At 42.7% G+C, this 72,089-nt stretch overlaps 1 protein-coding gene across 1 annotated transcript; it reads left to right on the top strand.

Annotated features, from left to right (window-relative positions):
• Positions 1 to 36,887: 36,887 nt before the first annotated feature.
• Positions 36,888 to 61,813, top strand: PLVAP (plasmalemma vesicle associated protein). Its single transcript, XM_088478519.1, has 5 exons — positions 36,888 to 37,503; positions 40,953 to 41,019; positions 51,220 to 51,806; positions 53,268 to 53,311; positions 60,462 to 61,813. Exons 1-4 carry the CDS (start codon positions 37,150 to 37,152, stop codon positions 53,292 to 53,294), a joined length of 1,035 nt encoding a protein of 344 aa, XP_088334645.1. The 5' UTR covers positions 36,888 to 37,149; the 3' UTR covers positions 53,295 to 53,311; positions 60,462 to 61,813.
• Positions 61,814 to 72,089: the final 10,276 nt, after the last annotated feature.

Raw genomic sequence — 72,089 nt, 5'->3', positions numbered from 1 at the left:
ACACCCAGCACACGTGAAGTTGTACAGTATGCATAAAAATGTCAGGCTGTGAACTGTGCAAAGATCTGGGCATCACATCAAAGTCCTAACTTTTATCTTTCATTACAATAAACTTCTGTTTTTCTACTAAAGTATCGCATGGCTCCAGGTAACCATTAGCGCAGTAAAGTCCGGTCTGCATTTATTACATGTGGCAATGTATAATTTCACTAGTCTTGCTTTATAAACTCTATACTTTGTATGTACAGGTATTTGAAGGACTTGAATATATTTTAATACAATTTACTCTTGGCAAATGCAAGTGTGTAAGAGTCTCTTAGTTCTAAATTTCAATTGGCAACATTGCTAGTTGCAGCCACAAGATGGCATCTGTGTTCATTACATGTCATCTTACACTGAGCATTATTTAGGCATACAAAGCTAAAGAATAGCACATGGATGATGAGGCTGAAGTAAGCTTCTTGGACCCCTTTCAGACAGAAAACCAAATTACTGGGTCGAACATTTCTACCCGGTAATACCCCTTTCAGACAGAAAACCAAATTACCAGGTCAAACATTTCTACCCGGTAATTTGCTAATCAACACAGGTCCTTTTTCTGTCTGAAAGGGTCAACACGGGTCGAAATTCCCGAGACTTCGACCCAGAAATTTACCATTTGACCCGGATTGACCCCTTCAGACAGAAGAAATACCTATGTTAATCAGAAAATTACCGGGTTGAAATGTTTGACCCAGTAATTTGCTCTTCTGTCTGAAAAGTGGTTGGGACCGGCAATGGGACCGCCGTGTCCATTTTCGCGGTGACCTGTGCATACACTATAGACTCTGGGCACACTCTAGTGCCCAGAGTCTATAACTCCGGCGCTGGCCATGCACAGCTCAGTGCGCTGCCGGCCGCCGGGTGTAGAGGAGGGGGTCCGTGTTGGAGACTGCACATGGGCCCCCTCCTCTCTAGAAATGCTCCTACTATGGTTTCTGGCACTTTCAATATATGTAATATAATTTTCAGCTTTTTCTATGCATATGATTTCTGGCTTTTTCAATACATTTACTATAATTTCCATCTTTTTCTATGCATTTAATCTGATTTCCGACTTTTTCAATACACTTTACATGGTTTCTGGGTTTTTCAATATCTTTACTATGGTTTCCGGCTTTTTCTATACATTTAATATGGTTTCCGGCTTTTTCAATGCATCTAATAAGATTTCCGGATTTTTCAATGCATTTACTATGTTTCCGGCTTTTACCCACATCCTTTAAGCAGGTTACTATGACACTTGTAGTACATCAGCATGAGAAGGAAATTGTAAGCAGTCTCTGAATTGCAAACAAGTTTAAGCAGGTTGTATTCAGGGGTGCCGAGAAGGGGGGGAAGTGGGTACTAATTAGGAGGGCCCAGACTAGCTGGAGGGGCACGGCGGGGACCTGGGTTCAACGCCGCCTGTCAGCTGAGAAGCCCAGCACACGCCACTGTGTGCTGGGCTGCAATGGGAGATTGCTTGCTGCTGCAGAGCAGCAGCAGTCTCCTCTGTCTGTGGGGGGGAGCGATCATCCTGATCACGTCCGCCTGGATATGCACTGGCCTCAGAGGCTCACAGCACCCCCTTCCCCAGTGCAGCAACAATCTTATTTTTTACATTTTCTTAAGGGAGAATGGCCATGCCTCCCGCGATTAGGTCACGACCCCTTCACCCGGGCCCGGCGCGGCTCTTGGCAGCCCTGGTTGTATTTTTTACATCCACTTACACTGAACTAGCGTAAACCCTTACGCTTAAATAATGACAGGAGTTATCACAAGACTCAGTAAACTCTCAGCTACAGCCAGCTCCTCACATCAACATTAGCCAAACACAGTTATTGCATTTTCCAATTGAATTAGGGGGTGGTTACTCCTTCCCACATTACTTGACAGGGCTAATTAATAATGCTACACCTAACTGGGCAACAAAGTCCCTAAAACTAAATATGCCAGAGAATTTCCCAATTGCCATGAAGGTATACTGCGACTCATTGGCTCCTCCTTCTCCTCACCTAAGCTTACTCCCCAAGAAGACCCTGTCTCCCTCTGGGGTCTTCTGTCCAGGGCACCTCTCCAATCCTCTGTAGGCGGATCCATCTCTCCGCAGTCCTGTCGACAGGTGCAGGCTCTTCCCTTCTCTTGACAGGCGCCCTTCTCCTCTCTACAGCATCTTACTGCAGGGTACAATCGCAGCAGCAGCAGTACTTCCTGGGAGTCTGGGTCCTCAGCGTGGGGTCCATTTGCAGCAGGGGTGGTCCTCAAGGGCTGCCCTTCCTGATTCAGCAAGTCTTTTGGGGCTGTCCCTATCACAGCTGGGTCCTCTTCTCGGGTAGTGGCAGAAGTGGTTTTCCAACGGGGGTCCGTCTTCACCGCGGTCCTCAGGAGCAATCCGATTTCCTCCTTTACAGAGGGGCAAGCAGCCATTCAGCTCCATTCGGATTAAACAGGGTACTTGCATCCTCCCAGCACAGCCTCTATGGTTTGGCAGCAACAGGGGACAGCCCATCAGCTGGTGTCTTCCCTGTCCAGGTCCGGCTGGGTCCTCTCTGCACCAGGTACATTCAGCAGAGGTGTTCAGCAAGGGGGGCTCCTCGTGCCAGATTTTCCACAGCCAGGATACTTTTCACTGCGGCAGTTCTTTGACAGTGCTACAGCCGCTGCCCCCCAGCCCTCCAAATGTGAAGACACCGGGTTTATGTGTGCGTTATTTTCGCCTACTGGCCCTCATTGCCTTGAGAAAGACAACGGTATATAGCTCTCGCACGGTACCCCGAGTCCTTTATGGGTTCAGGGATCACACAGTAAGCCCGCAATAGCAAAGTACAAGAGCACCTTTATTACATACACACTAATTATACAGGTAAACCGTAACCACACTATGTACAATATATACAGGTAGCACTAACATCAACCACATTTACCTGAGCTCTTTTTCCTAAGTCTTATATCATCTATCATCATCTAGCAACTCTCTCTATGCTGGACAATCTGAACCATGACTGCTGTGAATACTCTGCTCGTTTGAACTGCTGTCTTACGTAAACTGATTTATTGTTCCTGAATTGTGTTTGCCTTATGTAAGAAGCCATTACACTGGCTCTGCCTTTTCAATTCTGGAATAAAAAGCTTACTTGTTTGCAACACCTCAGTCTCCCTTTGGTCGTCTGAACTTACCCGCTACACTCATCCACAGTCTTCTCACTGTATTTTTTTCCATCTAGATTAAGATGCTGCCATCTAGTTTAAGATGCTGCCCTCTAGTAGTATGGCTGCGTCTTAAGATAGATAGCAGCATCCTAATACAGACGGCTTGTTTTTGCGGGTAGAAGATGCCCCCAGGTCCAGGCATCCAGGCTGCCTTCTAGTTTAAGATGCTGCCCGCTAGTAGTGGGGCTGCATCTTAAGCTAGAAGGTAGCATCTTAATCTAGACGGCTTGTTATTGCTGGGGTGAAGATGCGCCCAGGTTCAGGCGACGAGGAACAGCAGGGAGCACAGGGGGGGTGATGAAAGGGTGCACTGCAGAGCATGGGGGTGCCCAGCAATTAGGGACAAGAGCTGCAGGGTGACTGCAGGGGACTAGCATGGCCAGGAGCGCTTGCATGGATGAAAGGGCTGGCTGGGACCTGTAGTTCTACGGTGGAAAGTAGCATCGAGGGATGCGCTATTAGCAGGCAGCATCTTAAGCTAGATGGATGCGCACATGTCCAGGCATCCAGGATAGCGGGGGGGGGTTTGATGAATGGGTGTGCTGCAGCACATGGGGGTGCCCAGCAATTGGGGACAAAGCTGGCATGGTGTACGTAGGTACAGAAAAAAAAAAGGGGGATTTTCCCGCCAGCACACTGCAGCAAAAACAAAAATACTTGAATCCTACATGATAATAGAAATTCAAAGGTATTGGTTCACATACATTTGCAAATATATGAATAAGCGCTGGGCCAAACGTCAAGGCTCTTCTATACCAGCGTCCCTAACATTATGGGGTTCACGTCCGAGACGCAGGGAACCCCAAAAGAATCCAGCCAAGGACCATCCCCAGGGCATCACACGAATAATGGAAAAAAGGGTGAAAGTGAAATGTAAAGTATAGTTGTGTAAAGATAAATCAATAAGTGTTAATGGTAAGGGGTTAAAATGACAAATAATAGACAAACAAATAGAAAAGTGATAAAAAAAATCTATGTGAATTAAGTGGTGATGCCCTGAAAAAAGGCCCAGCCAGAGCAACCCTGGGGGCCCCACGCCCAAACGCTCACCCCAAAATAATTGTTGCTACCTAATAGTAGCACCCACTCTGGGTCATATAATTACAAATTAATAATGTACTGCATAATAACAGTACATGTATAAGCTGAGAGCAGACTCACCTAGAAGGTACCCCAGAAACCTCCTAATGGCACTATTCAGACCAACACATCCTCCCAATGCTGGCTCCTTTCATGCCTCACAGAACTGCAAACAAAAAGTATGGTGGTCGCTCACATCAACCTAATGACATTGCACAGGTGCTCGTAAAGGGTGGGGTTTACACTGAGCTACAGAAAAAAAAAAAAAGGGATTTTCCCTCCAGCACACTGCAGCAAAAACAAATATACTTGAATCCTACATGATAATAGAAATTCAGAGGTATTGGTTTACATACATTTGCAAATATATGAATAAGCGCTGGGCCAAACGTCAAGGCTCCTCTATACCAGCGTCCCTAACATTATGGGGTTCACGTCCAAGACGCAGGGAACCCCAAAAGAATCCAGCCAAGGACCATCCCCAGGGCATCACACAAATAATGGAAAAAAGGGTGAAAGTGAAGTGTAAAGTATAGTTGTGTAAAGATAAATCAATAAGTGTTAATGGTAAGGGGTTAAAATGACATAAATAATAGACAAACAAATAGAAAAGTGATAACAAAATATCTATTTGAATTAAGTGGTGATGCCCTGAAAAAAGGCCCAGCCAGAGCAACCCTGGGGGCCCCACGCCCAAACGCTCACCCCAAAATAATTGTTGCTACCTAATAGTAGCACCCACTCTGTTTCATATAATTACAAATTAATAATGTACTGCATAATAACAGTACATGTATAAGCTGAGAGCAGACTCACCTAGAAGGTACCCCAGAAACCTCCTAATGGCACTATTCAGACCAACACATCCTCCCAATGCTGGCTCCTTTTTCCGCCTCACAGAACTGCAAACAAAAAGTATGGTGGTCGCTCACATCAACTTAATGACATTGCACAGGTGCTCGTAAAGGGTGGGGTTTACACTGAGCTACAGAAAAAAAAGGGGATTTTCCCTCCAGCACACTGCAGCAAAAACAAAAATACTTGAATCCTACATGATAATAGAAATTCAGAGGTATTGGTTTACATACATTTGCAAATATATGAATAACCGCTGGGCCAAACGTCAAGGCTCCTCTATACCAGCGTCCCTAACGTTATGGGGTTCACGTCCGAGACACAGGGAACCCCAAAAGAATCCAGCCAAGGACCATCCCCAGGGCATCACACGAATAATGGAAAAAAGGGTGAAAGTGAAGTGTAAAGTATAGTTGTGTAAAGATAAATCAATAAGTGTTAATGGTAAGGGGTTAAAATGACAAATAATAGACAAACAAATAGAAAAGTGATAAAAAAAATCTATGTGAATTAAGTGGTGATGCCCTGAAAAAAGGCCCAGCCAGAGCAACCCTGGGGGCCCCACGCCCAAACGCTCACCCCAAAATAATTGTTGCTACCTAATAGTAGCACCCACTCTGGGTCATATAATTACAAATTAATAATGTACTGCATAATAACAGTACATGTATAAGCTGAGAGCTGACTCACCTAGAAGGTACCCCAGAAACCTCCTAATGGCACAATTCAGACCAACACATCCTCCCAATGCTGGCTCCTTTCATGCCTCACAGAACTGCAAACAAAAAGTATGGTGGTCGCTCACATCAACTTAATGACATTGCACAGGTGCTCGTAAAGGGTGGGGTTTACACTGAGCTACAGAAAAAAAAGGGGATTTTCCCTCCAGCACACTGCAGCAAAAACAAAAATACTTGAATCCTACATGATAATAGAAATTCAGAGGTATTGGTTTACATACATTTGCAAATATATGAATAAGCGCTGGGCCAAACGTCAAGGCTCCTCTATACCAGCGTCCCTAACATTATGGGGTTCACGTCCAAGACGCAGGGAACCCCAAAAGAATCCAGCCAAGGACCATCCCCAGGGCATCACACGAATAATGGAAAAATGGGTGAAAGTGAAGTGTAAACTATAGTTGTGTAAAGATAAATCAATAAGTGTTAATGGTAAGGGGTTAAAATGACATAAATAATAGACAAACAAATAGAAAAGTGATAAAAAAATATCTATGTGAATTAAGTGGTGATGCCCTGAAAAAAGGCCCAGCCAGAGCAACCCTGGGGGCCCCACGCCCAAACGCTCACCCCAAAATAATTGTTGCTACCTAATAGTAGCACCCACTCTGGGTCATATAATTACAAATTTATAATGTACTGCATAATAACAGTACATGTATAAGCTGAGAGCAGACTCACCTAGAAGGTACCCCAGAAACCTCCTATTCAGACCAACACATCCTCCCAATGCTGGCTCCTTTCATGCCTCACAGAACTGCAAACAAAAAGTATGGTGGTCGCTCACATCAACCTAATGACATTGCACAGGTGCTCGTAAAGGGTGGGGTTTACACTGAGCTACAGAAAAAAAAAAAAAGGGATTTTCCCTCCAGCACACTGCAGCAAAAACAAATATACTTGAATCCTACATGATAATAGAAATTCAGAGGTATTGGTTTACATACATTTGCAAATATATGAATAAGCGCTGGGCCAAACGTCAAGGCTCCTCTATACCAGCGTCCCTAACATTATGGGGTTCACGTCCAAGACGCAGGGAACCCCAAAAGAATCCAGCCAAGGACCATCCCCAGGGCATCACACGAATAATGGAAAAAAGGGTGAAAGTGAAGTGTAAAGTATAGTTGTGTAAAGATAAATCAATAAGTGTTAATGGTAAGGGGTTAAAATGACATAAATAATAGACAAACAAATAGAAAAGTGATAACAAAATATCTATTTGAATTAAGTGGTGATGCCCTGAAAAAAGGCCCAGCCAGAGCAACCCTGGGGGCCCCACGCCCAAACGCTCACCCCAAAATAATTGTTGCTACCTAATAGTAGCACCCACTCTGTTTCATATAATTACAAATTAATAATGTACTGCATAATAACAGTACATGTATAAGCTGAGAGCAGACTCACCTAGAAGGTACCCCAGAAACCTCCTAATGGCACTATTCAGACCAACACATCCTCCCAATGCTGGCTCCTTTTTCCGCCTCACAGAACTGCAAACAAAAAGTATGGTGGTCGCTCACATCAACTTAATGACATTGCACAGGTGCTCGTAAAGGGTGGGGTTTACACTGAGCTACAGAAAAAAAAGGGGATTTTCCCTCCAGCACACTGCAGCAAAAACAAAAATACTTGAATCCTACATGATAATAGAAATTCAGAGGTATTGGTTTACATACATTTGCAAATATATGAATAACCGCTGGGCCAAACGTCAAGGCTCCTCTATATCAGCGTCCCTAACGTTATGGGGTTCACGTCCGAGACACAGGGAACCCCAAAAGAATCCAGCCAAGGACCATCCCCAGGGCATCACACGAATAATGGAAAAAAGGGTGAAAGTGAAGTGTAAAGTATAGTTGTGTAAAGATAAATCAATAAGTGTTAATGGTAAGGGGTTAAAATGACAAATAATAGACAAACAAATAGAAAAGTGATAAAAAAAATCTATGTGAATTAAGTGGTGATGCCCTGAAAAAAGGCCCAGCCAGAGCAACCCTGGGGGCCCCACGCCCAAACGCTCACCCCAAAATAATTGTTGCTACCTAATAGTAGCACCCACTCTGGGTTATATAATTACAAATTAATAATGTACTGCATAATAACAGTACATGTATAAGCTGAGAGCTGACTCACCTAGAAGGTACCCTAGAAACCTCCTAATGGCACTATTCAGACCAACACATCCTCCCAATGCTGGCTCCTTTCATGCCTCACAGAACTGCAAACAAAAAGTATGGTGGTCGCTCACATCAACTTAATGACATTGCACAGGTGCTCGTAAAGGGTGGGGTTTACACTGAGCTACAGAAAAAAAATAAGGGGGATTTTCCCTCCAGCACACTACAGCAAAAACAAAAATACTTGAATCCTACATGATAATAGAAATTCAGAGGTATTGGTTTACATACATTTGCAAATATATGAATAAGCGCTGGGCCAAACGTCAAGGCTCCTCTATACCAGCGTCCCTAACATTATGGGGTTCACGTCCAAGACGCAGGGAACCCCAAAAGAATCCAGCCAAGGACCATCCCCAGGGCATCACACGAATAATGGAAAAATGGGTGAAAGTGAAGTGTAAACTATAGTTGTGTAAAGATAAATCAATAAGTGTTAATGGTAAGGGGTTAAAATGACATAAATAATAGACAAACAAATAGAAAAGTGATAAAAAAATATCTATGTGAATTAAGTGGTGATGCCCTGAAAAAAGGCCCAGCCAGAGCAACCCTGGGGGCCCCACGCCCAAACGCTCACCCCAAAATAATTGTTGCTACCTAATAGTAGCACCCACTCTGGGTCATATAATTACAAATTTATAATGTACTGCATAATAACAGTACATGTATAAGCTGAGAGCAGACTCACCTAGAAGGTACCCCAGAAACCTCCTATTCAGACCAACACATCCTCCCAATGCTGGCTCCTTTCATGCCTCACAGAACTGCAAACAAAAAGTATGGTGGTCGCTCACATCAACTTAATGACATTGCACAGGTGCTCGTAAAGGGTGGGGTTTACACTGAGCTACAGAAAAAAAAAAAGGGGATTTTCCCTCCAGCACACTGCAGCAAAAACAAAAATACTTGAATCCTACATGATAATAGAAATTCAGAGGTATTGGTTTACATACATTTGCAAATATATGAATAAGCGCTGGGCCAAACGTCAAGGCTCCTCTATACCAGCGTCCCTAACATTATGGGGTTCACGTCCGAGACGCAGGGAACCCCAAAAGAATCCAGCCAAGGACCATCCCCAGGGCATCACACGAATAATGGAAAAAAGGGTGAAAGTGAAATGTAAAGTATAGTTGTGTAAAGATAAATCAATAAGTGTTAATGGTAAGGGGTTAAAATGACTAATAATAGACAAACAAATAGAAAAGTGATTAAAAAAAATCTATGTGAATTAAGTGGTGATGCCCTGAAAAAAGGCCCAGCCAGAGCAACCCTGGGGGCCCCACGCCCAAACGCTCACCCCAAAATAATTGTTGCTACCTAATAGTAGCACACACTCTGGGTCATATAATTACAAATTAATAATGTACTGCATAATAACAGTACATGTATAAGCTGAGAGCAGTCTCACCTAGAAGGTACCCCAGAAACCTCCTAATGGCACTATTCAGACCAACACATCCTCCCAATGCTGGCTCCTTTCATGCCTCACAGAACTGCAAACAAAAAGTATGGTGGTCGCTCACATCAACTTAATGACATTGCACAGGTGCTCGTAAAGGGTGGGGTTTACACTGAGCTACAGAAAAAAAAAGGGGGATTTTCCCACCAGCACACTGCAGCAAAAACAAAAATACTTGAATCCTACATGATAATAGAAATTCAGAGGTATTGGTTTACATACATTTGCAAATATATGAATAAGCGCTGGGCCAAACGTCAAGGCTCCTCTATACCAGCGTCCCTAACATTATGGGGTTCACGTCCAAGACGCAGGGAACCCCAAAAGAATCCAGCCAAGGACCATCCCCAGGGCATCACACGAATAATGGAAAAAAGGGTGAAAGTGAAGTGTAAAGTATAGTTGTGTAAAGATAAATCAATAAGTGTTAATGGTAAGGGGTTAAAATGACATAAATAATAGACAAACAAATAGAAAAGTGATAACAAAATATCTATTTGAATTAAGTGGTGATGCCCTGAAAAAAAGGCCCAGCCAGAGCAACCATGGGGGCCCCACGCCCAAACGCTCCCCCCAAAATAATTGTTGCTACCTAATAGTAGCACCCACTCTGTTTCATATAATTACAAATTAATAATGTACTGCATAATAACAGTACATGTATAAGCTGAGAGCAGACTCACCTAGAAGGTACCCCAGAAACCTCCTAATGGCACTATTCAGACCAACACATCCTCCCAATGCTGGCTCCTTTTTCCGCCTCACAGAACTGCAAACAAAAAGTATGGTGGTCGCTCACATCAACTTAATGACATTGCACAGGTGCTCGTAAAGGGTGGGGTTTACACTGAGCTACAGAAAAAAAAGGGGATTTTCCCTCCAGCACACTGCAGCAAAAACAAAAATACTTGAATCCTACATGATAATAGAAATTCAGAGGTATTGGTTTACATACATTTGCAAATATATGAATAACCGCTGGGCCAAACGTCAAGGCTCCTCTATACCAGCGTCCCTAACGTTATGGGGTTCACGTCCGAGACACAGGGAACCCCAAAAGAATCCAGCCAAGGACCATCCCCAGGGCATCACACGAATAATGGAAAAAAGGGTGAAAGTGAAGTGTAAAGTATAGTTGTGTAAAGATAAATCAATAAGTGTTAATGGTAAGGGGTTAAAATGACAAATAATAGACAAACAAATAGAAAAGTGATAAAAAAAATCTATGTGAATTAAGTGGTGATGCCCTGAAAAAAGGCCCAGCCAGAGCAACCCTGGGGGCCCCACGCCCAAACGCTCACCCCAAAATAATTGTTGCTACCTAATAGTAGCACCCACTCTGGGTCATATAATTACAAATTAATAATGTACTGCATAATAACAGTACATGTATAAGCTGAGAGCTGACTCACCTAGAAGGTACCCTAGAAACCTCCTAATGGCACTATTCAGACCAACACATCCTCCCAATGCTGGCTCCTTTCATGCCTCACAGAACTGCAAACAAAAAGTATGGTGGTCGCTCACATCAACTTAATGACATTGCACAGGTGCTCGTAAAGGGTGGGGTTTACACTGAGCTACAGAAAAAAAAGGGGATTTTCCCTCCAGCACACTGCAGCAAAAACAAAAATACTTGAATCCTACATGATAATAGAAATTCAGAGGTATTGGTTTACATACATTTGCAAATATATGAATAAGCGCTGGGCCAAACGTCAAGGCTCCTCTATACCAGCGTCCCTAACATTATGGGGTTCACGTCCAAGACGCAGGGAACCCCAAAAGAATCCAGCCAAGGACCATCCCCAGGGCATCACACGAATAATGGAAAAAAGGGTGAAAGTGAAATGTAAAGTATAGTTGTGTAAAGATAAATCAATAAGTGTTAATGGTAAGGGGTTAAAATGACAAATAATAGACAAACAAATAGAAAAGTGATAAAAAAAATCTATGTGAATTAAGTGGTGATGCCCTGAAAAAAGGCCCAGCCAGAGCAACCCTGGGGGCCCCACGCCCAAACGCTCACCCCAAAATAATTGTTGCTACCTAATAGTAGCACCCACTCTGGGTCATATAATTACAAATTAATAATGTACTGCATAATAACAGTACATGTATAAGCTGAGAGCTGACTCATCTAGAAGGTACCCTAGAAACCTCCTAATGGCACTATTCAGACCAACACATCCTCCCAATGCTGGCTCCTTTCATGCCTCACAGAACTGCAAACAAAAAGTATGGTGGTCGCTCACATCAACTTAATGACATTGCACAGGTGCTCGTAAAGGGTGGGGTTTACACTGAGCTACAGAAAAAAAATAAGGGGGATTTTCCCTCCAGCACACTGCAGCAAAAACAAAAATACTTGAATCCTACATGATAATAGAAATTCAGAGGTATTGGTTTACATACATTTGCAAATATATGAATAAGCGCTGGGCCAAACGTCAAGGCTCCTCTATACCAGCGTCCCTAACATTATGGGGTTCACGTCCAAGACGCAGGGAACCCCAAAAGAATCCAGCCAAGGACCATCCCCAGGGCATCACACGAATAATGGAAAAATGGGTGAAAGTGAAGTGTAAAGTATAGTTGTGTAAAGATAAATCAATAAGTGTTAATGGTAAGGGGTTAAAATGACATAAATAATAGACAAACAAATAGAAAAGTGATAACAAAATATCTATTTGAATTAAGTGGTGATGCCCTGAAAAAAGGCCCAGCCAGAGCAACCCTGGGGGCCCCACGCCCAAACGCTCACCCCAAAATAATTGTTGCTACCTAATAGTAGCACCCACTCTGGGTCATATAATTACAAATTAATAATGTACTGCATAATAACAGTACATGTATAAGCTGAGAGCAGACTCACCTAGAAGGTACCCCAGAAACCTCCTAATGGCACTATTCAGACCAACACATCCTCCCAATGCTGGCTCCTTTTTCCGCCTCACAGAACTGCAAACAAAAAGTATGGTGGTCGCTCACATCAACTTAATGACATTGCACAGGTGCTCGTAAAGGGTGGGGTTTACACTGAGCTACAGAAAAAAAAAAGGGGATTTTCCCTCCAGCACACTGCAGCAAAAACAAAAATACTTGAATCCTACATGATAATAGAAATTCAGAGGTATTGGTCTACATACATTTGCAAATATATGAATAAGCGCTGGGCCAAACGTCAAGGCTCCTCTATACCAGCGTCCCTAACATTATGGGGTTCACGTCCGAGATGCAGGCAACCCCAAAAGAATCCAGCCAAGGACCATCCCCAGGGCATCACACGAATAATGGAAAAAAGGGTGAAAGTGAAGTGTAAACTATAGTTGTGTAAAGATAAATCAATAAGTGTTAATGGTAAGGGGTTAAAATGACATAAATAATAGACAAACAAATAGAAAAGTGATAAAAAAATATCTATGTGAATTAAGTGGTGATGCCCTGAAAAAAGGCCCAGCCAGTGCAACCCTGGGGGCCCCACACCCAAACGCTCACCCCAAAATAATTGTTGCTACCTAATAGTAGCACCCACTCTGGGTCATATAATTACAAATTTATAATGTACTGCATAATAACAGTACATGTATAAGCTGAGAGCAGACTCACCTAGAATGTACCCCAGAAACCTCCTAATGGCACTACTCAGACCAACACATCCTCCCAATGCTGGCTCCTTTCATGCCTCACAGAACTGCAAACAAAAAGTATGGTGGTCGCTCACATCAACTTAATGACATTGCACAGGTGCTCGTAAAGGGTGGGGTTTACACTGAGCTACAGAAAAAAAAAGGGGATTTTCCCTCCAGCACACTGCAGCAAAAACAAAAATACTTGAATCCTACATGATAATAGAAATTCAGAGGTATTGGTTTACATACATTTGCAAATATATGAATAAGCGCTGGGCCAAACGTCAAGGCTCCTCTATACCAGCGTCCCTAACATTATGGGGTTCACGTCCGAGACGCTGGGAACCCCAAAAGAATCCAGCCAAGGACCATCCCCAGGGCATCACACGATTAATGGAAAAAAGGGTGAAAGTGAAGTTGTGTAAAGATAAATCAATGTGTTAATGGTAAGGGGTTAAAATGACAAATAATAGACAAACAAATAGAAAAGTGATAAAAAAATGTCTATGTGAATTAAGTGGTGATGCCCTGAAAAAAGGCCCAGCCAGAGCAACCCTGGGGGCCCCACGCCCAAACGCTCACCCCAAAATAATTGTTGCTACCTAATAGTAGCACCCACTCTGGGTCATATAATTACAAATTAATAATGTACTGCATAATAACAGTACATGTATAAGCTGAGAGCTGACTCACCTAGAAGGTACCCTAGAAACCTCCTAATGGCACTATTCAGACCAACACATCCTCCCAATGCTGGCTCCTTTCATGCCTCACAGAACTGCAAACAAAAAGTATGGTGGTCGCTCACATCAACTTAATGACATTGCACAGGTGCTCGTAAAGGGTGGGGTTTACACTGAGCTACAGAAAAAAAATAAGGGGGATTTTCCCTCCAGCACACTGCAGCAAAAACAAAAATACTTGAATCCTACATGATAATAGAAATTCAGAGGTATTGGTTTACATACATTTGCAAATATATGAATAAGCGCTGGGCCAAACGTCAAGGCTCCTCTATACCAGCGTCCCTAACATTATGGGGTTCACGTCCAAGACGCAGGGAACCCCAAAAGAATCCAGCCAAGGACCATCCCCAGGGCATCACACGAATAATGGAAAAAAGGGTGAAAGTGAAATGTAAAGTATAGTTGTGTAAAGATAAATCAATAAGTGTTAATGGTAAGGGGTTAAAATGACAAATAATAGACAAACAAATAGAAAAGTGATAAAAAAAATCTATGTGAATTAAGTGGTGATGCCCTGAAAAAAGGCCCAGCCAGAGCAACCCTGGGGGCCCCACGCCCAAACGCTCACCCCAAAATAATTGTTGCTACCTAATAGTAGCACCCACTCTGGGTCATATAATTACAAATTAATAATGTACTGCATAATAACAGTACATGTATAAGCTGAGAGCTGACTCATCTAGAAGGTACCCTAGAAACCTCCTAATGGCACTATTCAGACCAACACATCCTCCCAATGCTGGCTCCTTTCATGCCTCACAGAACTGCAAACAAAAAGTATGGTGGTCGCTCACATCAACTTAATGACATTGCACAGGTGCTTGTAAAGGGTGGGGTTTACACTGAGCTACAGAAAAAAAATAAGGGGGATTTTCCCTCCAGCACACTGCAGCAAAAACAAAAATACTTGAATCCTACATGATAATAGAAATTCAGAGGTATTGGTTTACATACATTTGCAAATATATGAATAAGCGCTGGGCCAAACGTCAAGGCTCCTCTATACCAGCGTCCCTAACATTATGGGGTTCACGTCCAAGACGCAGGGAACCCCAAAAGAATCCAGCCAAGGACCATCCCCAGGGCATCACACGAATAATGGAAAAATGGGTGAAAGTGAAGTGTAAAGTATAGTTGTGTAAAGATAAATCAATAAGTGTTAATGGTAAGGGGTTAAAATGACATAAATAATAGACAAACAAATAGAAAAGTGATAACAAAATATCTATTTGAATTAAGTGGTGATGCCCTGAAAAAAGGCCCAGCCAGAGCAAACCTGGGGGCCCCACGCCCAAACGCTCACCCCAAAATAATTGTTGCTACCTAATAGTAGCACCCACTCTGGGTCATATAATTACAAATTAATAATGTACTGCATAATAACAGTACATGTATAAGCTGAGAGCAGACTCACCTAGAAGGTACCCCAGAAACCTCCTAATGGCACTATTCAGACCAACACATCCTCCCAATGCTGGCTCCTTTTTCCGCCTCACAGAACTGCAAACAAAAAGTATGGTGGTCGCTCACATCAACTTAATGACATTGCACAGGTGCTCGTAAAGGGTGGGGTTTACACTGAGCTACAGAAAAAAAAAAGGGGATTTTCCCTCCAGCACACTGCAGCAAAAACAAAAATACTTGAATCCTACATGATAATAGAAATTCAGAGGTATTGGTCTACATACATTTGCAAATATATGAATAAGCGCTGGGCCAAACGTCAAGGCTCCTCTATACCAGCGTCCCTAACATTATGGGGTTCACGTCCGAGATGCAGGCAACCCCAAAAGAATCCAGCCAAGGACCATCCCCAGGGCATCACACGAATAATGGAAAAAAGGGTGAAAGTGAAGTGTAAACTATAGTTGTGTAAAGATAAATCAATAAGTGTTAATGGTAAGGGGTTAAAATGACATAAATAATAGACAAACAAATAGAAAAGTGATAAAAAAATATCTATGTGAATTAAGTGGTGATGCCCTGAAAAAAGGCCCAGCCAGTGCAACCCTGGGGGCCCCACGCCCAAACGCTCACCCCAAAATAATTGTTGCTACCTAATAGTAGCACCCACTCTGGGTCATATAATTACAAATTTATAATGTACTGCATAATAACAGTACATGTGTAAGCTGAGAGCAGACTCACCTAGAATGTACCCCAGAAACCTCCTAATGGCACTATTCAGACCAACACATCCTCCCAATGCTGGCTCCTTTCATGCCTCACAGAACTGCAAACAAAAAGTATGGTGGTCGCTCACATCAACTTAATGACATTGCACAGGTGCTCGTAAAGGGTGGGGTTTACACTGAGCTACAGAAAAAAAAAGGGGATTTTCCCTCCAGCACACTGCAGCAAAAACAAAAATACTTGAATCCTACATGATAATAGAAATTCAGAGGTATTGGTTTACATACATTTGCAAATATATGAATAAGCGCTGGGCCAAACGTCAAGGCTCCTCTATACCAGCGTCCCTAACATTATGGGGTTCACGTCCGAGACGCTGGGAACCCCAAAAGAATCCAGCCAAGGACCATCCCCAGGGCATCACACGATTAATGGAAAAAAGGGTGAAAGTGAAGTTGTGTAAAGATAAATCAATGTGTTAATGGTAAGGGGTTAAAATGACAAATAATAGACAAACAAATAGAAAAGTGATAAAAAAATGTCTATGTGAATTAAGTGGTGATGCCCTGAAAAAAGGCCCAGCCAGAGCAACCCTGGGGGCCCCACGCCCAAACGCTCACCCCAAAATAATTGTTGCTACCTAATAGTAGCACCTACTCTGGGTCATATAATTACAAATTAAGAATGTACTGCATAATAACAGTACATGTATAAGCTGAGAGCAGACTCACCTAGAAGGTACCCCAGAAACCTCCTATTCAGACCAACACATCCTCCCAATGCTGGCTCCTTTCATGCCTCACAGAACTGCAAACAAAAAGTATGGTGGTCGCTCACATCAACTTAATGACATTGCACAGGTGCTCGTAAAGGGTGGGGTTTACACTGAGCTACAGAAAAAAAATAAGGGGGATTTTCCCTCCAGCACACTGCAGCAAAAACAAAAATACTTGAATCCTACATGATAATAGAAATTCAGAGGTATTGGTTTACATACATTTGCAAATATATGAATAAGCGCTGGGCCAAACGTCAAGGCTCCTCTATACCAGCGTCCCTAACATTATGGGGTTCACGTCCAAGACGCAGGGAACCCCAAAATAATCCAGCCAAGGACCATCCCCAGGGCATCACACGAATAATGGAAAAAAGGGTGAAAGTGAAGTGTAAACTATAGTTGTGTAAAGATAAATCAATAAGTGTTAATGGTAAGGGGTTAAAATGACAAATAATAGACAAACAAATAGAAAAGTGATAAAAAAATATCTATGTGAATTAAGTGGTGATGCCCTGAAAAAAAGCCCAGCCAGAGCAACCCTGGGGCCCCACGCCCAAATGCTCACCCCAAAATAATTGTTGCTACCTAATAGTAGCACCCACTCTGGGTCATATAATTACAAATTAATAATGTACTGCATAATAACAGTACATGTATAAGCTGAGAGCAGACTCACCTAGAAGGTACCCCAGAAACCTCCTAATGGCATTATTCAGACCAACACATCCTCCCAATGCTGGCTCCTTTCATGCCTCACAGAACTGCAAACAAAAAGTATGGTGGTCACTCACATCAACTTAATGACATTGCACAGGTGCTCGTAAAGGGTGGGGTTTACACTGAGCTACAGAAAAAAAAAGGGGATTTTCCCTCCAGCACACTGCAGCAAAAACAAAAATACTTGAATCCTACATGATAATAGAAATTCAGAGGTATTGGTTTACATACATTTGCAAATATATGAATAAGCGCTGGGCCAAACGTCAAGGCTCCTCTATACCAGCGTCCCTAACATTATGGGGTTCACGTCCGAGACGCAGGGAACCCCAAAAGAATCCAGCCAAGGACCATCCCCAGGGCATCACACGAATAATGGAAAAAAGGGTGAAAGTGAAATGTAAAGTATAGTTGTGTAAAGATAAATCAATAAGTGTTAATGGTAAGGGGTTAAAATGACTAATAATAGACAAACAAATAGAAAAGTGATTAAAAAAAATCTATGTGAATTAAGTGGTGATGCCCTGAAAAAAGGCCCAGCCAGAGCAACCCTGGGGGCCCCACGCCCAAACGCTCACCCCAAAATAATTGTTGCTACCTAATAGTAGCACCCACTCTGGGTCATATAATTACAAATTAATAATGTACTGCATAATAACAGTACATGTATAAGCTGAGAGCAGACTCACCTAGAAGGTACCCCAGAAACCTCCTAATGGCACTATTCAGACCAACGCATCCTCCCAATGCTGGCTCCTTTCATGCCTCACAGAACTGCAAACAAAAAGTATGGTGGTCGCTCACATCAACTTAATGACATTGCACAGGTGCTCGTAAAGGGTGGGGTTTACACTGAGCTATAGAAAAAAAAAAAGGGGATTTTCCCTCCAGCACACTGCAGCAAAAACAAAAATACTTGAATCCTACATGATAATAGAAATTCAGAGGTATTGGTTTACATACATTTGCAAATATATGAATAAGCGCTGGGCCAAACGTCAAGGCTCCTCTATACCAGCGTCCCTAACATTATGGGGTTCACGTCCGAGACGCAGGGAACCCCAAAAGAATCCAGCCAAGGACCATCCCCAGGGCATCACACGAATAATGGAAAAAAGGGTGAAAGTGAAATGTAAAGTATAGTTGTGTAAAGATAAATCAATAAGTGTTAATGGTAAGGGGTTAAAATGACTAATAATAGACAAACAAATAGAAAAGTGATTAAAAAAAATCTATGTGAATTAAGTGGTGATGCCCTGAAAAAAGGCCCAGCCAGAGCAACCCTGGGGGCCCCACGCCCAAACGCTCACCCCAAAATAATTGTTGCTACCTAATAGTAGCACCCACTCTGGGTCATATAATTACAAATTAATAATGTACTGCATAATAATAGTACATGTATAAGCTGAGAGCAGACTCACCTAGAAGGTACCCCAGAAACCTCCTAATGGCACTATTCAGACCAACGCATCCTCCCAATGCTGGCTCCTTTCATGCCTCACAGAACTGCAAACAAAAAGTATGGTGGTCGCTCACATCAACTTAATGACATTGCACAGGTGCTCGTAAAGGGTGGGGTTTACACTGAGCTATAGAAAAAAAAAAAGGGGATTTTCCCTCCAGCACACTGCAGCAAAAACAAAAATACTTGAATCCTACATGATAATAGAAATTCAGAGGTATTGGTTTACATACATTTGCAAATATATGAATAAGCGCTGGGCCAAACGTCAAGGCTCCTCTATACCAGCATCCCTAACATTATGGGGTTCACGTCCGAGACGCAGGGAACCCCAAAAGAATCCAGCCAAGGACCATCCCCAGGGCATCACACGAATAATGGAAAAAAGGGTGAAAGTGAAATGTAAAGTATAGTTGTGTAAAGATAAATCAATAAGTGTTAATGGTAAGGGGTTAAAATGACAAATAATAGACAAACAAATAAAAAAGTGATAAAAAAAATCTATGTGAATTAAGTGGTGATGCCCTGAAAAAAGGCCCAGCCAGAGCAACCCTGGGGGCCCCACGCCCAAACGCTCACCCCAAAATAATTGTTGCTACCTAATAGTAGCACCCACTCTGGGTCATATAATTACAAATTAATAATGTACTGCATAATAACAGTACATGTATAACCTGAGAGCAGACTCACCTAGAAGGTACCCCAGAAACCTCCTAATGGCATTATTCAGACCAACACATCCTCCCAATGCTGGCTCCTTTCATACCTCACAGAACTGCAAACAAAAAGTATGGTGGTCGCTCACATCAACTTAATGACATTGCACAGGTGCTCGTAAAGGGTGGGGTTTACACTGAGCTACAGAAAAAAAAAAAAGGGGATTTTCCCTCCAGCACACTGCAGCAAAAACAAAAATACTTGAATCCTACATGATAATAGAAATTCAGAGGTATTGGTTTACATACATTTGCAAATATATGAATAAGCGCTGGGCCAAACGTCAAGGCTCCTCTATACCAGCGTCCCTAACATTATGGGGTTCACGTCCGAGACGCAGGGAACCCCAAAAGAATCCAGCCAAGGACCATCCCCAAGGCATCACACGAATAATGGAAAAAAGGGTGAAAGTGAAGTGTAAAGTATAGTTGTTTTTTTTGATGTGAGCGACCACCATACTTTTTGTTTGCAAGGTGTAAGTAGGGGCTAGCATGGCCAGGAGCACTTGCATGGATGAACAGGCTGGCTGGGACCTGTAGTTTCACGGTTGAAAGTAGCATCGGGGGATGTGCTATTAGCAGGAAGCGTCTTAGCACGGTGGGGTTTGATGAAGGGGTGTGCTGCAGTGCATGGTGGTGCCCAGCAATTAGGGACAAGGCCTGCAAGGTGTACGTAGGGGCTAGCATGGCCTGGAGCACTTGCAGGGATGAAAGGGCTGGCTGGGACCTGTAGTTCCACAGTTGAAAGTAGAGTCGGGAGATGCGCTATTAGCGGGCAGTGTGTAGGATATGTATACCTTTTTGTATTGTCTAAAAGTAACGTTCGATCTGTTATCTGTCGATCTATTAGCTGTCGACCTAGTTGGCATCAATCTTGGACTAGTCGATCTTTTATCTGTTGATCTATTAACTGTCGATCTAGTTTGCATCGATCTTGAACTTGTCGATCTTTGATATGTCGATCTAGTCACTGTCTACCTATTTGGCTTCGATCTATTATTCTGTCTATCTTGTTTGTTGTCGATCTGCATATAGTCGATATGCTTTGTTTCGATCTTAAGTTGTGTCAATCTCCTTTGCTTCGATCTTATGTTGTGTCGATCCCTTGTCAGTGTCGATCTTCTGGTGGTCGATCTAGGGGTCTGGTCGATCTGTGGTTTGTCGAGCTATTGTTCCTGACAAACTAGTTGGAGTCGATGTACTGTGGTCGATGTATGTGTTGTCAATCTAAGTTAGGTCGATCATACAACCGGATGCTGACAGAATCATCATCAAAGTATGGCCTACAATGTGCGCAATTAAGCGTCTGAGTCCGGAACCACTCCTACGACACATCCACTACATTCCTGAGATGGAAATTATTCCTGCGTCTGAACAGCTACCTCCTAGCAACCTCTTGTAATGCCCAATACATTTCAAAGTCTTTGCGGCTCAATCGGTCCTGTGACTCAGACAGCGTATGGAATGCATGCACTGTGCGCCTTTTTCTGTATTTTTTTGCAGTCACAAATAAAAGCCAATTATGTGAACATTGGTATTGCGTCCAACTCAGAATGACCTCCATTGTGTGCAAACCATCCAGAATATCTTCATTTTAATATTAGAGGTATAATTTTTAACTTTTATTGGTATTCTTTTTAGGCACCACAGTTTTGGTCAAGTGGATGAGCCAAACGGCTGAAACTCTTTCAGAACCAACTCAGACTCAGTGACAGTGATCAGTCATATTGTGACCCCATTAATGGGCCCCTGGCACTTTCTAAGTTAAGAATCTCAGAGTTTATTTACCCCTTATGTCTGCACATTACAGGCAATGCAAAGCAAAATGCTAGGCTATTGTCACGCTATCCCTAATGTGCCCTTGAAGTAAATATGACAGACATATGTACAATTTTATTATCATTCTTCTAAAACATAATTTCCACTGTTAGGAACGTATATCGGTGCTAACGATGGCAATCTTGTTTCTGGTCTTATGGAACATCACTTCCACCCTGTAGAACTTAGGGTGGAATACAAAAAAGAAAAAACAGTGACCATCTTACTTCCAGGAGTTTAGATTATGTCATTTGCTCCTGTACAATACCATGTTGCAATACAAGGGATGCAAATCCATTTGCATTCTGAAAAAATGGTCTGATTTTTTTTGCATGTAGCATACAAATGCTGGACAGCTTTGTTTTCAAACTGAAATGTAGAACTGAGCTAGGACTAGAGATGTGCGGTTCAGGTTTAAAGAAAATTTGAACATACACTAGACTTCAGGTTTCCAAGTTGAACAAAGTCGCGGCTCGGGTCTTCTGCTAAGTTCTGGTCTCAGAGCAAAGTAAAATGTTGTTTTCCTGGAAATGTCAGATCTTGCGTGTTTTGGATTGCATATGAGAGTCCTTCCCTCGTGATTGCCATTTCACATAGGAGAGTGGAGGGAGAGGGTGTGGGCTGTAGTTGTTCTTAAGACATTAGGCAGTGGCAAACACCTTGTGTTTTGGAATTGGATTTGGTTTTGCCAAAACCGCCCCTTGCGTGTTTTGGTTTTTGTTTTGGATCTGCATTTTTTGTTTTAAAAATCATAAAACAGCTAAAATCACATAATTTGGGCCTGTTTTTGTTCCTACAATATTATTAACCTCAATAACATTTATTTCCAGTCAATTTTGACCACCTCACAGCTCACAATATTGATTTTTTTTCATCTAGTTTAGGGTCAAAAGGTTGCATCCAGCTAGCTGGCTGACTAAGCTAAGCAGTGGGTGGCACTAACATGTGGCAGTTCAGCTTCCAACATGGCAGAGAGTGACATTGCAGTGGTAGACAGGATGGCAGTTTAATAAACTATATGACCCCTAGGAATTTTAAAAACCAAGAATGTTTTCTGTAACTAGGTCAGAGGCCCGATGGAGTTTCGAATAGGTTTATGGACTGAAGACAGGGAAATAACAGAAGGATTGATTAGTTTCTAATTTATTTATTTTAATGTTTTGATTCTTAAAAAAATTTATGATGGAGATAAATCTAGGATCAAGTTCTTCAGTTCCTAAAAGACATCTTTGATCTGGAGGAGGTTTTTTAATTTTTATACATCTAATAGAAATGAGGTGGCCTTGCTTGTGGAGGTGCTGCTAGAACATACCGTAAACAGATGTTCAGGTTACCTCAGCCTGCTTTACGTACTATATATACCATGTAAATATTTATGTATGTGACCAATATACACAACTAATTTTGTATTAAATAAATTTGCACTTTTTTGCACACATCCTGGCAGGAAGATGCTCTTTGCTGCTGCTCATATTTGCCCATCCCATCAACTTAAAAATTTCAGGCAGCAGTGCCCCAAACAAAACATAATGCAAAGAAAAGAGGTGTAAGGTGGAATTGTCCTTGGGCCCTCCCACCCATCCTTATGTTGTATATATGAAACAGGACATTCACAGTTTAACAAACCAATCACTTTAGCGACAGGGACTGCCACTTGTGGCTGAAATTATTTGGTTTGTTTGTACCCCCACAAAACAAGCTACCAATGCACAGTGGACATTGGTGGCAATGATCCCATATACAAACTGGCTTTACAACATAGGTAAGATCAGATGCAGTTATCGTCATCATCATTCCCATCAGTGTGTACATCCTCTTCTTCACACAATATTAATTTGTCCCAGCTGGAATCCACCATTATAGGAGCTTCTGTATTTTTTTTACTTAATTGCCAGTAAAGGTCTTCCTCGTGGAATTTGTAAATCATTTTGATGAACATCATCTTTTCCACATTTTGGGGAAGTAACCTCCTATGCCAATCACTGACAAGGTTCCCAGCTGCACTGAAAACTCTTTCAGATTACACACTGGAGGGTGGGCAACTTAAGTAAAGCAAAGCCAGTTTGTGTAAAGGACTCCAAATTGCCTCTTTTTCCTGCCAGTAGTGAAACAGACTGTGTGACATGCCTATTTGGATGCTATCCCTAAAATAATGATCCACCATTGGTGACCGTATCAGACAAAGTCACGGTAGACATGTCACTAATTGTAGGCAGTTCTTTCAGACCCAACCAGATGTCAATAGGTTTTGCTGACTGATCTGCATCACCACCAGCAGTGGGTCTCTTAGGAAAATTTAGTTTTTTCCTGGCAGCCGCAGAAACTGAAGGAGGAGATGCTGCCGTGTCACATGCCACTTGAGCTGACAATTTTTTCACCAACAGCTCTTTGCATCTGATTTATGTCGGTCGATAAGAAAGACACAAGGTATGACTTAAACCTAGGATCAAGTATGTTCGCTAAAATATAGTGATCTGATTTCAAGAGATTGATGACCCTTGGATCCTAGCGAAGCGAATGAAGGGGTTGATCTTCAATTCCAACATACTTAGCGGAATCACTCCATTTCTGCTCCTTCTTCAGTTTCTCCAGCTGCTTTTTCAAAAGTCTGATTAGGGGAATGACCTGACTCAAACTGTCAGTGTCTGAACTAACGTCACATGTGGCAAGTTCAAAGGGTTTGAGAACCTTGCACAACATGGAAATTATTCTCCACTGCGCTTGACTTAGGTGCATTCCAGCTCCTTTCCATAAGTCATAAACCATTGTGTAGCCTCGGATGGCATTTTTCTGCTCCTTCATCCGCTGAAGAATATAGAGGGTAGAATTCCAGCTAATTACTACCTCTTGCTTCAGCTGATGGCAGGGCAAATTCAACAGTACTTGCTGGTGCTGCAATCTTCGACATGCTGTGGCTGAATGTCGAAAATGTCCCGAAATCTTTGAGGCCACCAAGAGCATTTCCTGCACGCCCCTGTCAGTTTTAAAAAAATGTTGCACCACCAAATTAATTGTTTGTGCAAAACATGGGATGTGTTTGAATTCGCCCAGATGTAATGCTCGCACAATATTGGTGGCCTTGTCAGAAATCACAGATCCTGAGGAGAGTCCAAGCAGGGTAAGCCATTTTGCAATGATTTCCCTTAGTTTTTCTAAGAGGTTCTCAGACAGACTCTCATTGGCTGCCACATCGTCCATGGAGGGAGCCGGCTGGAGCTCACTCATGAGCTCCGCCTTCCAGCTATCCCCATAATCGGGTGATGGGAGAGACATCATGCCGTTTCACCCATCCCATAGTGCAGAGCGAGAGCAGGCCCAGAGGAGTGGGCAGCGGCAGTTGTCGGCAGGAGCGGGGATCAGGTAAATTGCATTTATTTTTTTGTGTGTAAGGGGGCACTGGGACTCGCAGAGCATAGGGGTTGCGCTACTGGGGGCACTATATAGGGGAGGCATTACTGGGTGCACTGTAGGGGATGGTGGCCATTACTGGGGGCATTGGGGGCCGCTACTGGGGGCACTGTATGAGGAGGGTGGCAACTACTGGGGGCACTGTATGGGAGGACTACTACTGGGGGCAATGCATAGGGGGGATTACTACTGGGGACACTGCATAGGGGGAATTACTAGTGGGGGCAGTGTAAAGGGGGGATTACTACTGGGGGCAATGCATAGGAGGGTTTACTACTGGGGCACTGCATAGGGGGGATTGCTACTGCATAGACGGACTACAACTGGGGGCAATGCATAGGGGGATTACTACTGGGGTCACTGCATAGGGGGGACTTCTACTGGGGTCACTGCATAGGGGGGACTTCTACTGGGGGCACTGCATAGGGGACACTACTACTGGGGGCACTGCATAGGGGGGACCACTTCTGGAGGCAATGCATAGGGGGACTACTACTGGGCAATGCATAGGTGGACTACTACTGGGGGCACTGCATAGGGGGCTACTACTGGGGGTACTGCATAGGGGGATTACTACTGGGGGCAATGCATACTGGGGACACTGCATAGGGGGACTATTACTGGGGGCACTGCATAAGGGGATTACTACTGGGGGCAATGCATAGGGGACTACTACTGGGGGCACTGCATAGGGGGCACTACTACTGGGGGCCTGCGTAGGGGGGACCACTTCTGAGGCACTGCATATGAAATTTGTTGTACTGTACATGTTCAGACTGTGACTTGTGTTTTTTTCCTCTATATATCAGTGATGTCAGTGGGAGAGCTTTCAGCTCTGTTTGAAAGCTCTCTGGGGCTTGTGGCCACGAGACCCTACCACAAGGGTCTCATCGCAAGCCCGATGGTCACGATGGTCTTGACCATCGCGACCATCACTCTGGCCGCTCGCATTAGCTTTGGGTGGCAACCCACAGCAATGCGAGCGGCCAGGAGGGCGCTCCATAAAAAATAAAAAGACGCCCTGATTTAGAGCGAGCGCTCTGTCAGAGCGTCCGGCTCTGAATCAGGGCCTGTGTGTTCACAAACTTCACAGATCCCTGAGGAGAGTCTAATGGGGCATACACACTAGACAATGAAAGTGAATGATATGAACGATAACGATATCGTACAACGATATATCATTCATATTGTTCAGTGTGTATGCACCAAACGTTCAATGATGCGAGCTTCCGCAGGTCGTTCACGATGTTTGCTCTCGTGCAAACATACAGGCCAATCTGACGATATCATCATAGAGGGCCTGTTCAGGGAAGTGGCAGGATGACATCACTGAACGATATCGTGTACACCTAATGTCTTTCACCAATATCTTTCAGCACATCGTCTAGCATGTATGAGCCTTAAGGGTGTCCACGAATGCTATGGGGTATATTGAATAGGCTGTGAGAATAGCAAAAAATCCACACCTGCAAGATTTTTCCTGCAGGTGCGGGTTTTTTGCTATTCTATTAGGTGCGTGTTTTTTTGAAAACACGCGCCGGGAGGTTTTTATTCTCGCACCTCCTGAACAAGTGTGATTTTTCCTAAAATCAATGTTTTAGGTAAAATCACCGGGACTTGCTCCAACACCCCTGCAGCACCCCCCCTGAGGACTAATTAAGCAATTGGAAGTATCCAATTAGCTTAATTGGTCCTTAATTACTTACCTCCAGCAGCAGTGAGTATGTCAGTGTGTGTGGTGTATAAGAGTGTGTGTGTATGTGTGTGTATAAGTGGGTGTGTGTCCCACTGTCAGTGTGCCCCTGCACTGCTAGTGTGGCCCCCCCGGAATGGGAGCTGGGAGAACTACATCTCCCAGCAACCCTTGCTCCTCCCACCAGCCCCTGGGTCTCCCAGCAGCCCCCTCTCCAGTAAAAAGACAGAGGGGAGGCCGCCGGGAGCTGTGGAGTCTACTGGAGACCCCCGGTAAGGTAAGTGGTGTTTTTATTTTCAGTTAAAAATACGGGCCGCGGGATTTTCAGGACTGAAAACCCCGCGACCAGTATTTTTGGAATTGAAAACCGTGGGTATCGGGAGCACGCATACCTGTCGTATTTCTAAATTGGGCGCGAGGGGTGTGAGGGGTGTCTTGCGACCGCCTCTGAATGAGGGCCATTGTCATGCCTGACCAAAAGACCAAAATTCCGTGTGGAATTATTTTTACCTATCCTGATGACAAGGCATCTATACCATTTGTGAGGCCAAAATAAGTAGAGGTAGGAATGTTTACCATATAATTACCCCTGTTCGACATTTGCAGTGAGTTCATCCAAATTGTTTAGAAAAATCAGATCACTTAAGACACTTAACTACAGATATGTGGACAAGCGCTACTGCTCAAGCTAAAGATTAAATGACTGTGACAGACCACTGGGTGGGTGTATCACCAGTAGCAGTATCTAACACACAATAAAAGCTCATTCACAGGCAGGCTACTCTCCGTATCACTGGTTTCACTAAGGGGCAAACTAGTGCCAATCTGTTGGAAAATCTCAGGAATGTGATAGCAAAATGGCTTACCCTGCTAAGACTCTCTGCAAGATCGCTCAATTCTAATAATACAGGTAACATTGTACAAGCATTAAGAGTGGGTCATTTTCAACATGTACCATATTTTTCTCACACAATAAACTTGGTGGTTCAGAATTTGTTTAAAAAAATTACAGGCCCATGCAGGATATGCTAGCTACAGTCTGTAAAATTTCTGTCCATTTTCGGCATTCAGCAACTGTATGTAGAATATTGCAGCAGCTGCAACAACAGTATAATTTGACATGCCACAACTGAAACAAGACATAGTAACCAGGTGGTAATCCACCCTTTATATGCTTCAGCAACTGGAGGAACAGCAACAAGCCATCATGATGCATTAGCGTACATCTCTGAATCAGGTTCTGAGTCATGGTAGAGGTGTCAATATATGTGGGCAATTAATTAAACCTGACCTGCTGCATATGTGGCAAGTCTGACCTGTCGCAAACACAGCATCTCTCTTGACACACAGAGAGCTCCCATGCTGTGAAGGAGATCACAATGGCTAATTTATGAACACCCCTGAAACGACATCATCAAGCCATTAGATAGGGAGAGGGGGGACAAGTTACCAATTTACTGCAGCACAGTGGAGATTCTCTCAGTTTAAATAAGCTACGGAAACTATTTGAAATTGTAAACAATGAAGCTGTAATGGCTACAGACTCTTGAGACTCCTGAGGAGAAACAGGCTTAACAGGTGGTACAAACTGAGGGGGTTTAAGGAATGACCTTCTCATAAAATAGCACCGGCACGCAATGTTAAAAGTAAACAAGTTTTATTCAAAGGCAAGACTATACTGAAAAGTTCTAGATACTTAAGCATAAAGTCTCCATAAAGCAAAGTTCAGATTATCACAACAAGCAGGTGTCAGGATAGCCACGCAAGAACTAAAGTTAATATAGCACAAAGTTCATATCATACCAACTAACTGGTGTGGAGTTGAACTCCGTGAGGTGACGAAGATCCGGTATGGAGCTGAGCCCCAAGATGTGAAAAAGATCTGGTATGAAGTGGTGCAGGGTTGAGCCCCAAGACATAACTGAAAATCCGGTATGGAGCAGTGCGGGGTTGAGCCCCGGGATGTGACTGAAATCCAGTATGGAGTTGAGCCCCAAAGTGCAAAGGAGATTCGGTATGAGGAGGTGCTGGGGTTGAGCCCCAAAACGTGACGGAGGTCCACTGTGGAAAGGTGCAGGGTTGAACCTGAAGTGCAGTGAGGATTCGGTATGGGGTTGAACCCCAAGATGTGACAGAGGTCCGTGTGAAGAGGTGCAGGGTTGAGCCCTGAGATGAGACAGAGGTCCAGAGTGAAGAGGTGCAGGGTTGAGCCCTGAGATGAGGCAGAGGTCCGGAGTGAAGAGGTGCAGGGTTGAGCCCTGAGATGAGGTCCGGAGTGAAGAAACTTTTATGATGCAGTTGACAACTGTTCGTTGAAGGTAAACATGAAGAGACCATGAAACGGCAGCAAAGCTAGGCTAGTAGTACAGCGGAGACTAACAGCAGAGTTAGGTTTAGTATTGCAGCAGAGGGTTCAGTAGCAGCGCTGGGATCTGTAGTGCTGTCAAGCATCTGTAGCAGAACCGGGCAAAGAGAGTCCACAGCATATATCAAGTACAGCGAGGATCTGGCAGGAGTCCAAGAAAGAACCTGAAGGTAACGTTGTACAGACAACAATGCTCAGTTAGTAACAGACTTTTATACCAGATGCATGAAATCTATTGGAAGTGTTAAAACATGTGACCCAGACAGAACCAGGTTTAGAAAACCAAGTAATCACAGACCCCAGGAAGCAGACGATGCCCAAGGATTAGAGGATCACTTTAACTCTCTGTATACTCCATGCGATACACGCCAGCAGCCCGGAAGGATACTCCAGTGACCACAACGGAACCTTGGCAAGTGTAGTTTATCTTTAAACAGGGATACAGTTTGGGTTCTGACAGTACCCACCCTTTTTGGGTGGTCTCCGACCACCCACCAAGCTTAAGAGGAAATTTAGAATTAAAATTATATATCAGTCTAGGAGCATGGACATTAGAACCTTTTATCCATAACCTCTCCTCTGGACCTTAACCTTTCCAGTCACCAGATATTGCAATTGATTTTGATGCTTATGTGAATCCAGAATCTTATCAATTTCAAATTCCACTCCTCGAGCAGTTGATACAGGAGGTATTTTAGGCAAGCTGTCATGAAATCGATTAAGGATCAATGGTCTAAGCAGAGAAACATGAAAGGAATTAGACATACGAATGGTAGGTGGTAACTGTAACTTACATGCCACTGGATTGATAATTTTCTCGTTACAGAAAGGTCCAATGTACTGTGGAGCAAACTTCATGGTAGGTACTTTAAGTCGCAAATTTCTAGTAGATAACCAGACACGATCACCAACAGAATACTTAGGAATGGCTGAACGTCTTCTGTCAGCCAAAATTTTGTATCCATGAGACACCTTTTTAAGTGATTTAGGTACCTGTTTCCAAATTTCAGAAAAGTGCTGGAGAGTAGCTTTGGCTGCTGGAACATCCACAGTGGGAACAGATCGAAGTTCAGGAATCCAAGGGTGCAGACCGTAGTTGGCCTAGAATGGACTTATACCTGTAGCAGAAGAATAATGAAAATTATGCGCAAACTCCGCCCACTGTAGAAGATCTATCCAGTCATCTTGAGATGAAAAAAGGTACATCCTCAAGAAAGTCTCCAAATCCTGGTTCACCCTTTTGGTTTGTCCATTTGACTGAGGATGATATGCTGAAGAAAATTGAAGTTTAATTTGTAACGATGAACACAGACCCTCCAAAAACGAGCAACAAACTGAACACCTCGGTCAGAAACTATTTCAGAGGGAAGTCCATGAAGATGGAATATTTCTTTGATAAAGATTTGTGCCAACTTAGTGGCTGATGGAATTTGTGCTAAAGGACAAAAATGGGCCATTTTGGTAAACCGATCCACCACTACCCAGATAACTGTACATCCCTTGGACTCAGGGAGGTCAGTAATAAAATCCATAGAAAGATGGGTCCATGGTTGAGTGGGACATGGTGACTGGGTAATGGATGGAGAGGACCCACTGGAGCATGACGAGGAGATTTATGTTGTACGCACTTGGAGCAAGAACGTATAAACTCTTAATAATAATATCTTTTTTCATAGAAAGCCACCAATATGACCGTTGAAGGAAAGTGTACATTTTATGGACCCCTGGGTGACCTGAGAACTGTGAATTATGAGCCCAAGAGAGAAGTTTACCTCATAACTCAGGCGCCACCAATGTCCTCCCGGGAGGTGGATCCGGAGAAATGGAAGTTGAAGAAAAGGCCAGAGGATTTATTATAGGATACCTTTGATCTTCAATTTGTTCTTTCTCCTCCAACATCGAGCGAGAAAGTGCATCAGCCTTCTTATTCAGCGAGCCAGGGCGGTACCTGAGAACAAAATCAAAATGAGAGAAAAAAAGTGGCCAACGAGCTTGTCATGGGTTTAAACAATGTGTTGATTTTAAGTATAACAGATTTTTATGATCCGTAAAAATGGTGAGTGGATGTTTTGCACCTTCCAGCAAATATCTATTCTTCTAAAGCCAATTTAATGGCTAAAAGCTCCTGATCCCCAATGGAATAATTACTCTCTGCACTAGAAAATTTTCGTGAAAAAAAACCACAGGCTACTGTTTTCCCATCAGCAGCCACTTGGGACAATATAGCTCCTACTCCATACGCCGATGCATCCACCTCCAGATAAATGGTTTCTCAACATCCGACTGAGCCAAAATTGGAGCAGCTGAAAATGCATCTTTAAGAGTCTGAAAGGCAGCAAGAGCCTCTGGGGACCACACTGCAGGATTAGCTCCTTTTTAGTCATGGCTGTATTTGGGGCCACAATCATAGAAAATGCTCTAATAAACTTCCTATAATAGTTAGCAAAACCTAAGAATCTGTGAATAGATTTTAAGGAAGTGGGCAAAACCCAGTCTTGTATGGCCTTAAGTTTCTCAGGGTCCATCTGAAGTTCGGTACCAGAGATAATATACCCCAAAAAGGGTATGAACGGGACCTCAAAAACACATTTGGAGATCTTACCATAAAGTTTATTGGCCCGGAGACGACTTAGCACTTCCTTGACATGAATGCGATGGTCAGAGAGACTCCTGGAAAAAATTAAAAAGTCATCAAGATAAACAATAACAAACTGGTAAAGTATATCTCTGAAAATCTCGTTCACAAACTCCTGGAAAACCGCAGGGGCATTACATAAGCCGAAAGGCATAACAAGGTTTTCATAATGACAATCTCGCATATTAAACGCAGTTTTCCACTCATCACCTTCTTTTATCCTAATCAAATTATAGGCCCCCCTTAAGTCAACTTGGTAAACAGTCGTGATCCCTTGACCCTATCAAAAAGCTTGGTGATAAGGGGTAAAGGATATTTGTTCTTTACCGTAATCTCATTTAGACCTTGAAAGTCAATACAAGGATGGAGTCCTCCATCTTTTTTTTTTTTTTACAAAAAAGAACCCTGCTCCAGCAGGAGACGAAGAGGGCCTAATAAACCCCTTATGCAGATTCTCTTGGACATATTCCGTCATGGCTTGAGTCTCCGGAATGGAGAGAGGATATACTCGGCCTCTGGGTGGCGTTTTACCCGGAATCAATTCTACAGGACAATCCCACGGACGATGTGGCGGGAGTACATCTGCAGCCTGCTCATAAAAAACGTCCGCAAACTCATGATAGGGCTGTGGAAGAGAAGGTGGAATATCAATTTTAACTTCAGCTATTCGGACAACAGGAGTCAAACAATTCAATTTACATTTTGGACCCCAGGAAAGAATTTGAGAACCAGTCCAATCAATATGTGGGTTATGAAGAGTTAACCATGGTAACCCAAGGACTACATCATACGCAGAAGCAGGGAGTACCAAAAACTCTAAGGTTTCCTCATGAAGAACTCCAATCCTCAACTTAGTTTGATGTGTCACACTTCCATTAGTAATCTTAGTCCCATTCACTGCAGAGAGGGATAGAGGACGAGGCAGCTTGGTAACAGGAATCTGCAATTGTTGAACTAAAGATGACGAATAAAATTACCAGCCGCTCCAGAATCTATTAAAGCAGAAAACACTTGACACACCGAACAGACATCACCGATAATAACAGGTATTAAACAATCTTGTTTGGAGGGAATTTTAGTGAGCACCCCTAGTTTGACTTCCCCTCCATCAACTAGGGGTGACCGTTTCCTGGCCTTACTGGACATTTATTCAGAAAGTGCTCAGGAGACGCACAGTACAAACGCAAATTAGAACATCTTCAAAATTGTTTTTCTACCTCAGATAACCTGGACTTATTAATTTGCAAAGGTTCATCAGTTATACCATGAGATGAGCAAAACTGTGGAAGAGCAGTCTTAGAGTGATCACTACGACCTCTTTGCACCCCTCGTTCACGCATCCGCAAGTCAATTTTAATAGTTAGAGAAATCAACTCATCAATGTTTCTCACGAAGATCCCGAGTTACCAACTCATCTTTTAATCTCTCAGAAAGACCATTCCAATATGCAGCTCTTAATGCCTCATTATTCCACTTAAGTTCTGCAGCTATAGTCTGCAAGCAAACCACATACTGTGCTGGAAAGTTCTAGATACTTAAGCATAAAGTCTCCATAAAGCAAAGTTTCAGATTATCACAACAAGCAGGTGTCAGGATAGCCACGCATGAACTAAAGTTCATATAGCACAAAGTTCATATCATACCAACTAACAGGTGCGGAGTTGAACTCTGTGAGGTGACGAAGATTCGGTATGGGGCTGAGCCCCAAGACGTGACAAAGATCCGGTATGAAGTGGTGCGAGGTTGAGCCCCAAGACATATCTGAAAATCCAGTATGGAGCGGTGCGGGGTTGAGCCCCGGGACATGACTGAAATCCGGTAAGGAGTTGAGCCCCAAAGTGCAAAGGAGATTTGGTATGAGGAGGTGCTGGGATTGAGCCCCAAAATGTGACAGAGGTCTGGTGTGGAAAGGTGCAGGGTTGAGCCCTGAGATGAGACAGAGGTCCGGAGTGAAGAGGTGCAGGGTTGAGCCCTGGGATGAGGCAGAGGTCCAGAGTGAAGAAACTTTTATGATGCAGTTGACAACTGTTAGTTGAAGGTAAACATGAAGAGACCATGAAACGGCAGCAAAGCTAGGCTAGTAGTACAGCAAAGACTAAGAGCAGAGTTAGGTTTAGTATTGCAGCAGAGAGTTCAGTAGCAGCGCTGGGATCTGTAGTGCCATCAGGCATCTGTAGCAGAACCGGGGAAAGAGAGTCCACAGCATATATCAAGTACAGCGAGGATCTGGCAGGAGTCCAAGGAAGAACCCGAAGGTAACGTTGCACAGACAACAATGCTCAGTTAGTAACAGACTTTTATACCAAATGCATGAAATCCATTGGAAGTGTTAAAGCATGTGACCCAGACAGAACCAGGTTTAGAAAACCAAGTAATCACAGACCCCAGCAAGCAGACGATGCCCAAGGAATAGAGGATCACTTTAACTCTCTGTATACTCCATGCGATAAACGCCAGCAGCTCGGAAGGATACTCCAGTGACCACAACGGAACCTTGGCAAGTGTAGTTTATCTTTAAACAGGGATACAGTTTGGGTTCTGACAGAAGCAAGTACAGACACTGCCAGCCTGATTCAGGTCATGCCCTTAATTAAACAAATGGAAAAGCAGCTATGGATGCTGAAGGAGGAGATGAAACTAAGCAATAGACTTGTAAATCAAATTGTTTATTTAGTTTGCAAGGACCAAAGGGTTTGCCAACTTGCAATTAGATCAATAAATTTTGGCAACCATACTTGAACCTAGGTTTAAATCCTATGTCATGTCTTTCTTTCCAGTTGACACAGATCTTAAGATTTGCAAGATCTTCTTGTGAGCAAGTTGTCAGCTCAAGTGGCACATGACACAATGACATCTCCTGCTTCAGTTTCTCCTGCAAATGCTGCTGACAGGAAATAAATTACCTTTTCCAGGAAACCTACTTATTATGATGATGAGTCAACTCAGCACACGAGAAACATTATGACATCTGGTCAGGCTTAAATAAATTGCCCACATATATTGACACCTCTACCGTGACTCAGAACCTGTTTCAGAGATGTACGCTAATGCAATCACAGCTGTGATTACGCACAGTTCGCAATTGCAAAAATGTGCTGACATTTCCAAAGCTTACCCGAGCATAGGGATGCCCACTGCTGCCTTCTCATATCTGTCTGACATCTCGCACCACCGTCAACATCTGTAACATAGACGCAGATCAGGCAGCCGTGCTGCATATGTGGCAAGTCTGACCTGTCGCAAACACAGCATTTCTCTTGACACACAGAGAGCTCTCATGCTGTGAAGGAGATCGCAATGGCTAATTTATGAACACCCATGAAACGACATTTATACAGTCAGACACATCGTTTGCCTAGCTACTCCCATTACCTCCTTCAAAGGCTGACTACCTGTCACTCACATTGCGATTAAATCCTATGTGTAAGCATTGTTGCAAAACAATCACTTACACACATGCGCAATGGCAAACAATTGCTCAATCTACGGAAATATTGGCAATGCATACATCTCTGAATCAGGCCCTCACTCTGATACAGTAAACATCAATATAATGGTGGAGGATTACTTTAATGATAATGTACCATGGCATGTAACATAGTCCCTTTATACTGGAAGGAAAAATAGGCAAATTGGAGCCTCCAGTGTGTACTTGTAGAGAATGTTTAGCACACCCGGGAACATTGTGAGCGATCAACATAGGAGGCTAGTTCCAAAAAATGTGGAAAAACTGATCTTCATACAAATTAAATACAAATTCTATAAGGAAGACCTTTGCCGCCAATTCCAACAATCATATATTTCTGTAATGGTGGATTCCAGTAGGGATGAACTAATATTTTGTGATGATGATATTAACAACAGTGATGAGGAGGATGATGATAATGACATCTTCCAACTGTGACAATAATTAACGGCATTGTTAACCGACTTAAGGCCATAGGTAGCTTGGTTTTTGGGAGCGCAAATAAATACACCCTAATGAAGGGCCCAAGGACAATTCTATCGTGCACCACTTTTCATTATGGGCTGTCATGATAAAGGTCAGCTGTTATTTGATAATTTTACAATATGGTATTTATGGATTAAAATCTTTCTGTTGGAGATCAGTCTGATGAGTGCCCTGACTTTTTAGATTTATGTCCATGCTGGAGAAATGGCTCATTCCTCCTTTCTGCTACAGGCTGTACCCCTGCAGTTGAACATTTAACTATGAGCTCTGGATGTTTTAATATAGTCAGCTCCTGAAGTTGATGTGTTAGAAGCAGGTAAAATGGGAAAGCATAAGGATGTTAACGACTTTGACAAGGGACAAATTATGATGGCTAGATGACTGGGTTAGAGCATCTCCAAAATGGCAGGTCTTGTGGGGTGTTCCCAGTATGCACTAGTTAGGGGTTGGGTACGGGATCCCAGCAGTCGGGATGCTGGCAGTCAGAATACCAACAACGGCATTTCGACAGTCAGAATTCCGATGCCCAAAAGTAAGTTGCCTAACCCTCACCCTAACCCTCCTTACCCGCATCCTAAGCATAACCCTCCCCCCCACAGCCTAACCCTAATTCTCCCCCTATCCCTAATACTTACCATCGGAATTCTGGCGATCGGAATTCTGGCGCCTGGATTCCTATTTATGTCAATAATTCTTATTTTTTGAATGTTTAAAATTAATAAGCAAAACAGTGGCTACACATGCTGGCAGAGTGGCGAGGAGGTCTCTGTTTGCAGATAATTCAAACTGACAGTCCCCTGTGAGACACAGAGGTCAGAGGAGCATATGCTCAGTGTTTCCATGATCCATGATTCGCCCTGGTGTTTCCTGGTCAAAATCTCTAAATTTCTGATTCCCCCCCTCTATCCATTCCTTCTACTTAAAAAAATGCAATAGAGGCTTTAAATACGAAACCTTTTTATAAAAATAAAAGTGTCCTTGGTTAGAGGTTTACAAATACAAAATCCTATACATTGTTCAAGAAATATCCATGGAAGTATTGTTTGTAGAAAACTGTAAAAATTACATGACACGTACATATCTGAGATGTTTAAAGTTATTTAATGTAAAAGATCTAATAATGATCATGGGTTTGGTTAAGGTCGGTACCTACACAATGTGCATTTCGGCCATTAGACTCTAATAACAAAAGTCATTTTCACAGCACTGACTGTTATGAAAAGTAAGGAAGCTGGATGCATCCTGAGCAGAAGGAAGGAGACAGGCTTGGGAAACACTTTAAAAAACTAATCTAAACAGTAAGTCAGAAACCTTAACGTGACAGCCCCCCCGCCCTGTCCTGCAGACCCTTCTCTAGATAAAATTAAGAAGCTGCCAGTTCTCCTAGGTCACAAAGGGAGGGCTTATAATGTGATGCTGAACAGTGACTAGAGACATGAACTAAGGAATTCTGGTTTCTTTTGCTGGACTATTTCTTTTAAAAGTAGATTTTGCTTTCTGTAGAGCCTAAAGCAAATTGAAAACATTTACCAGAGAACCAACCATGGACCCAAACTATGCAATGGCCAAGTTCCGAATGGAGTCCAAGGACATCCTGAGATCGAAGCAGAAAGGCTGCTGGTATTATCTGAAATATTTCTTCTTCTTCTTATCTATTATCCAGTTTCTCATTATCCTTGGCCTGGTGCTCTTCATGCTGTATGGCAATGCCCACGTCGGCACAGAGGTTCGTCTAAAAAGCGTAGAAAGTCGCTACCAAAACCTGACAGCTGATTATAACAGGCTAAATGATCGATTAACTCTCGAGAAAACGAAACTTGCTGCCGAGGAGAAGCAAAAGAAAAACTGCACTGACATGTTATTTAAATGTAAAAATGTAACCAAAGTGCCAGTTTGTGTAAGTATGACTTTATTATGTCATTTATAAGCTTAGCGTGAGCTACATTAATTTTGCTCCATGTGCAGCTAGATCTTGGCAAATAACTTTTCAGAATATGTTAGATTAATGTAAGACCAGGAGTAGTATTTGTGTTATTATTTTGATGATTATTATTATTAACTTTTATTTACTGTGAAAATTAGTACATGCTTAATGTACCAAAAGGGGCCTATCCATTAGCAGATCTTTTTCAAAAGATGAAAGACAAAACATTATCCCTTGAAAATGTCTGGGGCTGCGGTGACAGATATCTGTCATGTACATGACAGATTTTTGCAAACAACAAACGACGAACAATATAGCATGACATCAATCAGCGAGTGGATTTTTTTTAATGTTTCTATTCATTTTCATTAAAAATATCGTTCGCAGTTCGTCGTTTACCGCAACAGATATTTCTAATATCTGTCAGCGATAAGCGATAATTGACCAACATGTTGGAGAGACAAAATTTGTCAGCCGCGGGAGTGCGCATTTTCATCGTTCAGAGCGATAAATCGCTCTGAACGATGAAATCGTTCATCGTTCAAATTTATCTGCTAATGGATAGGCCCCTAAACAGTTCAGTTTCGCTTGCTCTCAGTCGCTATTCATTTCTTCATACCTTGTACAATATAAATTTACTTATGTTTATAAAGATCTTCAGAACATTAATTGAGTGCTACATATGAGTACTCCTTACTTGACAATCTTTCTTAGTATGTCCCACCTTTCAGTAGTAAGATACTGTAAAGTAATGCCTCAACTAACAGCATTTAGGTAAACTACACTAATACGTTACATGGATCATACAAGGATCATTACACCTGAGCATGATCATCTCTTCTTCCTTGGAATACTTGATGGGTGAAATAATTGAAGTATTAGTATAATATGGTCAATTTGCTAAACAATTATTAATCATCAGGGGTGATTTTACCATATGAAAGATAGGTAGTAATAATAATACAATCAAAAATATTAATAAAAACATTGAATTATATTTTGAGCACTTCTATAAACTGCTACTGGTTGTTATCTCTGAATAACTCCCTTTATATAATCATATAATAATAAAATAATAATAATCATAATAATCAAGAAGATAAATTAAGGTAAAATTGCAAGTGTTTAGTTTATTGCGTTTTTTTGTACATTGTCCACAATAGTATTATTTTACACCTAATTTACAGATTAGACAAAAGCATTCAAGGCACATACAGCTTCACTAGGTGTGTTTGGCATAATAAACACGGCCGTTGTAAGTTGAATAAGACATAATTGTGAACCCTATTTTAAATGGTCAAGCGTAGAATACAAAAGAACTATGCGTACTCAATAATAAATATGTGCAAGTTTTTCTAAGTTTCACTGCGGTCATCAGGGACTGCTAACAGTGCATGTTTCTAGGTCTACTTGCAATATTACAGGTGAAATATTTTGTACCTCATATGGAATTTTAAATTGAAACCACTAAAATGTGCCTGTGTATTCCAGGTCAGAGATGTGAAAAAAAAACATTGTTAGTGAGCATTGACAACCATGGTTATAAACACTACAATACATTTTAGAACCTTCTTAATATGAACTCTCCAAAATTCTCGCCAAGGCCTTTAAAAACCTCCAAATTTGTAGTAAACCTCCCATCTGGCAACACTGTACTGGGCAGACTGCACTCACTGTCAGTGGACAACTAAACATGACAGCCGACATGACCAAGACAAGAATGATCACGTGAGCCTCGGGGCACCCAGTGGCAGTTTACCAGTTACCAGATTCTAATTTTGTTGTATTCCCACAATTATTGTATATCATTAACCTCTATTATTTTTATTATTGCATATACAGTAGCCCCTTTTTGTGGAACCTGGCTCAGCTGCACCATTTGCAGTTTTGCACCATGTGGTCCATGGTAAATCCGGCAATGGAAAATGTCTGTGGTGCCCCCCTTTCTATGATGCTCTAAGCACATGTGTATTTTACTTCATGGTTAATTCAGCCTTGAAGCTGTGACAGGATAAAGTATTTTGGTATCAAAAATAGCCTCATTTATCAATCATACATTATACTGATCAAAACTTCCACATATTGTAGCAGCAAGGACCTCTTATTATAAGAGCATGTGCACATCTAAGCACTCCCTACCTTTGTTAAGCCAGCATTCCTCATTGATTATGCCAGTATTTCACCAGTATTAATACAATTGCTTATGCAGATTTTGGTCCCTTTCGTACTAGAAACATTGTCTCGAATTAATTATGCCAACAGAGTTACCTATTTATTATACATGTATGGTGCCCATATAGTACGTACCTACACTGTGTCCTAGTATTTGAGTACCATTTTTTTGGTCTAATTTTTAATTATTAAAAGTCGTTTAGAAACCAGAAGAAATCGGTTAAATAATTTCAGAAATGAATGAAAGAAGCACATGCACACTTATCCAGAGCATGAAAGCTACTATTAATTTTGTTTGAACTTGTACCTCCAGGTGAATACCAGCACCTTTTTTCATAGGAAACAAAACGATATACACACACTATTTTGTTAACTGAATTCCTGAGACTACCCCCTTAGAGTACTCTAGGAATTAGTAAGATCACTGAAGCTGATTTATAGACTACATTTGTAAGACTATTGATTTATACCACATCTCTATAGTTTATCTATGTTATGCTAAATTATCCTCACCATTGATTATGAATTACTATTATAACAATGGAAAATGGTGACACAGTTAGGTTATGCAATCACGTTGCCCAAACCATTACAAATTGGAACTGTTCAATAAAACTCAGGGCTGCTGGTAGGTAAGCTATAATGTGGAATGGGTATGTAATGCCGGCTGTAGGGATGCCTCCTGTCAGAATACAGACAGCGACATCCCAATGGTTGGTATCCCGACAGGGGTCAGGTAAGTATACTTACCCTCCCCCCTTCTCCCCCTACCCCTCCCTTCTGGTAGCCTAACCCTCCCCGTTATTGCCTAAACCTAAATTACCCCCCTTAGTACCTAAACCTATCCCTCCTTCCTTAGTACCTAACCCTAACACCCCCCAGTGGTGTCTGACCCTAACCCTCCCCCTAGGCATCGGTATTTCAATACCTATCTTAACTCCTTTGTAGGGATACCAGTGTCGGCACTAAGACCGGTGGTAGCGAACTACAACCCCTATAATAGGTGTATATCCCTAATTATGGATCTCTCCCCAGGATATATAGGTCAGGTCAGTATTGATGACTAAATTGTCTCATGTTGTATTTGATCACTATTTTCAAAGACATGGCTTATTACACTTTCATAACTGAATAGATGCAAAACACTGGTTGAAAAGTATAGCTACTGTACATCGACAACAGGTAACAGTGGGTACTTCTCCACTTTACAAATATGCACAACTAGTGTTTCTTTTTGTTTCATTTTCTAGCCACCCAATATAGATGCCTGCAGACCAATAAAATATTTGCTGGACCAGTTGAACATGACCTGCACTCGTAAGACATCTCAATTTTTATTATTCATTTCTACTTAATAAGGTTTCCCCACAATAAAGCTGTGTCATATTATTTATCACCCCATAATCCAGACTCCACATACAGTAAATGTATTACATCCATATAATTATATGTATATGCATTGGATTTTATGAAAATTCAGTCCTAAAGTTTTTTTTATTTTTTACTTCAAAAGCATGGAAGCCCTAATTGTGCAGGTCACCAACATTATTATTATGCCTTCTGTAATAATATTATACTATAACAAAATCAGGGGCATATGATGGGCTGCACAGAGGGCCTGATTCAGACCCGCTCGCTAAGCTGCATACTCTCGCTGCTGTCGATGGTATGCAGTGTGTATGCATTGTGCGCATGTGCATACCTTAGCGAAAGTTCACAATGCATTCGCTCGCTGCACATAGACAGCCCAGCAAACTAAGTGACAGGGGAAGCCATTTGCAGATGGTAACAGGGGCTGGCCATTAAAAAGGAGGTGTGGAGGTGCAAACGCAGGCGTGCCTGAGCATCTCAACGGCGTTTTAGAGGTGTGCATAATTATAAGACAGCATCATAGTACACGTCACCTGGCTTGTTTTTACACTGAAGTGCTCGCAATGCATTCGGCAGGGTATGGTCAACCTCAAGCGCTGCAATCGCATCCGATGTACGAATGGTTGCATACACTTCCTGGACATGACGTGCAGGAGTAGGCATCTTAAAACAGGCTGGTGGGTGTCTGCATACACTATGTGATCGCTCTCTAAGAAATACTGGGCATGCTAATGCATTGTTGTGTGATAGTACTGCCTACGCAATTTGCATACACATCGTGAGAGTGATCGCATCTAGCGAGTGGCTCTGAATCAGGCGCAGAGTTCCATTAAGATGGCTAACATTTAGCCTACACAAGGTGCATCAACTACAATGTTTAATGCCACCTTGTAATTTAGATTGTGTAGTACACTGCATGGGATCACAACAATCACAAGTGGATTCTCACTATTGCTGCTTTGATTGGTTGATGATGAAGGAGATCCATGGGGAATCCTGGATCAGTTGGTTGTACTGAGTGTGGGTTTTTTTTTTCATGGGAATAAATTTATTTTCTAATAATGGGTGCTTTTTTTGTCTTAACTGATGGGCAGGTATCTAGTCTTAGAGACCAGAGTCCATTTTACTGGTACCTCTAGGATGACAAGTTGCTTCAGGGGTCTCAATCTTGTTAAGCACCTAAACCCCTATTTCTGAATAAGTCAGGAAGATCTTCTGTGTATTTCAGACCAGGGATGGTAACTTCTAGGAGAGGAGGCACATTTTTCTGTGTCTCTGTTCCCTATAGAGGCACAAGACTTGATATCCACAATAACACGGGGACTACACACCCGTGGTTATACTAGAAAGCAGCCCAGGCTGTCTAACCCTTGCGATGTTTGAGGATTTGGTAAGGGGACATGCTTATTATTATTACTATTTATAAATTATTACACATTGCATTGTGTGTGGGAATTGTTCTGTCTCATGCCCCTCCTTGCATTATTGGCTGTGTAAACTATGTCTTGCATCAACGAATAGTCCCCTTGCCTCTCCTCTGTGTGACATACCTTGAGCCACATAAAATCTAGTGGCCGACTTTCTGGCTATTTCCTTCATGAAGGACCAGCCAGCTCTGCGATGCGGCAGGCGTGGATCAGCCAAGTGGCCAATAGAAGGGCGTGATGCCTTGCTTGTGTCATGGGCCGCCCCCACTATACAATGCCACAATTACTGACATTGTAAAGCATGGGGGCAAGGTTACGATTACGCGATTCAGCACGAAGTTCGTGATCGGCCACCCACACTGCCTCATAACTCGAGAAGTTGGGCAGCTGCGGGCATCCTCCAGGAAACTTGCTAAACTTTCTGGGCATCCTGAATAGCCATCCGAGAGTAGCAAGTATGCAATAAGATTGGCTTGTTTGTTATGCTCCCGGTGATATGTTCATATACTCAAACATAAAGCACAGCTCCTTGTACAGTGCATTAATAAGTGAAGCAATGGGGTACCATTAAAATAGATTTTTAAGAGCTACATATGGGCTCAATCTCCCCAGGGTAGCAAACAGTGTCCACATTTTCCAGTTAATTTTTAACTAGTGCAGCGCCACTGCAACAGTGGGGCTGATTCAGACCCGCTCGCGAGCGCAGTACGCTCGCAAAGCGGGTCGATGGTGCCCAAATGCGCATGCGCACGACGGAGGGAGCTCCGTCGTGCGCATGCGCGAGACCCAGCGAGCGATGAGGAACTCAGGGTCTCGCACCAAAGGGGGCGTGCTGTCGATGGTGAGTGACAGCACGCCCCCTTTGGTGGGCGTGCCAGGGGCGTGGCTGCCAGACGGAGGCGTTCCCATGGGAACGCCTACCATCTGAGTCCGGCCCCACTGACATCAGTAGTGATGTCAGTGGGAGTGCTTTTGGCTCTGATAGAGCCAAAATCACTCCAGGGCTTGCGGCAGCGAGACCCTACCGCAGGGTCTCGTCGCAAGCCCGATGGTCACGATGGTCTTGACCATCGCGACCATCATCATGGACGCTTGTATAAGCTGTGGGTGGTAACCCACAGCTATGCGAGCGTCCATGAGGCCTCTCCAAAATGAGATAGGAGGGCCCTAATTCAGAGCAAGCGCTCTGGTCAGAGCGTCCGGCTCTGAATCAGGCCCAGTGTCCCCAAAACAATATATAGCTCAATCCCTTATGTTCATAGCAAGAAATAACAGACGCAGACAAAAATGTGTCATATTATGCCCCACACTGAAAAAAACTTTTACAGTAATGTTATCTTCATCTATAAATTGCCTAAACTTTGTATCTTTTTGTTCCCAAATTTGGAAAGCAGCACCTCAGATTTGTCCTGTGTTGATACAAAATCTCAATTAATTAATCTATATCAATATTATCTTTGTCATTAACATTGTACAGAGTCATTTACTACATTTAAACAAAATGATTAAATGCCCCAAATATATAGGGAGCAGACAATAATCTATAATCTAAGGGAGCTTTCTGCAATAGTGTCTTCAAACCTCGCCCACTAAGGGAGTGAGGGCCTCATTTATCAACAAGTTTTATCCTTCACAACGAGTGATAAAACATGTTACATATGATAAATGGTGCTCCAGTCAATCAGCTCCCAACTGTCATTTTTCAAACAGATGACAGTTGGGAGCTGATTGGCTAGAATACGTGTTAGGCGTGAAATAAGGATTTATTTTAGAACCGCAGAAATATTGCTGAGCATCAGGGGCATCATGTCATCTTACAAGCAAGTTAGAATTTGGTGCCGAGCCCCCCTCCACGAAAGAAAACATACTTATAACATTGCATAACATATTTTATTTCTTCTGTTAAATTGTCCTATCGTTGCTGCTCATTTTGGGTTTCCAAAAAGCAATGATTGAAAAATATAATATATACATACACATATAAATAGAATATATACTGTATTATGATTGCAATAGTAATGTTATTATAACGGCTATCTATCCAAATACAGTATATAACTTCTAAACATCTTATAGAGAAGGTAAATGGGGTGTACAGTAGTTATAAAAGTTAATTTAAACGTAGTAATAATAACTGCCAATTATCTATTCTGTATACAGACCCCATGTATTTATTTGAGGTTAACATATTTCAATAGATAGCCTTTATACTAATATTACTAATGTAATCATTATATGTATTCAATTTAGATTATTTTTTTCCATTTACAATATTCCTTTTTTTGTCTTCTCCTTCCTTATACCTGCATGTGGACCTCTATGCCCGTATGTGCCCCTCTATGTCCGTATGTGCCCCTCTATGTCCGTATGTGCCCCTCTATGACCGTATGTGCCCCTCTATGGGCCTGATTCAGCATTGCACATATGTGCAAAGCTGAACACAGATTCCCGATTATCGGGAATCTGCATGTGCACAGGACCCATATTGCGAATGTGCAGAACAGGTCCTGCGTGATTGCACACAGACCCTTCTATGTCTCTGCCTGCGATCGGTCCACCATCACGACTGATCGTAGTGCTGGGGTCGCAAATGCAGCAGAGGGTGTCAAACACCTCTTACTGCATTTGCTTTGCAAATCCGTCTGAAGCTGAATAACCCCCTATGTCCGTATATGCACTCCTATGTCCATATGTGTCCATCTCCGTATGGGTCTATTTCTGTATGTGTCCCTCTATGTCCATATGTTGCCTTCTATGTCTGTATGTGCCTATGTTTGTATGTGCCTATGTCCTTATGTGAACCCCATATGTCCCTATGTATCTATGGGCCTGATTCAACAAAGATCGCAACTAAGATCCCGGCTCCGATTACGCATGCAGTCTCACTGCGATAGTGTGCTAATCCATTGCGATCGCTATGCCGTCGCAGCACAACATAAAGATGACCAATTTACCTTACACCCATTCGTAATGTTTAGCAAGACTGCAAAACCATCGGTAACATCGAGTACTATCACGCACACCGAACGCACTGAATACTCGAGCTGCATATGGCATTGCAGTGCCTAATTTATGCACGCCCCTGCAACGGCATTAAAACGCACTGGCATGCCTGCATTACGCCGACCACCCCCCACATCACCTCCCACAAACAGCACTTCCTGTCAATCACTCTGTGATGGGTATGCGTAGTCACTGTGATCACAGACCCAATCGCAGTGGCTGGTCCGCGCTTGCGCACTGCGATGCATAAGCATGAGCAGAACGCAACAATCGGCCGATTGCGTGTATAATGGTAGTTGCGATCCTTGCTGAATCAGGCCCTCTGTTTGTATGTGTCCCACTATATCTGTATGTCCTTAAGTGGCCCCATATGTTCCGTATGTGCCCCTATATGCCTGTATATGGCTACTGTATGTCCGTATGTGGCCCTCTGTCTGTATGTGCCTATGTCTATATGTGGCCCAATATGTCCCTATATGTCTATGTATGTATGTGGCCCGCTATGTCTGTTTGTGCCTGCATATGCCCGTATGTGGCCTTCTATGTCTGTATATGCCCCTCTATGTCCATATGTGGCCCACTATGTCTGTATGTGTCTATGGGCCTGATTCAGCAGTGTACACAATGGCAATTACGGATGCAGATAGAGCGATTGTTTGCCATCGCATATGCGTATAAGCAATTACATTGCGATTAAGGAAGCACAAAGGAATTCATTGCAGTGAGTGACAGAGTGTCAGCGTTTGAGGGGTTGTGTCGGGGCGGGGGGGGTGGTCGTAAAAACTCAGGTGTGCCTATCTTGTTGAACGACGTTTAATGGGCTTGCATAAATTAGCCACTGCGATTGCACACGCAGCATTAGAGCTCTCTGCATGCAGGGAGACTTGCAGCGTCTGCGGCTGGCCAGACTTGTTGTAAATGCTGCGTGACTGACCAATGTGCATCGATAGTAACAATGATTACGTAGAACAGTGACATTGGACAGATATGAGAAAGCTGCAGTGGGTTTCTTTATGCTGGCTGAGCTTTGGCAGGCATTAGCATATTTTTGCAGCTGTGTTCCATGCAAAATACTTTTTTTTGTTCTTTATGTGGCCTCATATTTCCTTATGTGCCCCTCTATGTCTAAAAGTGCATACTGTATGTCCATATGTGCCCTGTATGTCTGAAAGTGCCTATTGTACGTCCATATGTGCCCCTCTATGTCTGTATGTGCCTATTGTATGTCCATATTGGGCCCTCTATGTCTGTATGTGTCTATTGTACGTCCATATGTGTCCCTCTATGTCTGTATGTGTCTATTGTATGTCCATATGTGCCCCTCTGTGTCTGTATGTGTCTATTGTATGTCCATATGTGCCCCTCTATGTCTGTATGTGTCTATCAGGCTTATTCATCATACTTAATTAAATGGCCTGTTAATCATGCGGAAACACTAGTTTATGCATATTTAAGTTAACTGGCCATTCATCATCAGGATAGGACCACCTGATATTCAGCAAACTGTCTTCAGATGGCGCTTGTTCTCAGAGCCCTGATCCTTCCTATGGGAGTTCCTATGAGTTCCGGGGATACGAAGAGGATCCCTCTGCCGCCTCCTCACTGACTCCCTGGCGGCTTTGTGCCTGCATGATCTCAGGTCACACATGACATATGCGCAGAAGCCGGCCACGGGGGATGTAAGTAACGCTGCTACTCCTGTACTAACCGAAGGAACAGCTGCTTATCGGAGCAGCTGTCCCCACACCGGAGCAATTATGAATTATGAAGAAGTATCTCCCCTGGCTAGGTGGTTATCCCCCACAGCATCACTAGGGCCCCCGGTGATGAATAGGCCCCTATGTCCATATGTGGCCCTCTATGTCCGTATTGGGCCTTCTATATCCGTATGTGGCCCACCAAACAGTCATGTATTATGTTCTCCATATCTATATGTTTTTTATTGTGCTACTCCCATCCTTGTTCTATATTGCGTTCCCCCTTTTTTATATGCTTTTTACTGATCCCCCAAATCTGTATTTTCTATATTGTACTCCTCACCCCCCCCCTCTGTATGCTCTTTACCTTACTACCATCTGTATGTTCTGTAGTGTACTCTTCATCTGTAAGTTCTTTATTGACATCCCTCCTCCATATGTACTGTTTGTGCCCGCACGTCTGTATTTTACCTATTGTGCTGCTTCAAAAAACCCCACCCTCCCCTCCCTCCCTCCCTCAATCTGCTACAATGGCAGCATCATTGTAGATAACTTGCCAAAGGCAGTCTTGCATTCTCTCCTCATCAGCTAAGTTCCTCTGACAGTAGACAGGGGCCCTCATTGAGACCACCTCCTATTTGATGTCACGTGGCGTGATAACACATGTGCCAGCCCTGAGTCTGCAGCACTCTGAGTACACTAGTTAAAAAACAGAGAAAGTGTGTGTGGGGGGCTTCGGACAGCCTTTTCTTGTCACTAATGTCTACCAGCGAATCCTTGTGATCTGGGCCTATTTTCATGGGGGGGTCTGGAGCTGCAGCGCCACCTTCCCCATTGTTAATCAGCCCCTGGTTAATGGCAGTGTGAAGACGTTGGCCCAGCAGCTATAATTAGAGTGCAGCAAGGGCTATTATTTCACAGAATGAACATCAGGGGTCAGAGTAATGTGTCCTGATTGGTGGGAACTATTACCTCTGTAGTTGTAAGCAAACTGTCCTTAGAACTGCTGGAAGCTCTCCCACTGACATCACTGACATCAAATGGAGGCGTTCCTTTGGGAAAGCCTCCATTTGGCCAGCCACCCCCCACCATCAACAGCTCGCCCCCTTTGGTGCGAGACCCGGAGCGACGGAGCACCCATCGCTAGCCGGGTCTCGCGCATGCGTACGACTGAGCCGGCTCCGTCGTGCGCATGCCCAGTGGGCAAACATCGACCCGGTTGCGAGCGCTCAGCGCTTGCGACCAGGTCTGAATCAGGCCCAGAGTTAGAATCTATACTGCATCTTTGGACACAGCAGCGATGCTAACATATGCAAAAGCAGCAGGAGGCACCTGTAGTAGAAAGATGCCTTCTGCATGTAGCTGCATCTGAGGATCACTTGCGTGAACATCTGAGTGTGGCCATGCAGCTTATTTTGACATACAGCCTTTTTTATATTGCAAATATCTTTGAAACGTGTTCCCTTATCAAACGTAAATTCTGCTTCCACACAAGACTAGTGCAACTTACACACGCATAAATGCATATATGCAGTGCCAGACTGGTCATCTGACACTGCTGGCAAATTCCAGATGGGGCGGCCCTCCCTAGCACAACCCCTCACGATCAGCACATGTACTTTCTGTCATCAAGTATGTCTTTTCTCAGCAACCCCTTAAATCAGCATAGTCTCAATGGACAGGAGATATGTGCACCTTATCTATTATATCTTAATCTTCCTATATTTAAAATACACAATTCTCAGCATGCCTTTCTCACAATCTCATGTAACACAAGGGCCTATTCATCAACACTAAAATTAAATTTTTAAGGACATTTTCCTTAATTACCGTTATTTTAGTATTCATGAACACACTTAGCACAGTAGATATCACTGCTAAGTCCCCCTGCGTTAATTTCCACACTCCCCATACATTAGTATGGGGATATGGAAATTATGGTATTCATCAAATTCCGAAAATTATGTATTTTCAGAATTTGATGGTGTTACCATACGCCACTGTGAGGTGGCGTATAGTAGGTAACACTTACCTGCTTCCAGCTGGGCATGTCCCCCGGCGTCTTCATCCATCGCTCTGGACTCTCCTCAGGCTCTGTCTGCTATGCTGTCACGTGTTCTCCCCAGCAGAACACAGTAAAGTTTAGAAAAAAAAAACATTTTTTTTTTCTAAACTATTGAGTTCTGCTGGGAGAACACGTGACAGCATAGCAGACAGAGCCTGAGGCTGCTGCGCGAGCAAGTAAGTCCGTGACGGGGGGAGGTGAGCGGAGGGAGGAGGGGGGCAAGTGAGTGGAGGGGGTGGGAGGGACACACAAAATTACCGCAGCTGTAGGTAGTGCTGTGCATGCCCTGGGTTAACAAACGTAACAGCGCATGCGCAGCCCTGATTACAGCTGCGGTAAGTTAGTGTAGACAGGGATAACTATCTATTTCCTGAAAAGCTGTTATCGCAAAAATGAAAGCTTTTCGAAATAGATAGTTATGGGGAGGAGGAATTATGAATTCCTCTGGTAATTAGGTAGAACTCCATGCGAGTTCTAAACCTAATTACCTCCAGAGAAAGTTTAGGTATGATGAATAGGCCCCACAGTCAGACACTTAACACATGAGCAGTAATTCTGACTATGGGCCCATGTATCAAGCTGTTTTCTTCATAAAATTAGGCAGAAACTGCAGTTTCTGCATAATTTTATGTATTCTTCCTATGTACTAATAACACAATGCAGGAGATTTCACAGAAATCTCTGGCAAAGTGCTAATTAGCACTGCAGATCGCAATCCCCATTATTATCAATGGGGACTAAGGCCCTCATTCAGAGCTGTACGCTCTGAGCAGAGCGCACGCTCTGAATGAGGGCCGTCCTCCATAACTATGGAGCGTCCCCCCGAACGCTCGTATAGCTGTGGGTCACCACCCACAGCCTATACGAGCGTGCAGTTTGATGGCCGCGATGGTCTTGACCATCGCGACCATCAAAACTGCGAGCCGGAGCCTGCGGTTGAGGTTTTCAACAGCAAGGCCCGGAGTGATTTTGGCTCTATCAGAGCCAAAATCACTCCCACTGACATCACTAGTGATGTCAGTGGGCCGGCTTCTGACGGTAGGTGTTTCCTTGGGAACGCCCCCGTCAGGGAGGCACGCCCCCGGCACGCCCACCAAAGGGGGCGTGCTGTCAATCAACATCGACAGCACGCCCCCTTTGATCAGACACAACGAGCGAAGGACTTTCCTTCGCTCGTCGCGTCTGGCGCATGCGCACGACGGAGCTCCCGCCGTCGTGCGCATGCGCAGTGCACAACATCGACCCACTTGCGAGCGGACAGCCGCTTGCGAGTGGGTCTGAATCAGGGCCTATGATCTGACCCCTATGTACTAAACTCCAAAGAGCAAAGCTTTTCGGAGTTTAGCACCGGTAGTTTACACCATCTTCAGATGGTGTAAACTACTGTAAGCCTATGGGGGATCCAGGTGCAGGAGAGAGGTCTTTCCCCCGTAGCCGCTGGCCAGTTCCGGAAACTGACACTGTGCGCATGCGCAGTGTCAGCTGCACCCGGGGAAAGTCTAGGCTAGCATATGCCGATGCAGACTTTCTGGCCACGGTAGCTGTGTATATGGCATCATATAAAAAAGCGTTATATATAGAAAATGCTCTAATTGAACAGCTTTGTACTGGTAGATTACTGTATTTCATGACACTAATGTATTGTGTACAAATAGGGTAATACTGTCCAACTATCATATGCTAGTACTGACCATCATATGCTACTGACTCATGTCTATGCTATCACTATGCTATCCCTGCCCTTTCTCTATGCTATTGTGGTGCATAAGCATACATTATTATTGCTCCTTATGTAAAACTGGTGCATATGCTAATGTTGTACAGCTGAGGAAAATGTATGTAAAGGTTTGTTTCTTGCGCATCTGAATGTTCATGAGCCCCTAAGACTTCACATACAACATTTGCTGCTTGTGTGATACAATCATCTAATTGTCATCTCTCATTTGTTGACTAGGGGAAAAGTTCTTTTTACTCAAGGATAAACTCCAGACAGAAAGGGATTTTGCGGTCTTTAAAAACACCTGCTCTCAAACAAACAGCTTACTTACCAAGCAAGCGCAGGAGGCCAGTTCTGAAAAAGAAAAGATCCAAAAAGAGAAGACAGACCTGGAATCTCAGCTGCTACAGTTACAAAGTGGTTGCACTTCAATCAATGAAAAGTTTGATCTAGAACTAGAGCATTTGAGAAAAACATTCGATAGGACTATTAACAGTTTGAATCCCTCTGATACCTACCAAACTCAGAGATGCAGGACAATCCCTGATTCAATTAAGAACAATATAGACCTAGCTATAAACAGATTGAGGCAAGATGTCACCAGTGTCATGCTTGAAATCAGCCAAGTGAAGGTGAGCAATGCTCGAATTAATGATGATCTGCAGAAGTGCAATCAAGATAAGGACACCACCAATAGGGAGAAGATCAAATTTATAAGTGAAAAGGAATTATTGGAAAAGCAGCTGGCTGAAAAAATTAACCAAGTTAACACGTATTTCAGCCAATATTTGAAAAAGGATGAGGAGCTAGAGAATTGCCGCAAGGTGGGTAATATCCTATGTAAGTGGTTGTGTGGAAACTTGGGGACCTGAATGCATTGAACATTGTGGTGTTAAACCTTAAAATATGTTATTTGTGCTCCAATGTTCCCCTTATGTTTCTAGTTGTTATAGAATTTAAAGGAGGCAACATTAATTGAGCATATAATATTCTATGGGGACTCCAGTGCCGGCGGTCCACAGCGGACATTTCCGATATCCGCTGCGGACCATTTAAATGTATATTGGGATTGCAGCAAGCAAGGTTTGTCCGCATTTTTAAGCTTAGTACATCCTGTCCTGAGACATGTAAAGTCTGGCTAAAATAAGACCGCCCCAATCCACCCAAGCCAAATATTGTCCAATTTTGGATGAAACTACATTCCCTTTGAGGTCCCCCAATAAGGACAGTTGGGAGGTATGGATATGATTATCCTTTGAAGGTTACAGAGGATGGTTTATATTATTAGTCTAATTCTTGTTATTGGATAACAGCTTATCGCTACCTGTTATTTACAGTAAACAATTCACTACAAAACAAAGTCTCTGTTGAAGGCTAATGGAGCATACACACTGACAGATTTTTCAGATCTGTCAGATGAACGATTTGAACGATTTTACCAAAGATTTGAACGATTTGAACGATTTTTGACTGCATTAAAATGAATGGAATCGTCCAAGTCTGACTGCAAACACATCAGATGTCAGATATCGTTATGTGACCATCGGGAACGCGCATCGTTCATTGTTCAGACATGTCAGATATGTCAGATTTTCCTTCAGATATGAACGATTTTTTAAATTGTTATCGTTCAGATCTGAAGAAAAATCTGACCGTGTGTATGCACCATAAGTGCTGTTTTCTTTGTACCAGACATGCCGACATTCTGGCTTCCAGGAGGGGGCAGCCAAACCCTAAATTTAGGGGGGCGCGGCCGGCTGTTGTGGACAGAGCGGGTGGCGTGGTCACGCGCTCGTGTCATTTTGGCCCCGCCCCCGCTACACAATGCCGATAATCCCGGCATTGTGAAGCAGGGGGCGGGGCCAAAATGACGCAATTCGGCATGAATCGCGTCACAGGCCCCCCAGCTGCTGGGTATTCTCACTCATCGCGGGGGCGGGGGGAGGAGACAGGAGGGGTCGGCACCTTGCGGGAGGCTTGCCTGCCTTCCCGCGACGTCGGGAGCGGCACCCGATTTTCGGGAGGCTCCCGACCAAATCGGGAGGGTAGGCAAGTATGCTTTGTACCGAATTTGGAAACCCCCTTCTAGAACTCCTAAGTTTGGTCCTGGCATCGGCAGCATCTTTCTATGCTCACACAGTAGTTGTGTTCAATCAGGTTCACCTTATATGTAAAGTAAATATTGTACTCGTAAACAATCAATTTGGGCAGTAAGATGAAGTTCTGTACGTCATCAATACAGTAAAAATTAAATTGCACTCACTATCTAACTTTCTATTTTCCAGCCTCGCCTCCCAGGACAGCGTATGTAACGGGGTTTTACAAACAGGTAAAAGTTGAAGTGTGTGTGGTTGTGCAATAGTGTTGATTATTCTGAATGCACTTAATTAGATACCTCTAAACTGTCCCAATTTAGGAGGGACATTCCATTCTGTTCCACTGTCCGAAACGGCAACATAGCACAGCAGTTTTGAGTGAATGCGGTGTGCACTTGTCACTGGTGAGTGGGCAATTACTGAGTGTTTGGTGATGCAAAGGACAGCCTAGTGCTTAAAAAGTATCCTGATATATGCAGCTCAGTTTTTCCAATGTAACAACTATTTTGCTTTGGATTCAAATGTTATACTCACCAAAATATTATAAGATTATGTTATTAATATTATTTTAATAGTTCTGCTGCTCTATGTTGAAATGCAAGCTGAATTAAAGTTGACTTTTACATGTCTACTCTACTGCTTGATAGACCTCCCAACCCGTATCACATCAATTCCGAGTTTCAATAGATTATTACAGTTGATTGTGTCTGTCTGAAACTCTGTACATTTTCAAAACAGTAAGCTGTGTACACGCTATAAGATATATTGTACGATATATCGCTCGAATGCGGATTGGACCAATATATTGTACACATCGTATAGTGTATATATACTATTACTCATTATCTAACAATATGGGCTCTATTTATTAACATTATTTTTACTAAAATAAAGTGAAGAAGCGTGTTTTCACACCCTTTTCACATTATTTTAGTATCACCTATAGTTATTACAGGGCAATTGGAGTACAATTCATAAAATTCTACTCCAACCCCTAAGTCTCACTTATTTTTAGTAAGCAGATCGCATTTCCCATAATTGTAATGGGAAATGTGATCTGACCAAAGTTACTAAAAATAAATTGTAAATAAATACCGGGGAAAGCCCTGTGATAATAACGCCACCTGGAGGTGGTGTTATCCAGGGTCTCCCCCGGTTACCGGACTCCTGCCCTGCTCTAACGGGGAGAGCAGAGCCCAGAGCCGGTCCCAGTGATCAGCTGTGTGTTCTAAACAGACCGCAAGCTGATCCCTGCTAAAAAAAATAAAAAAAAGTAAAAAAAGTAAAAAAAAAAATTCACTTACATTACTCCATGGACCGGTGGTCGGGGCTCCGGTGATGTTCTCCCTCCAGTCAGCTGGTCTCCCATGGTGCACTGCGGCCCGGTCATCAGGTGATCGGGTCCCAGTGCACTAGCATGGAAGACATCACCGGAGCACCGATGACTACAGGTAAGTGCTATTAAGGGAGGGGGGGTCACGGGGGGGTCCGCGATCGCGGGTGGTGGGACTTAACGATGGGGCGGGGCTTAACACCGGGGGGGTAGCAACAGCGGCCGGTCGAAAATACCGTGACTAGTGTGCGGAGGGGATTCGCAGGGACAGAGCTTTATCGCAAGCTCTGTCCCTGCAAGGGATTTATAGTAAATCCCTGTGATATTGCCTGAATTCGCAATGCGAATTCAGTTGATAATATCACACTACAATCTGCATTACAAATGCGGATTGTAGTAAATAGAGCCCTATGAAACATGGGGTCTATTAATCACTAGGGCACTTACTCCAGCAATGAGGCTGAATACTTTTCGCTACAATTAAACCAAAACATACTGTATAGCCAGGGAATTGAGGGTTAACTTATCACTTCGCTAGGCCAGTTTCCGCAGATGTGCACATTGGAACTGAAAGCCCAGATTTGGGATGTTGTAACCCCCACCATGAGGCAGACGCTGAACCTTCTACTCCAGTGATTTTCAACCTTTTTCAACTCCAGGCACACTACGCAAGATTTTGAAATTGCCTCGGCACACTATCAGGTGATGTGGCGTGTGCGACCTATGAAAAAACACACTACATTGGCTCCCACATAAAAAAACACACTACATTGGCCTCCATAGGAATAAAACACACTACATTGGCTCCCACATAAAAAAACACACTACATTGGCCTCCATAGGAATAAAACACACTACATTGGCCTCCGCAGGAATAAAACACGCTACATTGGCTCCCACATAAAAAAACACACTACATCGGCCTCCATAGGAATAAAACACACTACATTGGCCTCCGCAGGAATAAAACACACTACATTGGCCTCCACAGGAATAAAGCACACTACATTGGCCTCCACAGGAATAAAACAAACTACATTGGTCTCCACAGGAATAAAACACACTACATTGGCCTCCACAGGAATAAAATACAGTACATTGGCCCCAGAGAAAAAAACACACATACATTGGCCCCCATAGGAATAAAATGCACATATTTTGGCCCCCAGAGAAAAAAAACACACATACAGTGGCCCCCACAGGAATAAAATGCACATACATTGGCCCCCACAGAAAAAAATAACATTGGCTGGCCCCCACAGAAACAAAAAAAAACACATTGCTCCCCTCAGGAAAAACATTACAGGTCACACAGAATAAATATAAACCACATGCCCACAACGGCTGCCCTCACAGAAAAATATCAACCACATTGATAACCACATACCTACCTGTCAGTGCAGAGCTGTCAGCAGTGTGAGAGTGTGCGGGCATACAGGCAGGCGGGTGAGCAGTCTGGCTGTCTTGCAGAGCGGGCATGGCAGGCTGGCTGGCAACACGGCGTGCGTGACCTGTGATGTCACACCGCCACATCAAGGCAGGTCACGGACCAGGCGCACCTGAGCCTCCAAAGGAGCTCAGTGCCAGCGCTGCCCAGTCCACAGATCTGTAATATGACAGGCAGCTCTGACCTCCGCCCCTGACTGCGCCGCAGTACACCTCACTATAGGCCACGGCACACAGCTGTTGAAAATTGCTGCTCTACTCTTTAGACAGTGGGGGACAGCAGAGCCATAACTAGATGTGTGCGAGCGGTGCGGTGGCATAGAGTGCAGAGCTCTGTGGGCGGCACCGCCGCTCACCCACAGCCTCTGCATCTGGCTAGCAGGGTGCCTAGAATGGCATCCTGCAGTCAGAATCCCTTCAGCTGTGCCATCTGGAGCATCCTTAGGATGCTTCAGATGCTCACACAGCTGCCCTTACAGCCCGCTGGAGCAGCCTGAGTATGCTCTGGACATTGCTGTAATCACCAGCGATTGTGGCCCCGCCCACTCAGCATGATGTCAATCGGAGGGGGTGTAGCCTGCTAGTTACAGCACATGTGGGGAAGATGCACTAAGCCTTGGAGAGAGATTGAGTACCAACCAATCAGCTTTACTTTACAGGTTGTGTTTGAAAAAGGCCAGTTAGGAACTGATTGGTTGGTACTGTGGGCCTGATTCAGACCCGGATGCGATTTGCAGCCGCTCGCTGGCTAAAAGGGGCTGGATATTTAAATCATGTGCTTGCACTGCGTCGCGTAAAGCCACCCACTAAGTAATAGCGAGCGGCCACACTATGCGCTCGCACCTGTATAAAGACGCCCCTTTGCCACTCGCATCACACGTCATCTCCGGCAGTTGTAGTATTAATCGGGAACATCGACAGCCATCGGAGCTGCTCGCAGCGCTTGTGGTAGCCTTTTCCCACCACAATATTGTGAGCAGTTCTGGCTAAAATACAACCTAGTCACGTGTGTAATGACGCTACTTTGCTAATTAAGCACACCCATTAAACACCGTTCAGATGGTTGGGCACGCCTGCGTTCGTACATCCACACCCCAGCACCTTCCCGTTACCACCCACAAACGGCACTATCTGTCACTCAAAATAGCGGCCAGACTGCGGGCTACGGGCAAGCACTTTCCCATCGCAATGACTGGTTCGTGCACGCGCATTGCAATTCATACGCATGCGCAGATTGTGAAAATCGCTTAATGCGAGCGAGTACAGCATAGTGTCCGGGTCTGAATCAGGCCCTTTATCTTTTTCCAAGGCTTAGTACATTTACCCCTATGAGTGTGTGGCACCATGGCTGCGACATCATAGCCATGCAGTCCAGGTGTAACACTAACATGGAAAAGCATGCTGTGTAATAATCTACTGACTTTGCTTTATGCCAGTGGCCGCCGCTTTGTGTGGAAGCACATTATATGTCATTCAGGGGTCTATTTACTAAGCAGTGTAAGGAGGCAGAGTGAAAAGTGATAAGGTGCCAGCCAATCAGCTCCCAACTGTCATTTTTCAAACACAGCCTGTGAGATGACAGTTGGAAGCTGATTGGCTGGCACCTTATCACTTTTCACTCTGCCTCCTTACACTGCTTAGTAAATAGACCTTGGTGTTTTAGACACCATCTACCAATTGGCACCTTGGTTTGCATCAGCTCTGCATAGCAACATTCAGTTCCAGCACAAACCGATTGCTTGATGTATCTACAGTATAGATCTATGTATAGATTTTTAAATTTTACAGAGATTCTAACCCCAAAAAAAGCATCTTTGTTTTTACTACTTAAAAAACATATAATATATCACTAGTCTGTTCTACAGTCTGTAACCCCCCCTTTTCCACTAAGGGGACACCAGGTTACTAACTCCCATGTTGTATAATGTACCCACCCTTAACCTCTCTCTAAGTGGTGTACCTTTCCTCTATCAGTTCAGTGCCTCCACCCAAGTATCAATAGTAGTCTGGGCCTACTTGGGAAAACCCAAATTGGGGATTAGTTTATATACTCATGTTATTCTTATTCTCCCAATTACAGAAGTTTAGGCTTACCGACATTTTAGCGCCATAATAATGTCACCACAACATATGGTTCAGTTGTAAATTCTTAAGTTTATGAAGTTGTAGGACAGTGTTGGCTAACCTTGACACTCCAGCTGTTGTGGAACTATATATCCCAGCATGCCCTGCCACAGTTTTAGCATGCCCTAATAGCAAAACTGTAGCAGTGCATGCTGGGTTATGTAGTTCCATAACAGCTGGAGTGTCAAGGTTAGCCAACACTGTTGTAGGATAAGTATTATGTACAGTCCTTACCATGAACATAACATTACATCACCTGCTATATTTATAGAAATTACATAGGTTCATATAACATAGTACATAACATAGTACATAACATAACATTACATGTCATTGCATAAGACAACATACCAGTATAAATAACTACTTCACCTATCTCTGGAAAAGCTGTTATTCAAAGACATTGTGGGCACATTCCTGTTAAATGTATTTCATATGTATGCCGTAAATTACATGTATATTTCTTCATGTTACCTTAATGGTAACTCCTATACCTATTTATACCTCTCTAGTCTTATACTGTATGCAGTCAACCTTATGTGTATAACTGTATGTATCTTCATACACATCCTTTCAACTGACATCACATTAAATGTTATTGAATACTGAAAATACAATGACTAAATTACATACAGTATATCTTTAGTCCTGGCTGGATTTATCAATCTGGTGCTGCAAACACCATCTATAGTTCAAAGTCTGCAAAATCCTGGCTGTAGCTACATCCTTTCATTTAATAAGTGATACACTGAGAAAACTAAATAAATGTTGGTTACAAATGTTGTCACCACATGCACTAGTTATTGTCCTTTCTCAGTGCTAACTATTGGCTTCCAGCTTCAATGTGTTACACTTCTATTTTTCCAGTTTGTAGGATAACATAAAATGGAAAGGTTCCCAAAGGACAAATGTTGCCCATAAATCAGTGTAAATAGCAGTGCTGTATATGCGGTGGGTTAACCCTTAGTTATCCTGCTGTGGCAGAATGCAGTGCAAGTTTATCACTGGTAGGGTGCTACTGCCACTACCAACGTGTCACAACACAGGTAAACCCTAAGCAACTACTTTACTCTCTTGAGAAAATCTGCCCGCCCCCATGACCACTATGGTTCTCCTCTTTGTGCTGGCAATGAGCAGTCCTGCTGTAATACTTGTGGGCTACCAGCTGCTCCTGAGCTATAACCAGCTGACACTGCCACTCCCCTGCTCTGACTTGCTTCTGCTTGTTTGCACTGTAAGGGGCTATCGTATTTACAACTGTTATCACTTCCAAAGTGTAGTCTTTAACCAGGCAGCCACTGCAGGGATTAGCCCATATAACAGTTTGTATGCTTATGGCATGCAGCCAAGCCCCTCCTCTGCTGCTACATATGGCTTCACTGATGCTGCACTGCCCAGCTGCTGCTCCCTGTCAGCTTACCACCAACCTCCAGTGGACTCTCCCTCTCTCCTGTTCTCTGTCTCCTCACATAGCCCGGCGTGTCCCCTCTCCACCAACTCAGCTCCATAGCTGTGCTGAGGCGACAGCTAACTTCTTGATGCAGCCGCTGCTGCTCCACATCTACGCTTGCAGACATGCCCCTCTTTGGGACCACAGTCTCTCAACAACAGGGGTGTGTCACAACTCCGCCCCACTTACAGCCTCCGGCTGCCATCAGTCCCTCTTCGCAACTCTGCCGATGGGACCACCCTGCAGCTCCACTGCCGTGACCTTCACCCTCCTGTCAGCGGTAAGCTTGACCACCACCGCTGATGCCTCCTCTCTGGCTCCACCCCCCTACACCCGGCAACCTACTACGGCTCCTCTGCCCAGGCCACAGGGAGGTGGGCACCCGAGCAGGAGAACTCCAGACTCACTGTCAGCTGCTGCTAACAGCTGTTATACCCCCTCCCTCTAACCGGACCCTTTTTTCCTGACAGGAAGTCAGGAACCAATTCACTCCTACATGTATCACTCCGCTTATGTTAAACAGAGACTATCTGACAGCAGCTTCTGCCTGCCAGTTCTGGCACTTTCTTGTATAGTACACACTACTTAAACATATACATAGACATGTACAGTACAGTAGGAATTTAATGTACCTTGATATCTCCATACATCTATACCTTATTTATTTAAGCAATTACAGACTTAAATTACCTCAGAATGCTATGAAATGTATATGTCAAAAGTATACATATAAATGGTTTTTCTTTAACCCTAAACCAGGGTCAAACCAGTCATTTGAATTTGAATTAAAATGAGGCAGCAATGCGAACCACTGTGACACAGTGGCTAGCATTGCTGCCTTCAGTACATGGGTCATGGGTTTGATTCCAACCATGGTCCTATTTCTGTGGAGTTTATATGTGCTGCCCATATTTGAATGAGTTTCTGGAAGGGTATATAGCTTCACTGGGGCAGGGAGTGTTGCGGATGACTGAAAACTCTGTACCCTGCAGTTACAATTTACTAAAAGTCATTTTTATTTTTGTTACAGAAATGTAAAACCAATGAAGAAAGATGTCTCAATGTGAAATGACGACTGCTTCTATATACATTGGCTCTATTTCCATTAGTAGAAGAGAAGCTGCAACCAATGTTAACCCAACTTTCACACCAAAAAAAACACACATTCGCACTGATAATTCATATAAAACAACACATTTATTCGCTTTCAACAGAAAACAAATGAGAGAATTAACATGAATTACTGTAGAATGTTATTGACAGGTGTACTTTAAAAGTTAGCAACTTTTATTTTGTATATGGAGTTTAATAAATTCCCAGTAAATATATAAAGTGTTTCAAATACATATGCTTTAATAATCAATTATAAAACATGATTGTATACTGTATGTGTTAGCTTTTAAACATGAAAAAAGCAGAGTCGAACAAATATTTGTACTAGATTAATATATTCCCCTTATTTCAGTATATCTATATTACATATTTAACATAAGCACATTTCATTTTCCATGTGTTCACTAAAGAAACCAAAAAAATTAAAGAAAAAAAAAGTGTTTGCTTCTTAGCACAGTAGTGTAGTGTGTACATTTATAACTGCAATCAGAAAATTTGAGGCTTAGTGCCAGATTTATCAATGTCATATCCTTGTTATCACTAGTTATTTACTAATCTAAAATGGTGTCCAGTCAAGCAGCTCCTAACTGTCATGTGTTTGAAAATGACAATTAGGAGCTGATTGGTTGGAGCACCATTTAAGATTAGTAACGAGTGATAACAAGAATCTCACTTGTTGATAAATCTGGGTCTTATATTTTGGCGAGAGGGTATTGTCCATTCCCCATTTCAAGGCACCACATAATTGAGAAGATTCTTATCTCACAGTTATACTAGCACATTTCAGCTCTAAATATGTATTAGAAGAATGCATTTTCAATATGTAATAGAGTGCTGCAGGATTCAAACTGGCTCCATTTGTGAATATACCAAATAAAGTTTACCCTACATAACACAATAAAGAAAAAAAATTACTATATTTCTAACTTCAACCTTTGTCTGCCTTGCATGACCTAAATAAAATGTTGTCACATTGGGGACATATACTGTAATACAATGAAAATTGTTTCTATAACATATAAATCCTTAGATACTGAATCACACACAGCGTCTATTGGCGATTGCCCATAATGAGTGAATGCAAATTGCGTTACAAACCTCTTCCCTTGTGTACATCCATGCTGCTGAATGTACAGGACTAAGAAGCCTACTTTTACCATCCATGCACAATATAATACCGATTTGTGCAATCTACCATATGCTATATAAATCAAGTTTTTATATGTTCTGCAGCATATTGCTAATATGTGTATTAGAGTTTTTAATAAAGTGTCATTATTATTCACAATCACGAATATATTATTATTTTCGGTATATATTCAGAACTTTGTTGTTCACTTTTTTGGGGATGGTTTGCTACATCATCACAATGGCCTTGGTCTGATTCAAATCAATTGAGTGCTTTCGATCCAGTGTGAAGGGTTTTAAATTAGTATTTTTTCGCAAGTGTACCTGCAGTTCCTTTTGTTCGTCTCCAGCTTGGACTACACCACCATATCTCCAAACCATAATTCTCACTGACGCCACCATTAGTGCTTTGATCAGCTCACACTCATCAATCACTAGGCAAGGTCAAAGCTATTTAGCAAAATAGAAATGGGATCAGCGCCACAAAGGTGTAATCAAATTGCGGCCTAAGGAGAAAGGGTCTCCCAATAAGACCCTGGAGATAGTCTGTAAAAGAAAAAGTACTCTACAGCGCTGATAGGAACACTTACAAAACATTCAAAACAAAAGTACTATTATAGCGCTATACCTAAAAAAGTCAATAAGTGACTCTTTTTTTTTCAGAAAAGTCTCTTCAGACAATGATTATTCAATACACTCCCTGTATCCAGGTGGCTGCTGGTTATTCTCCTGGGAGACCGTTGTTGTGTTGTCTCAAGAAGGAAGATTACTAAGAAGGGTGAGAAAAAGACGCTCACTAGTGTATAAACTTTGTAACAAAACGGGTGGTGGAAGTAATATGCATACCCCAATTAGATGAAAATCAGGATTATCAAACAAGTAGGTCTTTCTGTCATCCCTCGATACTTTCTCCCAGGTACCGTTCTAGGGTGTCAATGGTGATAATTACTAGAAGGAAGGGTGAGAGGTATACACTCCCTAGTGTATTAATTTTATATTGATGTAAAGAAATAAAGTAATATGCGTACCGCAATCAGATGATATATATACTCCGAATAATATGTGTCTTCGCTAATAAAGTTAAGTGACCAAGAGAATTAATATGGACAAATCACTGCTAACACAATGTTTAATATTACAAAATAGTATTTACTGTTTTAAATTCAGTTGACCGGTCAATAATAAAAGAAAGAAACATCATACAATAATATAAATTATAATAAATTGAAAAGCATACTATATAAACAATTTAGATTTAAATGCAATAATAAATCGCTGGAGGAGGTGGATCCAAAAAATATATGAATATATATGTAAAAATGGTGTAAAAAATATATATATCTCTGTCAATCCATAATTATCCGCATCTGTATTTAGTAGTTTTAACCAGGAGTAAAATTAACTTTTATATATCCATAATATGCTGAATGAAGCCACGTATCATGGCAGTGTTATATAGGTATACCTTGCAGGTTAATAGGATCGAATCCTAGCAGGCAGAGGGCCAGGTAGACACTGGAGGAGGCTCACATAACCGGAGAGACACAAATTAGCGGCTCCTGAAAGATGTAGTAGTACTGGCCGCATCTCAATCCTAGCCTCTACTCCAGCTACCGACTAATGTCCAGTGGGACCGCAGGTCTCGCATCTCATGCTAATCTGTACCAGATGCAAGCTTGAATATGGATATTCCAAATGGGTCCAAAGCAGTCCACTGACGCATTTCTCTACCCAGGTCTGGGGCTTTATCAAAGAGTAATTAAACAGCTCCATATGGACCTCTCAAATCTCATGGGTGTGTCAATTGTGTAAAAACGTTAGCACCTGTATGGGATCCACCTGCTATCCACCTCCCCCAGCAAATATAAGACTCTTATATATTATTCTTTTTTCTCAACCATTCAAAAAATATACTAGAATATAAGAGACTTAGATGCAAGCAACGAAAAGTATCCCATCTCCCGTTATGCATATAAAAAGTGGTTCCTATTTTCTTAAACCCTTCAATTATTTATTAATATAAACATATTGAAAATAGATCTTAAAAAGAACTCCATCTCTAGAAAAAGATTTCATATATATATATATATATATATATATATATATTTATGTCTAAATCCGCATGCTACTAACAATTTACAGAACCATAGGGAGATCAACAATAGATGGGACCAACATCATAAGATAGATGAAGGGTCACCACAGACCCATCAATGGCGGTCACATGACCACAGTCACAAAAGGACCTTCAATCAGAAACAAGGAACTACATCTAGAGGATCTTTTTTAGGACTGAACAGGGCGGCAGGAGTTACCACTCAGAACAGGTTTTCACCATTAGCCAGAGACACCCCCAAACGATTAAGAGAAATAGAGGAAGAAGAGGTGGTAGAAAACTACATAAGAAAGCCAAGATTAATATAGATCAGGGTGGAATATTCAATTTGACGGGGAAAGAATTATCATCTGATCAAATCACACTTTTGAAAAAGGGCCTAAATTTTGCGCCCACGCAAAATCCAAATTTATTTGACCTCTTTGTTGAATTGAATCATTTCATCCGTGATCTCTGTAGGAAACGATATTTTGCATCTAAACAGCTAAAAGATGAAACCATCAGTCCAGTAATTTTGGATGACATGGATATAGATACATTGTTAATTTTGGAAAAATTATGGGATGATAATCATGTTCAGATTAATAATATACCAATTAAGATCTTTGACATTCAAGATCAAACTGATCCTTTTAGGGAGGGAAGATCCTTTAAAAATAAATCAAAATTTAATCCTATAGACCACAAATCCCCAACTATTTTGTATTTTTACAAAAAAACAATGGATGACTTCCAAAAATCTGCACTAAGAAGTCCCATTGGTCAAATTTGACCAAGAGGGAATCTTTGGAATGGAAAAAATTTGAAAAAGACCACTCTATAGTCATTAAAAGTGCTGATAAGGGTGGGGGGGGTTGTCCTATTGACTCGAGATATGTATCTACAAGAGGCGTATTCTCAGTTACATGACACTACCTTTTAAAGGAAAATAAGTGGTGACGTAAAAATGTTTTACTCATGGCTATCATTTTTATTTTAGAGCACAATTATTTTATATTTGAAGGGGAGTTTTTATACAGGTACTTGGAACGGCCATGGGCACTAGGTTTGTGCCAAGTTTCGCCAATTTATATATGGGATCATTTGAGGTATATGGGATCATTTGAGGATGACTACATCTGGAGGGGAGCCTTTGGCACGAATTTAGTGCACTATGGCCGTTACATAGATGATTTAATTATCATTTGGAATGGGGATGAGTTTTCAGCACAACAATTTATTTTACACTTGAACGATAATGATTATAATCTTAAGTTCACACATTTATTTAGTTACACCATGGTGAATTACTTGGATCTTACTATCTCCTCCGAGGGAGGAATTGTTAGTACCAAAAACTATAAGAAGTCAGTAGACACTAACAACTTTTTACATTTCTCAAGTAGCCACTATAAACCATGGCTACAGAATGTTCTGTACAGTCAATTTAGCAGGTTATGTAGAAATTGTTCCCCCATTCCCCCATAGAAGAATTTAGAACACAAGTGTCTGTCATGTTTCAAGACTTTACGAATAGAGGTTATCCTACAACACTGTTACAGACAGCATACAAGAAGGTAGAGAACAGTGACAGAACAGAATTAATTAAGATGAGAAGTAAATCTTCAGATATAGGGACTCCTGATTCATTTGGAGTCACTCAAATGAAATTCATTTCAAAATATAATAACCAATCAACTGTAATCAAAAAAACTTTACAAGAGAACTATAAGATTTTACAACAAGATTCTATATTACAAACTACCCTTGCTCCCAGACTAAATATTGTTTTCAAGAAAAATAAGAACTTGAAAAACCTGTTGGCACCAAGTGCACTTAGAAAAATCCCTAGAGAGAAGACTATCAATAGGACCCTTTCATGGTTACCTGCTCCCACTATAGGATGTTTTAAATGTGGGAAAACCAGGTGCTTGACGTGCATGCACATTGCAAATAAGACCATAGAAATGATGTCCAACACGACCAAAGAAATATTCCACATACGAGAATTCATCAATTACAAAATCACATATTGTGTTTACCTACTGCAGTGCCCTTGTGGCCTACAGTATGTAGGCAGAACCACTCGGTCCCTCAAAACTAGGTTCAGAGAACATAGAAACAACATAAAAAGGGGGTATAGTAAGCACAGTGTTTCTCAGCACTTTTCAGTTAAACACAACAGTGATCCGAGTGGTTTAGTGTTAATAGGCATACATCATGTGGCCAATACCAACAGGGGGGGCAACAGGTTTAGGCATTTATGCAAAAAGGAAGCATTATGGATATTTAAACTTGGAACCTTGTTTCCGTTAGGTCTTAATGACAATATAGCGTTTGAATCCTTTGCTTGAATTAAACAAATTGCCATAATGAATATGGTTTTGCTATAAACTGTCAGCCTTCTGGCTAACTGGGAGGATGTTTTCTTGTGATCATTCCTTCCAAGTAAAATTGATTTCATTAAATGAGATTATAACATCTGACATTGTAGGACAATAGTCCTCTAGAAGTGATGTAGGCACCTGGATTTGACCAAATTGGAGATTATGGGTATTTAATTCCATACACCTAGCACCACTCGGTTATATTTTTATTCACTTTCTTGATATAGTCCCATTATACAAATTTGTAATGGTTGGTACAATTTACAAACATGTTGGTAAGAGTATCCATCAGACAGATGTCGCCTGTATACAGATATATGTGTGCATGTGTGGATATGGGTATGCACATGTGTATATATGTATACATGTGTACACAGCTACATGTATATCTTAACATACTAATATCTGGTAGTTATACCCATAGGAGACTTATGGTGTAGTTGTAATACCTTGTATTGTGATATATGAGACCATGTAGTCATGGGTTCAGGACCCACTGCGTCTTTATTATTATTTTGTCTTATATATTTTGTATTTTTTGAATGGATATTTATGCATAGTGATTTTGAGAAAGATATATATCTGTGTACTAAATTAAAATGTAGGAGTATAGTGATTTGATGGATTCTCATTTATTATAGATTTATCCATTTGTATGTTCGGTGACTATTTTGAACACTCTATAGCTTAGCTGTACCACCCTTTTAAAGTAAACAAATGTATATTCATTGAGAGGATATTGGTAGTATTGCTCAATAAAATCTATTTCTCTGGAGAATTATTAATACGGGCTGTGAGGACTGAGAGGGGACGTTATACTGTTTATCATGTGCATCCCTCTAGACGTTATACTGTTTATTATGTGCATCCCCATGTTGGTAATATTTTTATGAACATTTGGTATCAATATATATCAATCAGAGATAGGACAGGCACTGTAGTGTAGAGGTAAGAGAACGGATTGGGATACATGAGGCCACAGGTTCGAGACACATGGATTCCAGAATGCGGATTTAGATATATATATATATATTTTAAATATTTTTCTAGAGATGGAGTTCTTTTCAAGATCTATTTTCAGTATGGTTTATATTAATAAATAATTGAAGGGTTTAAGAAAATAGGAACCACTTTTTATATGCATAACGGGAGATGGGATGTTTTTCGTTGCTTGCATCTAATAGGGGAATTCAATATTGGAGCGAAAACTCTGTTTTTGCGTTAATATCGCACCTATGACATCATTATCGCAGGTTTTAGTTTTACACTGTATTCAATTTCAAAGACTTTTCGCAGGTTCGAAAAGTCTTTGAAAAAAAATGGGGATAACTTTTCACCACTGAATAGGCGGCGAAAAAAAGTGCAGAATTGGGGTTTAGGGGTGCAGGCTTTAAAAAAATAGCCTGCATCCCTGGGAATGACATTTAAAAGATAACTGTGTCAAAAAAAGTAAAAAAAAAAATAGGGACACCCCAAAAAATTATTTAAAAAATTGGGGTGAAAAAAAAAAAAATTGGAAAAAATTGTTTAACAATAGGGAAATAGGTTCAGGGCTATTCTGTAAGTATGCGGCAGGTGTTTTCTAGAATAGGTTATTAGTGGCAGGTGCATAGTTGCAGAATTTTTCAAAACTTACTTTAGGGACATAAAAATATGCTAGTACCCATTTTCATGTACCCCAAATTTGATGGGACCACTTAAAAAAATGAAAAAAATAACCTAAGTGCTCTTCTGCAACACTTCTTCAATGTCGGGAAAAAAAACACCTGCTGCGACTATTTAAATCCCCGACTTTCATTTACAGGCTAAAACGGGGGTACTCATAGTGATCGCTCATGTTTTTACAACTTTAGGGGGTCCTACAATTTTTTTAAGGAAAATTTCGTAACTTTACGCAAATTCCACTTGGCCAGGTCCCGTTTTCGTTAGTTTCATATTGAATACGGGGATAAGCGGGCACGCGCCCGATACTTTATCCCAGGTAAAAGCTCCGATATGATACGTAAACTTCGACAGTGAAGTTTACGTTTCATATTGAATTCCCCTCTAAGTCTCTTATATTCTAGTATATTTTTTGAATGGTTGAGAAAAAAGAATAATATATAAAGAGTCTTATATTTGCTGGGGGAGGTGAATAGTAGGTGGATCCCATACAGGTGCTAACGTTTTTATACAATTGACACACCAATGAGATTTAATGACTTACTATAAACAGAGGTCCATATGGAGCAGTTTAATTACTCTTTGACAAAGCCCCAGACCTGTGGAGCGAAACGCATCAGTGGACTGCTTTTGACCCATTTGGAATATCCATATTCAAACCTGCATCTGGTACAGCATCAGCATATCGAGAGGCAAGACCTGCGGTCCCGCTGGACATTAGCTGGCAGCTGGAGTAGAGGATAGGATTGAGACGCGGCCAGTACTACTACATCTTTCAGGAGCCGCTACTTTGTGTCTCTCCGGTTATATGAGCCTCCTCCGGCGTCTACCCTGCTCTCTGCCTGCTAGGATGCGATCCTATTAACCTGCAAGGTATACCTATATAACATTGTCTACCAGGATACGTGGCTTCATTCAGCATATTATGGATATATAAAAGTTCATTTTACTCCTGGTTAAAAACTACTGAATACAGATGCGGATAATTATGGAGTGACAGAGATATATATATTTTTTACACCATTTTTACATATATATTCATATATTTTTTGGATCCACCTCCTCCAGCGATTTATTATTGCATTTAAATCTAATTAATTGTTTATATAGTATGCTTATCAATTTATTATAATTTATATTATTGTATGATGTTTCTTTCTTTTATTATTGACCTGTCAACTGAATTTAAAACAGTAAATACTATTTTATAGCTGTGATTTGTCCATATTAATTCTCTTGGTTACGCTTTATTAGCGCAGACACATATTATTCTTTGTATTTCTGGGTGCACCTGATTACAGGTGCGTTTTTGGGAATTGGTATGAAATACCGCCGGCCGCATGAAATACCGCCGATTCCCTGAAGCGGCAGCCCGACATCAGCAGAGATCCCGGCAGCGGAAGCCCGACATTGCTGGAAATCCCGATCGTGGATAGGTGACTATCTACTAACCTAACCTAACCCCCCTAACCCAAACCCTCCTTAGGGTTGCCTAACTCTAACCTCCCCCCCAAGTGCCTAACCCTAATCCCCCCTCTAAGTGCCTAACCCTAACCACCCCCTTCCCCGCTGCCTAAACCTAAGTCCCCCGGGGGGGTGCCTAACCCTAAGTCCCCCCCGGGGGTGCCTAACCCTAACCCTCCCTCCCCCTAGCCTAACCCCAACCCTCCCGGGGGGGTGCCTAGCCCTAAGCCCCCCCGGGAGCCCTAAACCTAACCCACCCCCCCCGCGCGGCTGTCCGCTCGCGGCTCCCGGCATCACTACGATCGGGATGCCGGGCGCCGGTCTCCCGGCGTCGGGGAAATGCCGGGCGTCTACATCTAGACGCCCGGCATTTCACCCTTGCCAGGATATGACAGTCGGGAAGCCGGCTGCCGGTATTTAGGCAGTCGGCTTCCCGATTGCATACCCGTTTTTGTGTGCTGTCACAGGCACGCTGATTTGATCTGCAGCTCTATTGATTGTTATTTATGCTATTTAGCGCAACTCTTCTTTTATTATAGTATTATAATAAAAGATAATACTATATGAGTAAGAATAAAAACAATGAGTAAGAATAAAAACAAAACAAAATAAATAAAGATACAAATAAAAAGGTGTAGAAACTTCTTACATGCAATATTAGCCACCAGTTGGAATGCGTATTAGTGTCACGCTATGCCCTCAATGCGTTTCTTCTCTTATGCCCCTTTGTTTAGGCTGGACTTCATCACAAAACATATTTAAAAATTCACTATAAATAGTATATATGACACTGTGGGTGGAATTCAATTGTTTTATCACAGTGTTTTTACCCATAATAAACATGTGTTTAGGTGTGATAAAATGTAGTCGCTATTCAATTGAACATTTTTTTGGTCATGATAATTGTGATTTATGTAAATTTACCTAAATTTCAGCCTATCTGTAACATGGCCAGGGCTATTCAATTGTTGTAAATTAGGCATGATAAAAAATATTGGTCGACCTATTTTTCACTTTATCACCTGTCAGTTCCCACCACCCCTAGAAGGTGTGAGTTTTGTATTAAAAAAATTTTGATATTAAAATTTTATTAAAAATTAACTGGTATGCTACTTTTAAGGGTGAATATCATTGATTTAATCAAATATTTCAATAAAATGACTTTTTGTAGAAACAAAGTACAGGGAAAAAATAAGCCGAGTGGGAAGGTGATCAGGATTTAGCCGATGGATTGGGTATGAAATCCCGGCTGTCGGGATGCCGCTGGTCAGAATACCGACAGCAGCATCCCGACACCCATAAGGAATCAAGGTAAGTCTAACCCTAACTCCTACCCTAACCCTCCCTCCCCAGTGCCTAATCCTAACCCTTCCCCTAGTGCCTAACCTTAACCTTACCATAACACCCCGATACCTTTGGGATGATGCAGTGGCCACTTATACAGTTTCCCCAGAAGTGCGCCTTATGCAATGCCCCCTTACACAGTGCCCCTACTGCAATGGAACCTTATACAGTGTCCCCAGTAGTGCCTCTTATACAGTACTCCCAGTAGTGGTCCCCCTATGTAGTCCCGCTTATACTGTTCCCCAGTAGCGGTCCCCCCTATGCAGTGCCCCTTATGCCATGCCACCTTATAAAGTGCCGCTTATAGTGTCCCCAGTATTGTTTCCCCTATGCAGTGTTCTCTTATATAGTTCCCACAGTAGTGCCCATTATAGAGTGCCCCTTTAGAGGTCCTCCCTATGCAGTGCCCCCAGTAGTGGTGCCCCCTATGCAATGCCCCTTATGAAGTGTCCCCATTAGAGCTCCTCCCTATGCAGTGCCCCCAGTAGTGGTGCCCCCTCTGCAATGCCCCTTATGGAGTGGCCCCATTAGTGGTCCCAGTAGGGTTCCCCCTATAGTGCCCCCAGTTTAGGTCCTCCCTGTGCAGTGCCCCAAGTAATTTTTCCAAATATTCAGTACCCCTTATAGTGCCCTCAGTTTAGGTCCTCCTTATTAAGTGCCCCCAATAGTGTCCCCCATATGTATTGTTCCTTAGAGTGCCCCCAAAAGTGGTCCCGCATGGCCATTATAAATACACATACAAATACAATACTTACCTTAATCCCCACTCCTGTACACGCCGACCGCACCTCTGTCCTCCAACGTCTCTTCACCCACGGCGAGAGCTGGAAGGCTGATTCTGGAGTGAGCTCCTGTCCGTCTCCGCCTGTGGGTGTTTGGCTGCTTAAACAAGTTTTTATTAGCAGCCAAGCACCCACGGGCGGAGCTGGGCTGGAGTTCACCCTTCCGGCTCCCAGATTCCGCCGTGGGTGAAATATAATACTCACCTTGATCCCCGCTCCTGCACCCGCCGCCACCATCTGCAACTCTGTCCTCCCACGTCTTTTCACCCATGGTGGGAGCCAGAAGGCTGGCTTGGGAGTGTGCTCCAGCCCGGCTCCACCCATGGGTGCTTGTGGGTGGAGAGACAGTGGAGGACAGAGTTGCGGATGGCGGTGGCGGGTGCAGTAGCGGGGATTAAGGTAAGTATTGTATTAGTTTGTATATTTATAACGGGCACGGGGGACCACTTCTGGGGACACTCCTAAAGAACAATACATATGGGAGGACAGTACTGGGGGCGTCAGTGTTTTGGTTTGTGGGGCCTGATTCAGACCCGCTCACGAGCACTGAGCGCTCGCAAGTGGGTCGATGTTGGGCCAGTGCGCATGCGCACGATGGACCCGGCTCCGTCGTGTGCATGCGCGAGACCCGGATAGCTACGGGCAAGCCGTTGCTATGGGTCTCGCTACAAAGAGGGCATGCT

Source organism: Taudactylus pleione, unplaced genomic scaffold (genome assembly GCF_031769625.1).
Source record: "Taudactylus pleione unplaced genomic scaffold, aTauple2 ptg000214l, whole genome shotgun sequence".
Lineage (NCBI taxonomy): Eukaryota > Metazoa > Chordata > Amphibia > Anura > Myobatrachidae > Taudactylus > Taudactylus pleione.
This window is presented reverse-complemented; position numbering and strand designations above follow the sequence as displayed.

What these genes read in the sequence shown, in the direction of transcription:
- PLVAP (XM_088478519.1), top strand. Translation starts at nt 37,150, where the DNA reads ATGGACCCAAACTATGCAATGGCCAAGTTCCGAATGGAGTCCAAGGAC. An exon ending in GTTGAACATGACCTGCACTC is followed by an intron (nt 41,020 to 51,219) that starts GTAAGACATCTC and finishes TTTGTTGACTAG; the next exon opens with GGGAAAAGTTCTTTTTACTC. An exon ending in AGCTAGAGAATTGCCGCAAG is followed by an intron (nt 51,807 to 53,267) that starts GTGGGTAATATC and finishes TCTATTTTCCAG; the next exon opens with CCTCGCCTCCCAGGACAGCG.